Raw genomic sequence first — 69,183 nt, forward strand, 5'->3', positions numbered from 1 at the left:
TCTGGGTGAAGAACGACCAAAAAAACCCCAAAATCTACCCTAACCCTGCCCTGGTACAGCTCCAGCTGTTCCCTTGAGTCGTTCAGCCCTGTGTTCATTTGAGCAGGCAGTCATGATTTCGGAATTAGAAACCTCTGCTCTTGATCAGGCAGGTGAATTCTCTGTGTGAGTGCCATGTGGAGCACGAACAGTATGGAATTTTAAAAGGAGTGCATTCAGGGACGTCACCAGAGATCCTGGTATGCCCTGTTTGAGCTAAGTGCAAATGGGATATTCTCATGCAGTGTGCAGAAGTGAACAGAACCAATTTTATTAGCTCTTGGTGTTACTGGTATCAGGCTATTGGTATTCCATGTGTTCCATAGGTTTTGGTACTCTTCAGTGACCTACAATTTAGATGCAGGCTGTGTAAAAATTCAAGGCATTTGAAATGTGATAAGGACAGTACCTGGGGCAGCCTTGGGAAAGGCCCCATGATTCCCCTTTAGGCTGGGAGTGAGGGAACGGCTTCACACAGACTGACCTGCAGCTGCCCCCATGCAGCCTGTAGCACTGGGGCAGAACCAAAAAAGCACAGATACAAACATGAGTCCTGAGCCCATCTCTCTGCTGCAGACTGCCTCATTCCAAGGACTTCTAGAGACCAGTCTTGACCACAGCTCTCCACAGCACGTGGTAACAATTCAGAGTACCAATTCCTGTTTGTGCTCTTGGCAAATGTGCTGAACTGGAAAGAGCAAAGGGGTGAAAGCAGAAGGGGCAGTGTAGGGCAGTTTTGTTTAGTTTTGTCTGTGGTCTTTGGAAGGAAAGACCCCACATGCTTTGCTTTGACAATTTGTGCAGTCCATAGTTCTGAGAGGGTTTTTCCTAATTTGTTCTTGATACAAGCTTTGCAATCTTGAATTTTCCTCTGTGCTCAAAAGGATGAAAATGACTGTCTGTAGCTGCTCTAAAACACAGTAACTGGGAACTGATTTATGTAAACTTTCAGCAGCTTTTTTTTTTTTAATTTCACTTAAGTGTGGCTTAACACCAAATGTATTTGCTGGGGATTACACCCACTGGTTATTTCTAAATTGCCTTAGCTCTAGATCTAAGATTACTATATTTAATTTTGGTGTACCAAATGTTATTTAAAAGTCTATTTTGACAATTGTGATACTAATCTGATATTTTAAGATTTTGCATATTTTCTTGTGATTTAATGTTTCCTTTTAAAGGAAAAGCTCTTGTCTCTGGCTGCTGTGATACCTCTTTGCTCCCAAGTCATCCCTGTGTTGTCCCAGCAAAGTCTTAAAGCACCTCTTTCTGACAAGACTAGGAAACTTATTGATGTTTGCTTTGCTTTTCAGGCAGATGCAAAGCACCACTAAGTTAAAAACAGGAGCGAATTTCAAGCAAACACAGCTAGCTGCATGTTTGCATCGGTGTGGCAGTCATTCCTGTGCCTGTGGTCGTTCCTCTTGCTTTGTTGCCTCCATTGAAATTGCTGGATGGGACCTCAGGGTTGCATCACCATTAGCTGTTGTGTAGCCTCTGATGAGACTTCATCAGACATGATGGGAAGAAATGGAGCTTTTGCTCTGGTTTTAGAGGTGCTTGCAGTGCCCTGGAGGACTGTGCAGTTTCCCTGCTGCTTTCACCATTGTTGCTGAAACAGCTGTTGGAATTTGCTGTGCCTGTTTACTGCCTGAGATACTTCTGTATTTCTCTCCTGTTAAGCTGTGGAGTGTCTTTAAAAGAAACCAAATGAGAACATCGCTATTTCCTTGCTGTTTGCGAGGGAGAAAGTGCTGAGGGAGCAGTAGTGCTCTTAACTACTCTCCCTCACAGCTGTGCTTCAATGAAGCTATTCTGTGGAAACCAAACCCTCATATTTATTTTCTAGGCAAAGTTTTCTGCCTCGGATACCTGAGGTAATCCCCCCTTTGTTGGCAACTTCTCCTTAGGCTGGTTTAGTTGCAACACAAAGCTTTGGTTTCTGGGAAGTCTTCACAGGTGTGTGGCAGTGCTGGGATGTCCCTATCTTCCTGTTTAACTGGTAGAGAGCCTTTTGGTACATCTAAGGATCTGCTTGGGATCAGCTCCTGACAGGCTTAAGCAAATAATAAAATGTGGGATGGGATGCCAGCAATAAATTGTTGGCAAGTCCTTTGCATTCAAGTCGGTAAATGATGACATGGCTTCATCTTCCTTCTTTAAAGAATTGGACAGGTAACTTTTGGAAATTGATGTTACCACAAAGGGAAGGGAAACAAATACATGAGTCATTCAGGAAGTCAGTAACCCTCACCACCTAATTTCTTTTATAACCAGTTTTGTTTGCACTAAGTGGTGAAGAACAGCTCACCAGTTGGTAATGCAATGTTCAAATCCAGGTTTCACCCTTGTAGGAAGAAAAAACACCTAGGGACTTCTCTGTATTTAAACATTGCAAGGTACTCTGTATGAGGGAGAACTGGCAGGGCCTGGGGAGCCAGGGGCTGCAGGGCTCACCTGTGTGGAAAGGGGCTGTGATTCCAGCTGGTTCCAGCCAGCTCCAAACTAGACAAACCCAGTCCATTGCACACCAAAGCTGCAGCTGGTCAGAGTAGCTTACTCTGCCTCTGCTTGAACGTGTCAGGTAGTGTAGAAGCACTCCAAAGTGGCCAGTCTGAGGGGCTGAAGGTGTCTTGGAAAAGTCACAGAACAGTAAGGCTTTTGTTCAATAGAGGGGGAAAAAACGAGAGAGGAAAAAAAAAATCTCAGCAGAGATTTTTCTTCTTGTTTTCTGATGAAGAGTGATTAATCTGAAATGGAAAATTATGTTATCAAGCTGACCCATAGCTCTCTTTAGGAGGCATAATATAGTTCTCTGTTACATTATGCACATTTCTGGTTTGTCTGACAGAACTTCTGTTTTTACTGTTGGATTGTATCGATTTTATTTATTTTAAATTATGCAAACTTATACTAAAAGATAAACAGGGATTAAAGCAGAGGAGACACTAAAATGTTGTGCAACTTTCAGAAAACTTTTTATTTTTTTTCTTCAAAGAATATATTCCTTTTGAAATATTTCTGGGCTTTTAACGTTATTAAGAGCCAGGCACTTCTGAGGAAGGTGTTGCCACATTGATGGCAGTGCCCTTCAATTAAACTGTGCATTTATACAGCTTATTTCATGCCATGTCTCCTCTGTCCTTGAGCTCAGGAAGGTTAGCTGGTACGTGGGTGCTGTACCTCAAGGGGGAAGGCAGGGGTGGGGCTGAAGATGCAGAACTGGCCAGTGCAGCAGAAGAGGAGCATGGAAGGATTAGGAAGGTAATCTTGGACCTGGTCTCCTGGGAAGTGATAGAAGGATGATTATTTTCTCTGTGCTGCCTGAGAGCTCTCCTGTGCCAGGAGCTCTCGTGTTGGGGGCATCCAGGACAGTAAGGAGTAATGCTCAGTAGCGCTCTTTTTTCCCCTTTGTTATTCTCCTCCTTGTTTCATCTCCCTCCTCCCAAAATGTGTAGTTTGGGAAGGCCATAGTGCAAAGTAGATTCTTGTGGGAAAGTTGCAGTTACCTATCTTACTCTGATATATGCTGGGGACTGAGCTCTGGCTAGGGCTGGTGTGTCCTCAGCAGGAGAGAAGAGGGGAAGCAAAGCTCTCTCCATGCTCTGTTTGGATATGCCATTTATGAACATCAGCCCTTTAGTCTTTTATAGGTACTTCAGGTTCATCTCTCTCAAGTGATTGTGACCATTCCCTTGTTCACCTGGCTCGTGGTCTCTGTTTTTATTTTTTATAACCATTCCTGGAAATCAGGCAGAGTCCAGAAGAGACAACTGCAGGAAGAGGTCACTCAGCTACACCCTGCCATTACAGCCCAAGCTGAGGTCTTGACATTTAAATTTGTGTATAATGATGAAGCCAAACAGCATCCTGTAATATGCTGGCAGAGGTATGAGAAGTATAAAGCACTCTTCAAAATGGCATTTGTATCCAGGGGGAAAATAAAGTAGGCACATGAGGTCTGGCAAGTTAAATACAGCAACACCACAAGACTGTAGAAAACACTGTTTGAAAACAATTTTCAAAAGATAGTAAAGCTACAAATATTATTAATCCTTTTTTTTTTCCTGTTGCAGAAGGAACATGAAGCCTGCTAGAGAGACAGAAGATCAGTAGGGAATGAGACTGGAAGGGAGTTCAGAGATCACTTTGAAACAACCTAAAATTAATTTCTGCATCTAGCTACAGGTAAGAGGAACTTGGGAATGCTGGGCCCTGCTGTTTGTGAACAGAGAAGGGCTGGTGGGAGATGTGATGATTGGAGTCTATCTTGAGCTTAGTAGTCTTGAAATGAGTTTTCAGTTCTTAAAAACTTCTACCTTGGACTTCCAGACTTTGGCCTGTTCAGGGCACTGGTCGAGACAGTCCCTTGGGAAGCAGTCCTGAGGGGCAAAGGGTGCAGGAAGGCTGGACATTCTTCAAGAAGAACATCTGAAAGGCACAGGAACAGGCCATCTCAGTATGCTATAAGACAAGCCAGCAGGGAAGGAGACTGGCCTGGATGAACAGGGAGCTTCTGACTGAACTCAAGGGGGAAAAAAAAAATTACCAGCTTTGGAATAAGGGGGAAGTGGCTCAGGAGGATTACAAGGGTATCATTAGGTTATGCAGGGAGAAAGTTAGAAAGGCCAAAGACCCAGGTAGAATTTAATCTGGCAAGTGCCACAGGAGATAACAAAAATTTTTTTTCCAAATGCATTTATACTAGAGAGCCAAGGAGACTCTCCATCCTTTACTGGATAAGAGGGGAAACGCTGCCACCAAGGATGCAGAAAAGGCTGAGATACTTGATGACTTCTTTGCTTCAGTCTTTAACTGAAAGACCAGTTATTATCAGGGTGTCAAGCCCCCTGAGCTGGAAGATAGGGACAGGATAACCCCCTGTAGTCCAGGAGGAAACAGTGACCTGCTGCTCCACTTAAAAGTGCACAAGTCTACGGGGCTGGGTGGGATCCACTCAAGGAGACTGAGGGAGCAGGTGGACAAACTCACTGAGCTGCTCTCCATCATTTACTGGCAGCCCTTGTGAACTGGGAAAGTCCCAGAGGACTGGGGGTTAGCCAATGTGACACCCATCTACAAGAAGGCTGAAAGGAGGATCTGGAGAGCCACAGGCCCATGAGCCTGACCTTGATACCAAGGCAGACTATGGAACAGGTCATAGTGAGCGTGACCAACCAGGGGGCCAAGCCCAGCCAGCACATGTTCATGAGAGGCAGGTCCTCCTTGACAAACCTGAGCCCACAAATTTCCTACTAAGTGTACCAGCATTACTGACAGTTTTCCATTCATCTTGGGCTACTGCTTATTGTATTTAGGGAGGCTGAATTGAAACGTGATGATGCTGCCATGTCTGGCTACTTGCTTTTCTGTTTGTGATCATTACTTAGGTACATCATTGATATTTTCTATTGCAAATTAACAGAGTCTGTAGATATTTTTTTCTGGACAGCTTCAGTAAGATGCCATCACATCTGTGGTTGCTTTGTGTACAGTGATCTGGGAATCAGTGGCTGTTAAAACTGCCATATCATTTCTTCCCTCAATCTGTTTATTTTTTTGTAGAAACTTGCTAATCTCATTCTCTCTTTGCTGTGGCTTGCTTTTAATGCATCTTATCCCATAGAGCATCTATCCAGTATTTCATTACAGCTATACAAGAGGGTGTTTATACTCCTTTCTTTTATTTCAGGAGAAAATTTAGTTCTAAATCCACTGTAAGTGAATTGGATCTTGCAGGGTTCATTCTGGAAAGGTGAAGTTGTGATTAATACAGAAGATACAGTTAAGACAGGTGCCTTAAATGTCCTCTGCCTTCAGCTGCAGTATTTTATTGGTCTAATATACTACATTTACAATATTTGCTCTCTTCTTACCTCAAACATTCACACGTGCTCGGTCTGCCGTCCTCTCTGGGTTCAGGAGGAGGAGCTCTAAAGCTGTTGGTAAAATACTAAAAACTAATTCCCCTAAATACTATAGGGGAATTTGCTGGTGGATTCATCCCTGGTGGGCACCACTCTGTGTTTCTATTTCTAGCAGACTGATTAGTCACCTGCTGAATGCTGTTATTGTCAAGTCTCACCTCTTCTACTCTCATTAGTAATGTAAATCTGGAGAAAATGGAGATCTTCAGCTGCTTTCTGGTGGGTGCCCAAAATATTTCTCTCAGGCTGCTTGTGATAGATGATATTTATTGTTCCAGACCCTTAACAGCTACCTGGGTATACAGCAGTATTTTGCTGGACCTTGTCCTCTCCTCTCTATTACTGAATTTGTAGCAAATTTACAAATACCCCCTCTGGTGTTTTGCAGTTCCAATGTCCACACATTTGCCTGAAAGGACATCACTAAACTCAAGGGTATTTGGTTTGCTCCCCTGAACACAACAGGGGCTGGTGCAAACACTTTTTCCAAGGCTGACCAGAGCTGTGTTGCTGCGTTTGTGCTGGATGTACATTCAAACATAGCTTTTGTGTAGTTTAATGCAATAAAGGAGTTGAAGTCTTGATAAAAATACACAACAACAACAAGCAGTAAAAAAACAAAGAAAGAAGTGAAGCTATACCATGGTGTACTTTCATTTAGCCCGTGAAGACTGGATGTTCATGACAAATTCTGGCTGACCTCAGGTGTACCAGATCCTCCAGCCGGCCCCAGGTGTGACTCCTCCAGCGCTGGGTCCCTTGCCACCCTCTGCTTTGCTACCCCAGCAGAGCTTTCCTTAAACCCAGACGGGGATTTTTAGTGCCCAGAACTGCAGGAATGACAGTTGACTTGGCCACTAGAGGGCACAGCTATTGCTGGAAAATGCTGGGATCAACCAAAGCGTCTTGCCCAGCTTAAGATGCAAACCCACCTCTAACTAGTTTCTCTGCATGTTCTGAGGGGCAACAAAGAATTACATTGCAAATCCATTTTATTTAGTAGTATATGATGTATCTATAGATACACATATATTTGCTAATAGCTAGATCATCCCTTTGCACCCTCTTTCCTGTAATGTCCTGCTAATTTGCATGCCTATCCAGCTTCATATGCTGAATCTCCTAATTACCTAGGTATTAGCTGTATCAATTAAATCCTAGAAGGGAAACAATAGCGAAGTCCTTATTCACATGCTCAGTTTATATTCTGTTTTTGAAACAACACCTGCATTTCTGCAATATGGACAACTATGGTTTTCCTATAATTGTCTGATCACCTCTGGCTAAAACACTTGTTTTTACTTGGTACACTAAGATTTAGGCCTGGTGGTTCTAAAACCTTCTACAGAACTTATACTCTGAGAATTACACAGGTCTACTATAATTATGTAAAAACAATCCTAATTGCTTTCCGTGCAAACTGAGAATGTTACATTTCATTCTCTGATATCACTAAATGCATGCCCTTAAAAAATTTTTACAGTTCATTTCTTGCCATTTGTTATCACTGTTTGAACTGTCATGAAGATCATATGATCTCTTATAAGAATATCACTCAATAATGCACACTTTTTCCTATTAGGAATAATTTGCCAGCTTTCAGGAACTTCTGAATATCTGCTGTTACAGTTCGGAAAGCAGAGGATTGCAGGAATGCAGGATGATTTTTGGCTTCATATAAGTTGGTTTCCTGCACAATTCATGCTGTACCATCATTCAATCATTCAATTATCATCTAGTTTGGGTTGTTTCCCTTTCTTCCTGTCTGTGGTTTTGCTACCAAGGAAATACCAGTGAAGCACAGTTATTCATTTAGGGCAGGAAGTCACTTTGCTCAGAGCAGGCTGCACTGAACGCATGTGAGCATGTGCTGATCCAGCGGCAGCAGACTGGTGGCAGTCCTTGCATGGTGGAGTTACAAGATCATCTGCAGAGGCAGCCCTGTGTTTGTTTCCTTTGTTTTATCCCTTCTGTGCTTGGAACAAGGGATCCTTAATGGTATTTCAATTTCAGCCTTTACCTTGTGCAGTGAGGTGTCCCTGTGCATTTTGCAATTCTTGTTTGGACACATTTTTTGTTTGTTACTTTCAAGCCCTGTATTGGTTAACTTGGCTTTTAAATTTAGTAAGTAAGGCCATGAAAATGATAGGCAGTATTTTGCTGGAAAGCATCTGGGCAGAAAAGGGCCTGGTGGTTCCCTGGACCAGAAGCCAGCAGATGGCCCCACAGCCTGTGGAGCATGGCCTGCAAGGTCATGGGGAGTGATCCTCGCCCATCACTCAGCACTGGTGAGACACACTTGGGGTGGGTGCTGCTTCTGGGATCCCGGGATGAGTGAGCCGTGTCCGTACTGCAGCAGATCCAGCAAAGGGCCACTAAGGTGAGAAGGGGACTGGAGCACACGGTGCGTGAGGGGAGGCTGGGAGAGCTCTGCTGACTTTTCTTGGACTAGAGCCGGCTGGGGTGTCTGGTCAGGGTGTGCAAACACCTGACTGAAGGCAGGTGGGTAAAGGACACAAGCAAGACTCTCCTCTGTTCAATGCAGAGATGGGAGGAGACACAGTGGGCACAAATTGAGCTGTGGGAAGCTAGAATGAAAGGAATGGAGGTGAAACACTGGATCGGGTAGCCCAGAGCGGTTCTGCAGTCTCTGTGCTGGGACAAGGATGGTCACGAGTCCATCCATGGTGCTGCTGTGCATGGAAGGATCTGGGGAGAGGAGAGGGGTGTGGGACGCTACAGAGCAATATTTCTTTCAGGCAGCTGAGGGGGAATTGCAGTAAACCCTACATTTAGTGGCTGCACTGATAAAGGTGGGATTTTATGAATGTGCCAGCGTCTCTCGTGCAAGGGAAAGTCAGCCAGCCTTGATCACAGGGGCAAGGGGGAAGAGTCATAGAATGAGGGACACCTGAACGTGGTGGCAAAGTCCTTCAGTGAGGTCCCTGGCTTATTAGGGAGTACTCCCTAATGAATGAGTGAAGTGTTTGGTCCAAAGAGTGTGTTTCCAAAGGAGCATTCCGTACTTAGGCCTTGGGGTGGGAGCAGGCAGCTCTATGGAAGGGTCAGCTCAGTTACTGTGGCAGCCCCAGAAGCAGCGCGAGCACTGGGAATTCTTAGCAAAGGAGAAGAAAACAAAACCAGCCATTTTCCTGCCACAGTCTAAAGTATCCCAACAGTGGGGTTTCAATTTCCTCTTTTTTTCTTTTTTTATTACTTTATAACTAACAGTTTGTTCGCAGTAGCTCTGTATGACCTTTGTATCACCTACTCAGTACAGATGAATGATGTCACATCCTCCCCGTTTTTTTTCCACCTGTGCTCGGACTCCATTTCTCACCCTTCCTTTTTAGAAGAAGGAAGTGCCAGACCGTAGAGCTGTAGGCATGCTCATAGACTTTAATGTCTTAAATATCTTTTCCAGCTGAGCAGGGAATTCTGTGGTTTCTTGAAAGCAGGGACAGGTGAGTTTCCGGCCTTCTCTACAGCTCTATCTCTGTCCCACCAAGCTTGTGCCACATTGTCTTCTACAGCTTAAAAAATGATTTACAGGGTTCAGCAAGGTGGGGTGTGGAGAGTGGAGTGGTAGGTCTGTAAAAGGGTGGGTTGGTATTTGCTGCCTGTAGCACTGGCAGCACACGCTGGCATTTCTGTGTGGGAGGAGAAAACCTTCTGGGGATCCAGAACCGATCATCTGTGTATCGGCTTCCTCTCCTCTGTTGCCCAAGTCCCAGTGCATCTGACAAGCCATTTTCAGGGCACATGAGAAGCTCCATATGTGACCCCCACACAATGATCAAGGGGAAAATGAGTTTTGTCATTAGGATTGTGCCAGCTGGGTTCTTTGTCCTGTTCCCTGCTTGATTGGTTTCCTCCTGCCAGAGTTTCTTGAATATGTGTTTTATGTTCAGAATGACAGCAAGTTCTAGAGGGCAACAGATGAGGTCTCTAATGGTGTTCCCAGGGTTTGTTTTGCACTGCGGTGAAGGTGGGACACACCTGTGAAGAAAGACTCATACTGTGATGCCTCGTCTGTCAGGTTTTCTCTTTCCTTCCCTTCAGGGTGTCTCAGGAGAGCAGGCTCTGGCTGGAGAGAGAATGCTCAGGATGCCCAGCTGCCTCCTAAAGCTGACCAGGGTGGTGCTGAGCCACAAGCCCTGGGCACTGTTTATCCTCATCTTTATATTCGTATCCTTCGCCTACATCAAGTTGCACTTGGGCATCTGGGAGGACCCAAACAGCAGAGGCCACCCCTACGGCTTGTCAGCTGAAATCAGCTGTGCTCACTATGTGCCTTCTTCCCTCAACATTGCTGCTGGGCCCTCTCCTTCCACAGGGAATGTGTTTTTTGTGGAGACATCAGAGCAAACTACCCCAAGTTACCTGTTCTCATGCTCTGTGGAGTCAGCAGCCAGGGCACACCCTGGGTCAAGGGTCATGGTCCTCATGAAAGGCATGGCCAAAGGGAACACCTCCTTACCCAAGCACTGGGCTTTCTCCTTGCTGAGCTGCTTCCCCAACGTGGAAATCCAGCCCCTGGACTTGACAGAGCTCTTTTCTGGAACGCCTCTGGCACAGTGGTACTTGTGGCCTCTGAGGCACTGGGAGCCTCATTATTTTGCCGTCCTGTCTGATGCCTGCAGGATTGTCCTCATGTGGAAATTTGGTGGCATCTACCTGGATACAGACTTCATTGTGCTTAAGAACTTGCAGAACCTCACCAATGCCCTTGGGATCCAGAGTGAAGACGTACTGAATGGGGCCTTTCTGTCCTTTAAGCCCAAGCACGAGTTCATGGAACTTTGCATGCAGGACTTTGTGCAGAACTACAATGGCTGGGTCTGGGGGCGCCAGGGCCCAGAGCTCCTAACTCGTGTCTTCAAGAAATGGTGCTCCCTCAGAACTATCAAGACCATGAGCTGCAAAGGTGTGAGTGCTCTTGCCCCAGAAGCTGTGTATCCTATTCCCTGGCAGGACTGGAAGAAGCTGTTTGAGGCAGGCAGTGCCTTGGAGCTTCACAAACTCCTTGAGAACAGCTATGCAGTGCACATATGGAACAAACTGAGCCACGGGACCAAGTTAGAGATCCCATCCCAGGCTCCGCTGGCTCAGCTCTATTCCCAGTTCTGCCCCGCCACCTATGCAAAGATGAAACAGGACTCTGAAGAGTGGGCAAGGCGTGCAGTGTGACCTGTGGGCCCTTGGCTGCAGGGATGCTCCCCAGACTGAAGGAAGCCGAGTGCCTTTGACCTTCCCCAGAGTTGGTTTCTAGACCCCAGCTCAGGTTTTCTGTGTGACGCCTCTGTGCTTTTGTACCATTCCTGATACCTGCCTCAGATCCTTTGTGTTTCATTTACATTTACAGCAGAACCTGTACGTTCCTTTCACTGGAATATTGAGCCCCTTGTGGACGTCCAGAGGGAGACATGTCCACATCAGTCAAAGGACCAAGTCCAGGACTCAGACCAGTGTCCCCAGCGACAAAAATAAGATCACAGAAGCATGTGAAGGTTGGAAAAGACCTCCAAGATCATTGAGTCCAGCCTTTAATTCAGTATCACCACACCCACTAGTCATTATCCCAAAGTGCCCTGTGTACTCTTTTTTTGGAGCACTTCCACGGATGGTGACTCCACCACTTCCCCGGGGAGCTTGTGGCACACAGTGCTGAAGCATGCTGACATTTTTCCTCACATCCAAGCTGAACCTACCTTGGTGCAGGGAGTGCTGCATCCAGCCCTGGGATCCAGCACAGGAAGGACAGGGAGCTGCTGGAGCCAGTCCAGAGCAGGGACACCAAGGGGAGCAGAGGGATGGAGCAGCTCTGCTGGGAGGAAAGGCTGAGGGAACTGGGATTGTTCAGCCTGGAGAAGGGAAGGCTTTGGGGTGACCTCATTGTGGCCTTGCAGTGCCTGAAGGGAGCCCACAGGAAAGATGGAGAGAGACTCTTGACAAGGGGGAATGGCTTCACACTGACAGAGAGCAGGTTTAGATTGCATATGAGGCAGAAATTGTTCCCAGTGAGGGTGCTGAGGCCCTGGCACAGGTTGCCCAGAGAAGCTGTGGCTGCCCCATCCCTGGCAGTGTCCAAGGCCAGGCTGGATGGGACTCTGAGACACCTGGGATAATAGTGGAAGGTGTCCCTGCCCATGGCAGGAGCGGTGGAACGAGATGATCTTTACCGTCCTTTCCAACCCAAACCATTCTTTTCGTTTCCCCTCGTCCTGTCCCTTGTTCCCTGGGAGCAGAGCCTGACCCCCCCCCTGGCTGCACCCTCCTGTCAGGGAGCTGTAGAGAGTGAGAGGGTCCCCCCTGAGCCTCTTCTCCTCCAGGTTAAACACCCCCAGCTCCCTGAGCCGCTCCTCATCAGACTTGTGCTCCAGCCCCTTCCCCAGCTCCGTTCCCTTCCCCAGACTCACTCCAGCCCCTCAGTGTCCATCTTGCAGTGACAGGCCCAGAACAGGACACAGCACTTGGGGTGAGGCCTCACCAGTGCCCATGACAGGGGACAGCCACTGCCCTGGTCCTGCTGGCCACACTGTTGCTGACCCAGCCCAGGAGCCACTGGCCTTCTTGCCCATCTGGGCACACGCTGTGGACCAGCAGCCCCAGGCCCTTTCCTCTGGGGCTCCTTCCAGCCACTCTTCCCCAGCCTGGAGCTCCTGGGGGTTGTTGTGACCCAGGGGCAGGACCCCGCGCTTGGCCTTGTTGAACCTCAAAGATATGAAACAGGACTGGCCCTGGAAGTGGGCCCTGGGGCACAGCACCAGTGACCCACTGCCAGCTGGATTAACTCCACCACCACTCTCTGTGCTTGGCCATCCAGGCAGCTTTTCCTCAGCAAACGGGGAACCTGTTAAAGCCGTGGGCTGCCAGCACAATGCTCTCCAGGAGAACACTGTGGGAGACAGTGATCAAAGGCTTTACTGAAGGCCCAGGTACACGACACCCACAGCCTTTCCCCATCCATTAGGTTTTCATAGGAGGAGATTGGGTCAGCCAAGCAGGACCTGCTTGAACCCATGCTGACTGGGCCTGATGCCCCAGTGCTGCAGCACACATCGTGTGATTGCACTCAAGGTAATCTCTTCCATGCCCTTCTGTTACAGCAGGGATTACTGTAACAAGCATATATCAAACCAGGAGTCCCATGGAAAGGAAATATATATGGATGGATTCTTGGTAGATGTTTCAGAGATGTTTATTTCTCCAGCCGCACAGCCGGGGCTCTGCTCAGGAACTGCCCCCAGTCACGGGACCCAAGGGTCCTTGGTCACACAGGGAAACACAAACCAACCAATGGGAAATGAGGCTGACCAGGGGCAGGGAAAGGCCGTGTCTCCTCCCCAGGGCCCATCTCCCAGGGCTCTATGGCAGGGGGAGAGACCCCAACATCTCACCCATTTTATTTTAATAAAGGATAATGAAAACAACTGGATAAACATAACAAGAACAGTTTCGAGTCAAAACAAGCCACCCTCCTGAGTCTTTAAATGTCCAAACAGATTCTGTGGAACATCTTAGGGCTGACAATGGGGAGACAGAAGTCTCTGGGCATGCTTTGTGTTGAAACTGAGGCAGGAGAGGGTTTAATTTCTTCCCTCCCCCGTTTCATCCCCCCCTTGGCATCGGAGAGGAATTGTAGGGAAATGGAATTGTATAGGGAAGCCATGGGGTGAAAAACGGATTAGGAATAAACTGGGGAGGGGGTGAATTTAGGAAGGGGTTCATATTGGGTATAGGGTAAAAGGGGGAAGTAGGCTGTGGGTAGGGAAGCTGCTGGGATGGATATTGTTTATAATTTTGTGCATAACGGCTGCCTTTGACATGAATACCTCTAGGCCCAGTAACATTTGCTGCTTGTAGACCCTTCTTTCCTTGCACTATATCAAATTGTACAACTTCCCCATCTCCTACATTTTGCAGGTCATTTTTAGGGTTATTCCTTTTAATGGCAGTGTTATGGATGAATAAATCTTTCCCTGTATCATCTCGTGTTATAAATCCATAGTTGTTTTTTTACATTGTACTGTTTCACAGTTCCTGTGATTTTTGTTGCTATAACGCCTCCTATCACGTGCTTGTGTGTTCGTCGTGGCTGCTGGTCCCGCGTGGCCGCCGCCTCGCCAACTCCGGCGTCTCGGCCGGGCCCCCGCGTTGCGGCTGCTCCGCGCTCTCCGAGCGGCGCTGCTCCAGCGCGTGTCTGGGCTCTGCGTGGCCCCACGCTGCCATCGCCGCCGGCTCCGTGCCCTGTGAGCGGTTCCGCTCCACCAGCTCCACGCTGCCTTGAGAGTGGCCCCGTTTCGGCTTGGCGCTGAGCGGCTTCTCGTGTCGCTGTGGAAACCGCCGCTTCTCCCTCCGCAGGGCTCTCCGAGCCGTGTGCTCAGAGCGGCCTGCCACGCCGATGCCCGGTTCCTGGCTGCTCGTGGCCCACGGCACCCGCGGCGCCTGTGGCATCGCTCCCTCACTCACGGCCGCGTGGCCAGGGACCCCAAGACAGGGATGGGGTCCGCGATAAGGCGCGCGCTCCCGAGGGGGCCGGGCGCATCCAGCACAGGCACCTCCGCCAGCACGGCTGCAGTCACGCGCCACAGGGATGGCGGCCGCGCGGCCTCGGCCATGGGATAAGTATGATACTCTGCTTTAGGGGTAATGGGACCATACAAATGCTCTTCAAGAGCTTCCCTGATTATAAGGTATGCACGGAAAGCTTCTCTTTGCTCCCTTACCTTATCCCAGATCTCATCCCAGAAACACCCCTCACAAGATCCAGGAGGTTTGATATCAAAAAGTAAGTCTCGAGAAATATAGGAGAACCTTTTGAAAAGCCAGATAAAAAAATGTTCTAAATCTCCCAGTTGCATTACTTTTTTGTTTTGTTGTTCAAGGATTCCTTTTACTTCTAGATACATTTTTTTCTGTGGCTCAGAGAGCCCCATTTCCCACGATTCTTCCATAGTCCAGAGAGAATATCCAAACCAACATGAGAAGAGAGAGGTCTAGAGTGGTTATTTTACTCACAAATTTTCCTCACGGATCGGTGTCTTGCCCGCATTCCTCCACCAGTTTGTTACAGTGGGGATTACTGTAACAAGCATATATCAAACCAGGAGTCCTGTGGAAAGGAAATACATATGGATGGAATCTTGGTAGATGTTTCAGAGATGTTTATTTCTCCAGCCGCACAGCCGGGGCTCTGCTCAGGAACTGCCCCCAGTCATGGGACCTGAGGGACCTTGGCCACACAAGGAAACACAAACCAACCAATAGGGAATGAGGCTGACCAGGGGCAGGGAAACCCCGTGCCTCCTCCCCAGGGCCGTCTCCCAGGGCTCCATGGTAGGGGGAGAGACCCCAACACCCTTCCCTGGCACTGAGGTCAGGCTAACAGGCCTGTGGTTCTCCCAGTTGTCCTTCCAAGCCTTCTCACAGATGGGTGTCACGTTGGCCCACATCCAGTCACCCAGGAGCTCTCCAGTTAACCAGGACTGCTGATAAGCGATGGAGAGTGGAGTTTTGTGAGCTGCTTCACCAGCTCCCTCCATAGCCTTAGGGGGAAGGATGGCATCTCCCTAGACTTGTGCATGTCTAGGCAGCACAGCAGCTCACTAACAGCTTCCTCCTGCAGTGTGGGGACTTCATTCTGCTCCCTGTTTCTGTCTTCCAGCTCAGCGGGCTGGATATCCTGAGGATAACTGGGCTTTTGGTTAAAGGCTGAGGTCAAGAAGGCATTGAGTACCTCAGCCCTTTCCTCATCCCTGGAGGCAATGTTCCCACCCCAGCATGCAATAAAGGATGGAGAATCTCCTTGGTCTCCTTTTGTTATTAAGGTGTTTGGAAAGGCATTTTTTTCTGAACTTTTATGCTGGGGGCAGATTGACTTCTAGCTGGAGTTTTACTTTTCTCATTTTCTCTCTGGTTAAGCTCATGACATCCTTGTAGTCTTGCTGAGTTGCCTGCCCCTTCTTCCAGAGCTGCTAAACTCTCTGTTCTTCCCTGAATCCCAGTGGAAGTTTGCTGTTCAGCCAGGCCAGCCTTCCCTGAACCAGTTTACAGCACACTGGGAAGAGCTCCTACTCTGCCTATAAGACCTCCTTCCTGAGGAATGTCCAGCCTTCCTGGGCCCCTTGGCCCCTCAGGACTGCTTCCCAAGGGATTCTCTCAACCAGTGTCCCAAACAGACCAAAGCTGGTCCTCCAGAAGTCCAAGGTGCTGACCCCTTTCCTTCCTTCCTTCCACCCTCCCTCCCTTCACGGAGAATTGAAACCAAATCATGTCGAGGTCACTGTGCCCAAGACGGCCTCTGGCAACCCCACCTCCCATCAGTGCTCCTCTGTTTGCAAAGTGCACATCCCATGGGACACCTCCCCTGCCGGGCTCGCCTGCCAGTTGTATCAGGAAGTTCTCTTCCGCATGCTCCAGGGACCTCCTAGAGTGTCTCCTGTCTGCTGGGTTGGATACCGGCAGACACCTGGTAAGTAGAAGATGTCACTGAGAATGTAGGCAGTGGATGATGGGGGGTCATCCATCTACCCCTTAGGCAAGTCCTTGCTCACCACTCAGCACTGGTGAGACACACTTGGGGTGGGTGCTGCTTCTGGGATCCCGGGATGAGTGAGCCGTGTCCGTACTGCAGCAGATCCAGCAAAGGGCCACTAAGGTGAGAAGGGGACTGGAGCACACGGTGCGTGAGGGGAGGCTGGGAGAGCTCTGCTGACTTTTCTTGGACTAGAGCCGGCTGGGGTGTCTGGTCAGGGTGTGCAAACACCTGACTGAAGGCGGGTGGGTAAAGGACACAAGCAAGACCCTCCTCTGTTCAATGCAGAGATGGGAGGAGACACAATGGGCACAAATTGAGCTGTGGGAAGCTAGAATGAAAGGAATGGAGGTGAAACACTGGATCGGGTAGCCCAGAGCGGTTCTGCAGTCTCTGTGCTGGGACAAGGATGGTCACGAGTCCATCCATGGTGCTGCTGTGCATGGAAGGATCTGGGGAGAGGAGAGGGGTGTGGGACGCTACAGAGCAATATTTCTTTCAGGCAGCTGAGGGGGAATTGCAGTAAACCCTACATTTAGTGGCTGCACTGATAAAGGTGGGATTTTATGAATGTGCCAGCGTGTCTCGTGCAAGGGAAAGTCAGCCAGCCTTGATCACAGGGGCAAGGGGGAAGAGTCATAGAATGAGGGACACCTGAACATGGTGGCAAAGTCCTTCAGTGAGGTCCCTGGCTTATTAGGGAGTATTCCCTAATGAGTGAGTGAAGTATTTGGTCCAAAGAGTGTGTTTCCAAAGGAGCATTCCGTACTTTGGCCTTGGGGTGGGAGCAGGCAGCTCTATGGAAGGGTCAGCTCAGTTACTGTGGCAGCCCCAGAAGCAGCGCGAGCACTGGGAATTCTTAGCAAAGGAGAAGAAAACAAAACCAGCCGTTTTCCTGCCACAGTCTAAAGTGTAGTGGCAATGGGGTCTGAATTTCCGCCGGTTTTTTCACTATTTCTTTATGATTATATTGGTCCTTTGCAGGACTACGTACATGCTCTTTATGAGCTACTCACTGGCTCAATGCGTGATGTCACATCCTTCTTTATTGTCTTTTTCCACGTATTCAGACTTTTTCTCTCTTCATTTCAGAAGAAGGAAGTGCCAGACCATAGAGTTGCAGGCACTCTCACAGACCCCAACCTCTTAAAACTCTTCTCCAGCTGAGCAGTGTATTCTGACGTGTCTTGAAGTCAGGGACCGGTGAGTAGTGTTTGCAGTTTCTATGGAATGGTGCTTGTGATTTCAGAGGAAGAGGGAGAGCCAGGCTTCCTGTGTTTGTTTTGTCAAAGAAATGCACTGGCTAATGCAGTGTCTAAAGCATTGTCTTACCTGCTCCACAAGCAGAAATGTATTTCTGACTTCACAGAGATGTGACGGTAGTAAAGTTCTGTCTTTTGCTCAAAATGCGCCAGTAACATTGAACCTTGCTTGTGGTTAGATTAGAGTGGCGCTTTCCTGCCCCTCTAGGGCACAGGAACTTCCCCCCAAGCCTCTACCGCTTTCTCTTCTTGCGCCTGCAAGGCAAACAATGATTTACAGGGTTCAACCGCTGCAGTGTGGAGGGTGGGGAATGGAAAGGGTCTGTAAAAGACAGGGTGGGTTGGTTTTTGCTGCCTACAACACCGGCAGCACACACTGGCATTTCTGTGCAGGAGGAGAAAACCTTCTGGGGATCCAGAGCTGATGCTTTGTCTGTCGGCTGCCTCTCCTCTGTCCCCCAGCCCCAGTGCCTGGTGCACACTGGTGGCTCCGTGCTCTGACATTTGGATGCCTCCCAGGGTGGCTGACAAGTCGTTAATGGCCACGGGGAAGCTCCGTATGTGACACAGGCACAGTGATCGAGGGGCAGTGACAAATGGGGCTGTGTCAGCTGGGTTCTCTATCCCATTCCCTGCCTCTTTGCTTACAGCTGTTGGATTAAAGCTTTTCCTGTTTCCCAAACCTTTCTGTCCTGGAGCGTGGGGCTTTGGAGATGGAGCTCAGGGAGGCAGGAGAAATGATGGAATCCTTTAGGATGGAAGAGACCTCTGAGATGACTGGCTCCAGCCCCAAAGCTCTCTCTGCCCAGTCCACCAGTAAGCCTAAGTGCCACACCTACACGTCTGTCAAATACCTCCAGGGATGGTGGCTCCACCACTTTCCCGGGCAGCCTCTGCCAAGGCCTGGTAACTCTTCCAGGAGTAAAATTCTGAGTAATGTCCACTCTAACCTCCCTTGGCACAACTTGAGGCCATTTCCTCTGGTCCTTAATGCCACAACCTTCCTCTCTGCTTCTTCATGTGCTCTTGCCCGTGGGCCTTTGGGGCTCGGTTGTGGGCGCGGGAGGTGCTGCTTCTACTGCCCTTCACTTTAAGGAGAGGCAAGGGCAGCAGTGCTGATGCTAACACTGAGGATGGAGCTAGACTGACTTATCTGTTTGTTGCTGCCTCATTAATAATCTCTTCCTCTCCATCCCTCCCTTTTGCCAGAAGAAGAGAGGAAGTAAGGGTAGGAGGGATTGCCTGTCCACCACCAGGATCCACTGGCAGAGCTGAGCAGGTCAGAGCCAGCGTGGCCTGTGCAGGGTTGGGAAGCAGCCTTGGAACTCCCTTTACTAAGGCAGTTCTTGTCCTTCTTTGTCTGCATCTGCCTCCAGAGCTGCCTTGTATCCATTCCTTTCCCACTCTCCATCCATCCTGCCAGGCTATAATGCCATGAACAATGAGCCAGGCTCTCAGCAGTGGGGCAGGTGGTTGGTTTAGAAAGGCAGCAGCTGCCGGGTCAGCAACCTGGGAGACTGAGGCTTGTGTTTGCTTTGGGGGAAGAGCACGCTGTGTATCAGGAGAAAACAACTCCCCTCACGACCAACACCTGTCCCTGGGCAGTGTCTGTTGACAGGGCTCCAGGAGTGGTCATAAGGAGCATTCCTATTTCCTCCTGCCAGGGGCTTTGTGTACGTGTCCCATGTCTCGTGTTCACAGGGACCTGAAGTTCTAGAGGTGACAGATGAGGTCTCTAATGGTGTTCCCAGGGTTTGTTGTGCACTGCGGTGAAGGTGGGACACACCTGTGAAGGAAGGCTCATACTGCGCTGCCTCGCCTGTCAGGGTTTTTCTCTTCTTTCCTTCCTTTCAGATCATGATGGCTGTCTCGGGAGAGCAGGCTCCGGCTGGAGAGAGAATGCTCAGGATGCCCAGCTGCCTCCTAAAGCTGACCAGGGTGGTGCTGAGCCACAAGCCCTGGGCTCTGTTTATCCTCATCGTTACATTCGTATCCTTTGTCTACCACAAGTTGCACTGGGGCATCTGGGAGGACCCAAACAGCAGAGGCCACCCCTACGGCTTGTCAGCTGAAATCAGCTGTGCTCACTATGTGCCTTCTTCCCTCAACATTGCTGCTGGGCCCTCTCCTTCCACAGGGAATGTGTTTTTTGTGGAGACATCAGAGCAAACTACCCCAAGTTACCTGTTCTCGTGCTCTGTGGAGTCAGCAGCCAGGGCACACCCTGGGTCAAGGGTCATGGTCCTCATGAAAGGCATGGCCAAAGGGAACACCTCCTTACCCAAGCACTGGGCTTTCTCCTTGCTGAGCTGCTTCCCCAACGTGGAAATCCAGCCCCTGGACTTGACAGAGCTCTTTTCTGGAACGCCTCTGGCACAGTGGTACTTGCAGCCTCAGCGCTACCAGGAGCCTCATTTTTTAGCCGTTCTGTCTGATGCCTGCAGGATTGTCCTCATGTGGAAATTTGGTGGCATCTACCTGGATACAGACTTCATTGTGCTTAAGAACTTGCAGAACCTCACCAATGCCCTTGGGATCCAGAGTGAAGACGTACTGAATGGGGCCTTTCTGTCCTTTAAGCCCAAGCACGAGTTCATGGAACTTTGCATGCAGGACTTTGTGCAGAACTACAATGGCTGGGTCTGGGGACACCAGGGCCCAGAGCTCCTAACTCGTGTCTTCAAGAAATGGTGCTCCCTCAGAACTATCCAGACCATGAGCTGCAAAGGTGTGAGTGCTCTTGCCCCGGAAGCTGTGTATCCTATTCCCTGGCAGGACTGGAAGAAGCTGTTTGAGGCAGTCAGTGCCTTGGAGCTTCACAAACTCCTTGAGCACACCTATGCAGTGCACATATGGAACAAACTGAGCCACGGGACCAAGTTAGAGATCCCATCCCAGGCTCTGCTGGCTCAGCTCTATTCCCAGTTCTGCCCCGCCACCTATGCAAAGATGAAACAGGACTCTGAAGAGTGGGCAAGGCGTGCAGTGTGACCTGTGGGCCCTTGGCTGCAGGGATGCTCCCCAGACTGAAGGAAGCCGAGTGCCTTTGACCTTCCCCAGAGTCGGTTTCTAGACCCCAGCTCAGGTTTTCTGTGTGACGCCTCTGTGCTTTTGTACCATTCCTGATACCTGCCTCAGATCCTTTGTGTTTCAATGTACAGAAGAACGTGTGTTCAGCCTCTCTTGCTGTCCTTCAGGGCCAGAGAAAGGTTTAACTTGTCCATCAGTGTCTCTCGGTTGTTCCTCTCCTAGTGTTCTCCAATGGCTCCTCCTTGTATCCCGGTCTGAGCAGCACATTGTGATCTTTCAACAGCTGTAGGAACCCGTGCCTTGCTCTCTATAGTATTTGAAAATTTCACGGAATATTCTGAGTTGGAAGACACCCATAATGATCATTGAATCCAACCCCTGTCCCTGCCAGGGGATGGGACACCCCAACAATCGTGCCCTGTGCATGAGAGCATTGTCCTTGGGGCTGTGTCCATTCCTGGGGGAGCCTGTTCAATGCCCCACCACCCTCTGGGGGAAGAACCTTTTCCCGATATCCAGCCTAACCCTCCCTGACACAGCTCCAGCCGTTCCCTCAGGTCCTGTCCCTGGTCACACAGAGCAGAGATCAGGGCCTGCCCCTCCTCTTCCCCAGGTGAGGAAGCTGCAGAACTGCTGTGAGCTCTGACCTCAGCCTCCTCCTCTCCAGCTGAACAGACCCAGTGCCCTCAGCTGCTCCTCGTGTGGCTTCCCCTCCAGGCCCTTCACCATCTTCATATCCCTTCTTTGGACACTCTCTAACAGCTTTAGATCTTTCTTGTATTGTGGTACTCAAAACCACACACAATATTCGAGGTGAGACTGCCCCAGCCCAGAGCAGAGCAGGACATTCCCTCCCTGGCCTGGCCAGCGATGCTGGGCCTGGTGCCCCCAGGACAGGGATGTCCCTCCTGGCTCCAGGCCACTGGTGACTCATGTCCAGCTGGCCACTGACCAGGACCCTCAGGACCCTTTCCACAGCACTGCTCTCCAGCCCCTCATTCCCCAGTCTGTCTGTACATCCAGGGCTGTCCCATCCCAGGTGCAGAACCCAGCCCTTATCTTTGTTAAACTTTACACAGTTGGTGATTGCCCAGCCCTGTCATTTTTCCAAGGCTCTCTGCAGGGCCTTTTTGCCCTCCAGGGAATCAACAGCTCCTCCCAGTTTTGTATCATCTGCAAGCTTACTTAGTATCCCTTCCAGTCCTGCATTCAAGCTGTTTATGAGGATTTTTAAGAGAACTGGGCCTAAGATGGTGCCCTGTGGAACCCCACAGGTGACAGGCCGCCAGTCTGATGTCACCCCGGTTACTGTCACTTTTTGTGCTTGACCTGTGAGCAAGTTGCTCACCCATCACACGATGTGTTTATCCAGCTGCGGGCTGCACACTGAGATAGATGATATCCAAAGCTTTACTGAAATCCAAAAAGATTACATCTACTGACATTTCTTGATCAGATGGGCGGGTTACCTTAGTATGAAAAGAAATTAGTTTTGATAAGCATGATTTTCCTCTCATAAAGCTGTGCTGGCTGTGACCAATGACTGTGTTGTCCTTCAGGTGTTTTTCAATACTTCCCAGAATAATCATCATCATCTTCATAATTTTACCAGGCACTGGAGTGAGACTGATAGCCCTGTAGCTTCCAGGGTTATCCTTCTTGCCCTCTTTGAAAACTGGGACCTCTTCAAATTCCCACGACTTTTCAAAAATCATCAAGAGATGCCTCGTGATGACATCAGCCAGCTCTTTATGTATTCTCAGATTAATCCCCTCACACCCCAAAGACTTACAGGGATCTATCTGGAGCTGCAGATCCCTCACACCTTCAGGGTTAACTCAGAGTTTATCATTCTCACAGTCACAGTCCTCTAGCCCAGGGTGCTGGGACCTCCTTAATCCATCATCAGTGTTGAAGATAGAGGCAAAGAAAGCATTAAACATCTCTACCTTGTCCATGGCCCTGGTTGTGAGGTGACCATCCTCATCCTGTAATGGGCTGTTGTCATTTCAGCACTGCCTTTTGCCATTAATGTATTTTAAAACCCCTCTTTTTATTGTCCCCCACATTTCTGGTGGCTTCAATTGCAATGGAACTTTGGCCACATGAATTCTCCCCCTACAGTGGTGAGCAGCATCTCCGTATTCCTTCCACATCACCTGACCTTGCTTCCAGTGGGCATACACCTTCCTTTTTCACTTTATCTCCAAAAGAAGATTCCTGTTCAGCCAAGGTAGCCTTCCACCTCACCTGCTTGACGTATGATTTTTAGGAATTGCCAACTCCTGTGCTCTCAGGAGATGGTGCTTAAAAAGTGATCAGCACTGATCAACCCCAGGACCTTCAAAAGCATTTTCCCAGGGGACTTTATTTACTGGTTCCCTGAGCAGCCTGAAGTCTGCTCTTCCCATGTCCAGGGTTGAAGTTTTGCTGGTGCTTTTCCCTCTGTCACCAGAGATTTTAAACTCAGTGGCTTCATGGTCACTGTGGCCAAGACAGCCACCAATCTCCACTAAGAGGATCACAAGATCCTCTCTGTTGACTAGCAAGGAGGGCATCTTTCCGAGTCAGCTCTCTTAGTACCTGTACCATGAAGTTGTCATCCAGGTGTTTCAGGAATACAGGGGGAGTATATGAAAATTGTGTTAAGAAGCAGAATACATTTTAAGGCCTGCTGTGGATCTGATGACCATCTCCCCATCTGAATATGTTCCCTGTGTGTCCAGGTCATTGTATGGTAATAATGCATTTGAAATTAACCTCTTATGAAATGAGGAGAGGAGACTAAAACATCCTGGGGTTCTGCCTGTGCCAAATTAAAGCTTCTGTCTGGAAGGTAAAGTGTAAGCAATGTGTGGTTATTGCTCTTTTAGATATGCAGTGACTAACAAATAAGAGAAATATGTATATCAGTTTTAATACAACCTTTTCCTAAATGTCATTATTTGCGGAAAAGTACAGTGCTACCATGCACGAGGGAAGACTGATGTAAGTTAGATATAAATTTAATGTGAGCAGGAGTATGTTTCATGGTTTCTCAGACAGTGTCACAGAACACTACTGATTAAACACTCCATTGCAGACCAAAAGAGACAGAGTCATCAATTTTTACTTGAAATGAGTTGTATAAAACAACATATTAACTTTGCTGTCTGGCCCTGTCCACCCCCCATCCATTCCTCCTCTCTCCACCACTCCTCCTTTCCCCTGATTTAAAAAGAAATGGTTCCTGCTCACTCTACTAGTCTTCACTAGTGGTGCTGAGCAGTACTGGGTATGCTGTTCCAATGTGGTTACCATGGCGCCAGACAACCATCTGTAGCTCATACTCATCTATCTTCACTGTTTCACGTGTGACTCTTTCTTCAGACAGCAGGAAAATGACTGTGTAAAGGGCAAATTCAAACTCTGGGCTGACACCAACAAAGGTGCTTCCAATTGGCTTGACTGAGCCCTTCCAGCTGAACTGGATGCTCAAAACTTGGTCATCTTTGTCAGGCTGAAAGCATAAATGAAACAACAGAATAATCTCCAACACAGCTGTGACTGGACAGATAGAAATTCTGATTCCAGATTTTTGAGAGCTTTGTAAGATTCAGTCATCCTTTGTGTGCCTGGGTGCTATAGCTGGAGCACAGTCTTTTCCCTGACCCCTGGAGCATACATGACCATTTATCCCAACTAAGCCTCAGCAGTGTTGCAGTTCTGTAAACACCAGCACTTCTTTTTAAAACAGTTTTTGCAAAAAAAAAAAAAAAGAAGCTGGAAAGCATGTTAGTAGTCATTCTGCTTATATACAGTTATATACTGTATATACTTATTACTGTTCAAAACTCTGAGGCTATGATTGCATCATTACACCTGTTCCATTACACTTCTATCTCTGGATCCATTTGTCTTGCAAAGGCCCCCAGCAGCTTGTTCTTACCCTAGTTTTGTTCTTCCGAGCCACGTATCCCTTATAATCAATCTGGTTGTGCTTTTCCTGAAGGTAAAATTGCACCCAGTTGTGCAAACCTAAGATCTCTTTACCACGCCTTGTTTCTCCAACAAAAACATGTTCAAAACCACAAGAATCAGGTCTATAATGAAAAAGAAAAAAACAAAATACATAGGTCTTTAATATGTTTCATAGAGCCATTGAATGGTTTGGGTTGGAAGGGATGTTAAAGCTCATCTCGTTCCAACCTCCTGCCAAAGCAGGGACACCTTCCACTATCCCAGGTGTCTCAGAGCCCCATCCAACCTGGCCTTGGACACTGCCAGGGATGGGGCAGCCACAGCTTCTCTGGGCAACATACAACAGGGCCTCAGCACCCTCACAGGGAACAATTTCTTCCTCATATCCAATCTAAACCTGCTCTCTGTCAGTGTGAAGCATTCTTCCAGTTCTATGTGTAACATGGCACTTGGGCTTACATTTACCTAAATCGGAATAGCACAGAGATTTTCAGTGCCCATACCCATCAAACATACCTGTCTCCCTCTTTCCTGGCATAGAGCTGGAACCAGATGTCATAAAGCTGATGCTTGAAATCAGCAAGGTTTGGCTTTGCTAGATTTTTTTTCAGCAGATAGTCATGAGCTAGCTGAAGGATAGAAAACCAAGATACATACACAGTTTAGTTTTTAATTCAGTGTTTTCAGCAACAAAAAAGATCTGTGTTACTCACTCTCGTGACCTCTGTCGCTAAGATCGCATCAAGGAAACAATTGTTTTCAGCTATTTCTTCTGGAGTCACTACTTCTGCTACACCAGTTGATGTCTCATAGTTGTCCAATAAGGAAATAAAGGCTGCAGAAAAAAGAGAAACTTTCAGTCTGCTTATATGCCTGATCCAGGCATTAGAGTGCCATCATAAAAAGTCACCATAGAATATGCCTTGACAGCCCTTAGAGAAAGTCATTCCTTTATATGTCAGATTCCACTCCCAGGTACACTGTTAGGTGTAGGCCTCAAGGTGACTCAAGGCCAGATCATTGCTGTACTTTTTAAAGATCTTTTTAAAGATAAAGAGCTACTGAGCTTTCTTACGGAGCTGAGTGATGAAGTAATAATTACCTTCTACCAAAACAAATCATATCTGACCACCACAATTACAGACACAGGCTTAGGACCTTGAGCTATGCTGGCACAAGGTTTTGTGGGCATTATTTCAGCAGAGAAATAATAGAGCATAAACCTATACGAGATGTCTTGAGCTTGAGAAAAATTAGGGAAGGAAACATACATTCATAGACTTGGCTGAAGTATAGCCCCCAACAGAAATGCAAGAACTAGCTATGGGTCTAGTACTATCTAGAAGGGCTTAGAAGCTGTGAGTAAAGGAGTAAAGATTAATTTGGCGTCTTTTTCAATACATAGAATCATAGAAGGGTTTGGGTTGGAAGAGACTTTAAAGATCATCCAGTTCCAACCTCCCTGCCATGGGAGGTCCCTCCCTGCCAGGGACACCTTCCACTATCCCAGGTGTCTCAGAGCCCTAGCCAGCCTGGCCTCGGACACAGCCAGGGATGGGGCAGCCACAGCTTCTCTGGACAAACTGTTCATTACTGTGTCTCAACTGCCCTCACAGGAAAGGATTTCTTTCTAAATTCTAATCTTAACCTACTCTCTGTCAGTTTGAAGCCATTCCCCCTTGTCCTGTCACCCTTGTAAAGAATCTCTCTCCATCTTTCCTGTGGGCTCCCTTCAGGCACTGCAAGGCCACAATGAGGTCACCCCAAAGCCTTCCCTTCTCCAGGCTGAACAATCCCAGTTCCCTCAGCCTTTCCTCACAGCAGAGCTGCTCCATTCCTCTGCTCCCCTTGGTGTCCCTGCTCTGGACTGGCTCCAGCAGCTCCCTGTCCTTCCTGTGCTGGATCCCAGGGCTGGATGCAGCCCTGCAGGGGGGTCTCAGCAGAGTGGGGCAGAGGGGCAGAATTCCCCCCTCCCCTGCTGCCCATGCTGGGGCTCAGCCCAGCTCAGGGGGTTCTGTCCCAGCGCACATGGCCGGGGCAGGGCCAGCTCTCACCCACAGCACCCCCAAGTCCTTCTGCCAGGGCTGCTCCCTCTGCTCATCCCCAGCCTGGATTGATCCCAGGGGTTGTCCTGACCCTAGTGCGCACCAGCACTTGGTCTTGCTAAATCCCTGTGAGATTCCCATGGGCCACTTCTCGAGCTTGTGGTAAGTGTCTCATCCCTTTTACTTTGTAGTGGAAGAGCCAGAGAATTCAGATTTTGCCTAAGGAACAAAAGGATGTTCCTCCTGAGGCTCAGGTACAGGTACCCTCCATGCAACTGTTACGAAAACTCCCTTCAAATGACCTACAGCCTGATGATCCTCACCACCATCTGAAGAATATACAGTGTTATATTTTAGGCAAACATATCAAAACCAGCACAGATTTTTTTATATCACATCCACCATTAACAAAAGAACAGGTCTCACTTGCAAAAGTTTTTATGCTCTTCAGGCGTTCTTCATTTACATTGTGAAAGAGATGTCTGGCTGCGTTGTCCTGGACAGCACCGTCACCTTGCTGTGCTGGGCCTGCTTTTCCCTAGGAAGAACACCAGAGGAAAACAATGTAAGGAGTAAGATGTCCTTAGAGGAGATAGTGCCTGCCTTTGTAATAATCAAACCAAACCCCATAATGCTATCAGGATTCTTTGCTAGGAATTGTCTTCCTATGAAACAAGAGAAGACATTACAGAACTGCCAGCATAAAGAAAAAAGACAATCTCTGGCACTGTAAGAGCCTGAAATTTCTCTGTTGACACAGATGATTGTGATGGTCCATGTGATAGTTCTGTTCTGCTCAGTAACCAGCTGTGCTATTATACATCACAAATGGTAAACAGAAGTGATGTAGAGCAAGGGCTTCCTCCCATCACAAATAAATTAAAAGGAGATTTGGGTACCTTCTGTCTCTGCAGTTGTAAGGAGGCTTTCCTGATAATTTTCAAATTTCTATTTCATAAGTGGCATTCTCAAGGAAAGAAGACAGAAGATGAATAGCAGCTTGTTAACACAGGCAAGGGGTACCTAGATCCTTGTTCTGACAAATGGAGAAACCATATGGGAGAAGTTTTTCCCAAGTCCATTTTGGCTTGAGGTAGGTACCACTATTTTGAGTTTATCAGCAACAGAAAATTTTCTGTTATAATATGAAGCAAAACTGGAATAAAGTGTTGGAGTAACATCAGAATAAAGTGAGTTCTTGTGTGAGGACAAAACTGGATTGTAAATATTCTGGCCTGTTGCAATTTGTGGTCAAAACACACGGTCGTGTTTGCACTGCACTGAGCTAGCAAGGAGTGAATGGCTGCTTATCAAATCTCTCACTCCTCCCTCACAGTTCCCTGGGACTGGAAGCAAGTCCTGAAGTCTTCTTCACCCACCCCTCTGTGCTACTCCCCGCTCTCCCAGAGAAACCCAGGAATTTCTCAAATTCCTCCCTTATTCCCCTAAGAATGACTTGCGACCTTTCTCCCTTTCTCCCTTTCTCCCTTTCTCCCTTTCTCCCTTTCTCCCTTTCTCCCTTGCTGCAAGTCACCCAGACCACACACACAAGTTGTCATTCACACACTGAAACACCCAGGGTGGAACAGGACATCTCTAGTGCTGCTTAAAGTGTCTTAAAGTTAAAGAAACTCTGTTTCTCAGGGTGTCATCTTGTTGGCTCTTGAAAACCTCCAGAGATGGGGATTTCACAGCTTCTCTAGGCATCCTGTTCCTTTGTTGTTGTTGAATTTCATGATGTTCCTTCCTTAGCCTGTTCCTCCAGCCTCCTGTGTCCAGTGGGAGAGAAGCCATACACCTGAGCATATCGACTTCCTCACCACAGTTTGCTGTCATCTGTAAAACTGGAAGGGTCGCATGCTGGTTCCTCCTCCAGCTCACAGATAGAGATATGAAATATTACAGGGCCCAAGACAAACACCTGAGAGACTCCACTTGTAACCAAGCTCCAGGTAAGTGTGAAACATTTGTGATCTCTGCACCGTTCCCTCTCCTAAGGGATGCTTTCCTCACTGGACACAACAAAGGACAGGCAACTCCTTTAGCAAAAGGCACTTTTGCTGCAGCACCGCACCACCCGTAATCCTGACTAAGCAACTGGTTACCTGCACATCAATTGTGTAGTCTTCCCCAGGCCTAAGGCGGTGAACATCTACATCCCACATCTCATTGAAAAGCTTAGAAAGTTCATGATTTAAGGCCTTCCTGTCAAGAAATACAGAGGAATATATGTGTTAAAAAAGGGCACATGCTGTTATTTCTGCAAGTCACTTCTAGAGTCTTCTAATGCCACTCCATGTTCAGGATATCAGCTTGTCATTAAGTTTCTCTTTCTCCCCACACCTTCCTGTCACTGCTGCTGGAAAAACCCCAATGCTTATGGTCCACATTCCTTTTCAAAGAATGCAGGCAACATGTAAGGAAACCTGAGCCTTCCCTAAGGTTATGTCAGAATCTATTTCAACAAAGTTTTGTTGGTAAGTCTTCCTGCGGTTTTCCATGCACCAAAACAAAAAGGAAGATGGTACTTTTTCATTCTTGAGGATTCTGTGCACAAATCAGAGGCAAGCAAGAGATTGTTGCTAGCATGCTGCAACACTACCAACTGAACAGGAAGCACAGAATTTTCTCTATGATGCTTTTCTAGCAGCAACCATATAAACTCTTCCTACCCTTTTTCCTTCAAGCAAGATTCCACAGAGAATGTTTTCCTTTGCCATGTGATTATCCCAGCATAAAGGTAGTGGTGACAAAGGGTGAGTAAGGCTCTAAACACCAGGTCTGCATACAATAAAAATCCCTCATGCACTGATCTCTGATGCACATACAGACCTACCCAAGCTTCTCCTTCCCTTATTTTTAATGGAGTCTTTTCCTGCATAATAGTGTACAGTTTTCAGAAGTCTGTCCATTTGTCTATCAACAAGATTTAAGAAGGGTTGTGTCTTGGTTTTGCATGGCCTTGTTTTTGGTAGCGGGCAGGTCCACGGAGGTGGCTTATGTGAGAAGATGCTAGAAGCTTCCACCATGTCCAGCAGAGCCAATCACTGATGGCTCTGAAGATGGACATGCTGCTGGCCAAGGCTGGGCCAATTAGAGAGGTTGGTAATGCCTCTGTGAAAACATATTTAAAAAGAAAATCAACACAAACTGGGCACAGTTTTTCCTAGCCAGAGAAGAGGAGGAGGTGAGAACACATGAGGAAAACAACATGGAGACACCAAGGTCAGTGCAGAAGGAGGGGCAGGAGGTGCTCCAGGTGCCAGAGCCAAGGTGCCTCTGCAGGCCATGGTGAAGACCATGGTGAAGCAGCTGTGCCCCTGCAGCCTGTGGGGATCCATGGGGGATGCAGAGATCCACCCGCAGCCCATAGGGAAGGTGCCCATGCCAGGGTGGGTGGATGCCTGGAGGAGGCTGTGATCCAGTGGGAGACCCAGTGGAGAGAGAGGGCCCTGCTTCCAGGCTGGAGCAGCCTGTCCTTGGAGGACTGCACCCTGTGGAAGAGTGACCCATGCTGCAGCAGTTTTGGGAGGACTGTGTGCCTGTGGGAGGAATTCATGTTGCAGCAGTCTGGGGAGAACTGCTGCTCGTGAGATTTGGAGCCACGCTGGAGAAGTTCACGGGGAACTGTCTCCTGTGGGAGGGACCCCACAGTCTTGTGCACAGGGGAAGACTGCTCTCCCTGCACAGCAGAAGAAGATCTCGGGTGACAAACTGACCAAAACCCCCATGCCCTGTCTCCCTGCGCTGTCAGTGGGAAGGAGGGAGGGGTTGGGGGGAAAAAGATGTTTTTAAGGGCTTATTTTACTTCTCATTATCCTCCTCTGATTTTTTTTTTAGTAATAAGTTTACTTTGTACTTCTAAGTTGAGCCTGTTTTGCCCTTGGAGTGTTTTCTCATGGTCCTTATCTCAACTCATGAACCCTTCATTAATTTGTTTCTCTCCTCTGCCCAGCTGTGGCAGGGGAGAGTGAGGGAGCGGCTTTTGTCGGTGCCTGGCATTTGGCCAGTGTCAAACCACAACGGGTTGTTATTGTGATGAAGCACTCAGAGGTAGCTCCAGTTCAAGTACATTATGTCCACACTAAGAGGAGATCAAGAAGATGGAGGGGAGAAAAAAAGAAGTGGATTAATCTTTAAATGACTGACAGTGGGATCAATCAGTTACAAACCAGCACATGAATCAAAGCCCAGAGAAGAACCACTTGATAATTTTGAATTCTTCTCCAAAAGAAATGTTTTCCAGAGAAGAAGAAAAGTACAGAAGTCTGTCAAGAATTGGCATTTCTTTAAAATAGCTCTTGGGGCAACTTGCCATGATTTTACCAACTGGTTCTCCCAGACTGAACCAAGGCACCTTCAAGCCCAGCTCTGAACCTCTGATTAGTGTTAATCTTCTCCTTCTGTTCTGGCCAGGACGGAGATAACTCACTGCATCCTCTTGCCAGTGGCAAATTCCATGCTCTCTAGCAGAAAGAGCAAACAAAGATTGTGGCAAAGGCACAAAGGCAGGGCAGATAACCGTAACTACTGCAGCTGCCACGCCTCAGTCCACCTGTAACCACAGATCTGAGCTGCTGTGTTCCTTAGCTACGCTGGAGGCACTGACAGTGCATTTTCCCTCGGGTTCTCTGGTACTTTGGGATAGTTGTGGATTGGAAATCTACACGATCACTTGAACTTTTAACTGGGCTTGAACAGGTGTCAATACCTGAAAAAAGGAAAAAGGCTAAAATTTCTAGCGTATAGGAGCCAAAGGATATGTTCATTGTCAGGGTTATACAGGAATATGAAGGAAGATTTGTGCTTGGAACACGTACTTGCATGGATCTCGCAGTGGAGAAGAAGGAGGCTGTCACAGAGGAGCTTCATTCAGCCCCCGCCCAAACGCCAGGCTCTGCTTGTAGAGTAAGTGGTGCTTGTGGCATCACATTATCAACACTGGCTGGGCTGCCCAAACAAGGCCCCTGCTCAATGTCCCAAGGAGCTGCCTCAGAAGCCACCAGCAGCAGCAGTTTTATTTATTTCCAGCCATACTTCCATATTCTTTCCAGATTCTTAAGAAGAGCAAGCCCTTCTCAAAAGAGCTTACAAACCACCACCAAACAGAAAACTGCTCACCTCAGCAGCTCAGCTGAAGGCCCAAGGACAGGACTGGTGAGTTCACAGAACAGTACCAGAGATGTTTTTCAAACTTCAAGCCTTTACCTTGGACTGCTCTAATTTTATTGGATCACTTTTGTCCTGGATTCTGGACCTTCTTGCTGTCTCCTCCTCTGCATCAGCTTATCCCGTCTGTTTGAGAACCATCATATTATGTTTAATAGAGTTTTTACTTTGGAAGGAACTACTGGTGGTGGAGAGGAGTCTGCTGCCTGCTGAACATCCAAGGTATGTGGAACATTAGGGAGGGTGTCAGCTGGGTTTTATTATAATATTTTGTTCCACAGATACAGTATTTTATATACGTATATTTTCGTATGTGTGTATTTTGGTGAAAGTCACCTATCTAGGAGAGATCTGTCATCCCTTTAATACCCACTGCTTGTTCTCAGTCTGCTCTTGGCAGATTTGTCCTGTGTTTATAAAGCACTGTAGGGCTCTGTTTGACCTTTCCTCCTTTAGAAATATTATGGAATATCACATAAGCTCGAGGTGTCTACTCAGGAGAGGGTTACAGCAAGCATATACCTAGAGATTTCAATCCCCGTTTTTGTTTAATAAATATTCTTTTACTAAATGTATTCCTGCATTCAGGAAACTTGTCCCAAAACTGAAATCACTACATTTTACAAAATAAAAGCCTTTACTCTCCTTTATCTCTGTTAGGTGCTACCACAATGTCATAATGAAGTTTTCCTCTCCTTTTTGTTGTCCCTTTAGTTTCCAAACAGAGAGAGCACCTGTTTATGCTGTAAATGAAGATTTAAAAAAATATACCCTTGCCAAAGCAAAAAAACTTGTCTAGCAACCTATACAGTCATCTTGTAAAAACTCTTTCTGGATGGTATTTCTTTAAAAAGGGCCATAAACTTAGCTTACACATACAAGGTGAGACAACTTCAATGAGAAGATGCCCAACACCTTCATGCAAATCCATGACACACCAGCAAGTAGGTAAGGTTTTCCTGGAAAAGGGTATTGCATATTTACTCCCTGCTTTTCAACACAATGGCATGGCTGGCTCAAACACAGAGATGTTTATCATCAATTCTCAATCGCCTCCCTATGGTGAAAGTTCTGAGTTGTTAAATTTATGCTTTCACATAGAATTAATTATTTCTGTGCAAGAAGTCTGGCCAATTGGATTTTGTCCAGTTGGAACCTTGCTTGGATGTGCTTATGTGAGCAAAGCACCACACCAGTAACCACACTCAGTCTGCACTTTTAAGAGCTGAGAAAACTTGGGAGAGGCTCTTTGCAAGAGTTACTGATGCACCAGCAGTGTGGTTAGAGCAAAAGAATCTAACATCTTCATTTTATTCTTCATTCTACCCAAAACAATGCTCCAAGAAGAAGACTTTATTGCAATAAATCAGAAATGACTCATGACATGAAGAGAATTAAAGGTCAGTGGCAAATAATGTGTGCAAGTCAACAGTGTCAGAGCAAGAAAAACATGTATTGCAAATGGGTCACATGAAGCCCTGCAAAGGTTTGATTGAACACCTTCTCCAAAGCAAATTTACCTTCCAAGATCCTTTCAACAACATGCAATTTTATAGAGCCTTTAATCTTTACATAGAGAAGAAAAGGAAATATATGCAACAGCTTTTATGGCTAACAGAAGATAGAAACAATTCTTTAGATTTTCATCTTATGCCAGTATCTATGTCTTCTATTTGAGTCCAGTGATTTTTTTATTTTTTCATTTAAAGCTGGTATTTGAAATACCAAAGGATAAATATGGCAGGTTTTGTACATGGAAAGGAAAAGGCAATGTCAAGGGGCAAACATAAGAGTGGAACAATCTGTCAAGGTCCTGGGCAGGCAGCTGATGTTTGAAGAACTGATTCTAAGTTACCAGCTATGTTTAAGCACAGTCTGATTTTAGCATCGCCTTTATTTTAAGCTAATGGTTCAGTAGCCTCAGTGATGTTTTACACTGTGAAACACAGCAGTGAGTCAGTAAAACAGAACAGAAGGAGGACCAGGGTTCTTGCTGTGTGCCATGTCATGTAATATTCACCCTTTTACAGACAAATCTATCCCACCCCCACTACCCTTCCTGTTAGAGGAGAATTAGTATGATTGTCTCTTACCCACTTGCCATGCCAGGAAGAAGTTTTTCTCTTGGCAAATACTCTGAGCAGGGAGAAGGCAGCCAGAAGCTCAGCAATCCTCCCGTAGTCCAAGGCACAGAGCTGTGCTCCTCTTACACCCTCTTGCCCGCTGAGGACTGTCACTCAGCCTGACAGGAAGGCACAGGAGAAGCAGGAGGTGCCAGTTCCCACAACAGTCTAAGGACAACACCACAACTCACGCCTCTCTCCGCGCAGGAACACTCACACCAGGAAGTCAGAGGTATCTGTAGCAAGCTGTTGCCTCACTTTATCTTGCATCTTGGATTATTTGCCATACAGATTTTACATCTCTGGATGACGTTTGAGCCCAGAAAAAAGCACTGCAAGCCTGAAAGCCTTGTGATAGACGGGACATTCTAGTGTTATTCTGTATCTAGTGATTATTTGACAGTAGAAGGGAAGATGATAATTAAACTGAGATCAAAGGCGGGGAAGAAAAAACCCCCAACAAATGCTTCTTTATTTACAGCTGAAACTGCTAAATGGGATCTTGTGAATATTAGGAGGTGTTATAGCAAGGAAACGTTTTTGAAAGGCAGAACTTTGCATGTGCCACTGGAAGCAAGTGGTGACAGGTGCTGGTAGGTGCAGGTACCCACTCCAGTGCCTGTCCTGGGAAGCTTGCATTCATTATGTGGCTAAATCAACCTTCAGATGGTTTAAAGTTTATTGGGTTTTGGTTGGTACTTGTAGCATTTTCTTCTTCATAATAATTAATTTCCGAAAAGCATAGCCTTAGGTCTAAACTATAGATATAGGAAGAGAGAGAGAGAGAGAGAAGCCAGAATGGCTTGATGCTAGCTACCAGTCATGCAAATGGTTCTGCACCGCTGGTCCATGTACCCCTTCAAAGAATTAATTTAGGGCCAAATAAAACCCCTGGTAATGAAGACACCTGACACACAGAATTGCATAGGGAAAAAGACATGCAGCCCACTTAAAACTCTTAAAAGTGAAGCTTCCTTTTGACACTGGTAGGGGAAATGAAAGTATCTCAAATTTGCATGTCCCTAATTTTAACAGAAATAATTTTCTTTATCATTTTTGCATAGTATTTATTGCAGTTCAGGGTAAACAAGGTAAATGACAAAAATCCATTACCCTGGATTTGTCAACTGCCCCAGTTTATCAACTGAATGCAGGAACTCTTCTTCTAAGCTTTCCTTTAAAATACAAAAGCCAGTGGGCATATTCTGTCCATAAGAAAGTTGCAACTTCTTTACTCACACTAACAGAAAGAGCCCAGATGGGAGCCAAGGGAATTTTCACTTACAAGCAGCATCATCACTAGAGTCAGTGGTTTTAAGTTAATCTTTAATAAAATTACAACTCAGTAGCATCACCAGAAATTTCACAACCAACTGTGTACTTGAATCTCTTTTAAAACTTCTGTCTTTTGATTTGGACACTGAGCTAAGAAAAGTGCAAAGTTCCTGAAGAGGTGCAGGGGTATGTCTGCCAACACAAACGAAGTACTGATCAGAGGCAAACTAGATCAGCACAGAATCTGGGTCATCCCCAGGTCTAATGCAGAAAAAAAAAAGTGTGCAGAGAGCAGCCTTAGTATCTACATGGGTTGGCTTCCTCTGCAGCAGAGCCCAGCCAGTGCTTTGTCAAAACCATTGCACAGGGCAGCAGATGTGGTTTCTGAGGCCAGGCTGCCCCTGCTCTGTTCCTCTTTTTCTGTCACGAGGGAATAGGGAGAGTGTTTGGTGCTGTCTCACTCACACGTGACCAGCACTTCCAAAGGAGTGGGGTGAGAAATTGTGGAAGATGTTCTGCCTGACAAAACCACCACCTCAAGCATCAGATGCTGACCTTTGCCAAGGTCAAGGATCAAGGAGATCCTGGGTATAGAACATGTTTCTAAAGCATGTAGGCATCTCTGCACATTTCTGGCCTAAATATTTTGCTTTTCCAGCCAAGGTGGCCAACAGGTAAGTGTTGGTTTGTCACCTCTAGTCTGGTGCCTACATTTCCCTGAAGGGAGAAGGGGTTGATTCAGAGTTAGTTTAAACCTCTTTGGTTGATCAAGAGAGGTGTGAGTGAGAACACTGAGTTTTACAGGCTTCCAGACCAATGCAGCCAGGGCTCAAACCTGCACAAAGGGCACGTTTCAGCTGGACAGGCTCGCTCAGGGAGACTGAGTAAAAGCTGCCAGCTGGAACAAACACCCTGCAGATCTACAGTACACTCAGTCCTTTCCCAGGAAAAGGCAGAGCAGATCTTTGGGTCATGTTTTGCGTGTGGATGTAGGGAAGAGGGAAGTTTATGAGACACTGAGGATGCTGGACATTCCCATGGGAGCTTTGGCTATTGCTGCCAAGTCCCCACAAGCTGACCCACACTGAAAAGCAGTGGAGACACAGCCTGAGTTGGTCAGTGGGAACCCATCCAGGTCAGAGCTCACTGAGAGCAGAGCACAGGGACACTGAGGTCTCCACCCTTACTTAAATATTAATATTCAAGTTGGAGCCTCTCCTACCAGATTGTTTCCCACCAAACTCCAGGATCCCTGTGCCTGTCTTGGTTATCTCCCTTTTCCTAAGCCTCAACCTCTCAGTCCTGGAGTCCTTCTCTCCAGCCAGTGGCGTTACAATCCCTACAACTTACTGGGGAGTTTCTGGTGCAGCAGCTGTCATTCTGAAAGAGAAAACGATGAGGATTACAGAGCCAGGCATGTTCTTGTCATAGAAACGCCAGGAATAAATAATTCCATCCCTGCAGCTACATGTATGTACCTGGACTGTGACACAACCTTCTTACCATTAGGCTGGTCTGTTAATATTCTTGCACTTACCAGTGCTAATTCCCAGGTTTAGTAAGTAAATCATGACTGACTTATGATATGTTCTCACAGCCAGATGAGCCAGCTTCACACTCAGCAAACCAAGAGGCTAAAAGAAAACATCTGCTTGGGCACACAAGAGGCTCAGTACCCCTGTGTGAGCTTAAGGGATAAAGGAGGACTTTTTTATTATGTTTATTTTTAGGACAGCCAAGCGTACACCTTTCTTGATTTTGTAAGGAGAAACCGTCTAGGAATCATGGAAGACATACTGAGAAGACACAGTATGTGAAGACATATTAATTAAAGAGTTTTGAAGTGTTTCACATTTAGCACAAAGATACATTGGGGTTATTAGTCACTAATTTTCACACATTGGTGTAAACCAAAATTTTAGGGAGCCTGGCTGAAATATCCTATCTTCCTGCACAGCTCAGTTCTTTTCGGATCAATGAATCCTTAAGGCTGAGGGAACTGGGATTGTTCAGCCTGGAGAAGAGAAGGCTTTGGGGTGACCTCAGTGTGGCCTTGCAGTGCCTGAAGGGAGCCCACAGGAAAGATGGAGAGAGACTCTTGGCAAGGGCCTGGAGTGACAGGGCAAGGGGGAATGGCTTCACACTGACAGAGAGCAGGTTTAGATTGGATATGAGGAAGAAATTGTTCCCTGTGAGGGTGGGGAGGCCCTGGCACAGGTTGCCCGTAGAAGCTGTGGCTGCCCCATTCCTGGCAGTGTCCAAGGCCAGGCTGGATGGGGCTCTGAGACACCTGGGATAGTGGCAGATGTCCCTGCCCCTGGCAGGGGGTGGAACTGGATGACCTTTAAGGTCCCTGCACACCCCAAGCAGTCTGTGATTATTTAGGCAGTTAACAGAGCGCACCGGGGCGCTCGGGGCGCGGTGCGGTCACACAAGGCGTGGGCCTGGCACACAGCCCCGGGCAGCCGCACCACCATGGCGGGGGGGGGGGGCGTGACGTCAGCACACGGGGCGGGGCGCAGCCCAGCGCGCGCTGCGTGACGTCACGGGGCGGAGCGGGACAGGCGCCGCCCAGCGCGGTGCGTGACGTCACGGGGCGGGGCGGTGCAGCCTGGCGCCGTGCGGCGTAACGGGGCGGGGCGGGGCGGTGCCCGCGGGGTGTCGGGGCAGCGATGGGGGCGCAGCTCAGCGTGGTGAGTGCTGGTGGTCGGCCGGGAGCGGGGGTCCCTTCCTGCTCACCCCTGCTCCGCCCGCAGCGCCCCGGGGCGTGGCGGTGTCCCGGGGTGTCCCAGCGTGTCCCCGCCGCCCGGGGGACCGCGCGGTGCCGGGCGCGGCGGAGGCTCCGGGGCCGTCCCGCGGCTCCTGCGCCCGGGGCGATGTTGGTGCCTGTGCTGGCTGCCTGGCCCGGGGATTTTGCCCTCCCAGCTCCGTGGATAACTGTTGTTGGTTTTGTTATTGTTTCTGTTATTGTTGCTGCTGTTGTTGGAGGCCCGCGCTGATGGCTCTGAACGCTTGTGGTGTTTTTCCTCCGTCGGAATAATTTCAGACTGGAGGGGCGTAGGTTTAGAGTGGGTATGAGGAAGAAATTCTTCCCTGTGAGGGTGGCGAGGCCCTGGCACCGATTGCTCGGAGTCGTGGCTGCCCCATCCCTGGCAGTGTCCAAGGCTAGGCTGGACGGGGCTCTGAGCAAGCTGGGATAGTGGGAGGTGTCCCTGCCCACGGTGTTGGAACGAGATGATCTTTAAGGTCGCTTCCAACGCAAACCATTCCACGATTCTATGATCATGCCTGCTGAGCGGGGGTTCTGCAGCGCTGTCACCTCTGCCACGCATCGTTACCTTCTCAGCTGCCTGTTACGGTTCTTTGCTCCGGTGCTCAAACACTTCTGTCTCTGGATTTGTGAGAGAAGCAGGATAGAGCTGGATTCAACATGTGCTGGTTTGGGTACAGCTGCTCGTAAGGTGCATTGAACAGAGGAGATGAGGCTAAAGCTGCAGAAGTTATGAAATCCGTTTATCCTCTCGTTGGTTTCTGACACAGATGAGAAGAATGTTTAGCTGAGATTACTTCAAAAACAGGGTTTTTGAAGCTGAGGGTCCAAGGTTTGTCATGCCAAAGCAGGGTTTGGTTTGTGTGTTTGCAGGGCAGTGCTGGAGTGTGGAGCCGTGAGCTTGTGTTTTTGAAGGTGCTGTGCTCACCACACCCCGGCAGTGCAGTCTCCATGGCTTTTCTCTTTGTTATCACACAGAGGCCTCTTTCCATTAATAAAAATTCCTGCTCAGTTACTAATTCTGCCTTCTCTGTTTGCAAAGATTTGTGCAGCTGGAAATGATGAGTCACAAGGTCCCTGTTTAGTGATTCTCAGGCCTTTTGGTCAGCCTGTTGCTCTCTGCTGCCATAGACCTGATGCTGTGCAGTTTTCTTCATTAATATCTCGGTCTGCCCTGTGATGAGGGTATATAGGCCACTTTTAACCCAGAGAATGCTTTTCTTAGCAAGCATGGCTTTTTGTAATCATTCAGCCTTCAGTTCTTCCCCTTTTTTCTGCCCACCTGGTCATAGATCTGAGTAAGGAACTAAAATAGCTTTCTGAATTAAGTGGGTGTGCTGTCTCTTTCCAGGCCAAATCCCATGAGACTTTTGCACTAATTGACCATGAACAACAAATTGCTTTCCACGAGGTTAATGCTATGTTAAAATTATTTGTCATTGCCTGACCACAGCAGCACTATTTTTTGTTCATTTTAGATAGTCACATTTGTAAATGAAACTGTTTTAAAATATTAATGTCTCATTTGAAACACCTGCTGCAGAGTCAGCTTGCTGTTGCCACCAGATCTCACTCACATGTTAATTTCTTATTAAGGAGTTTATTTGCTGCTCTGTCACCCTGAACAACTTTCGTCCCTCTGCCCTCTTTTGTGACTCAATAACAAAAGTTCTTCCCAGAGCTTCAGTAATGTGGTGGATCTATAAGAGTTTAGGAATAATTTTCCTGTAAACTTCAGCTTCTTCAGAAACAGCCTGTGTGGAGCTACTGCAGTATTCCCAAGTAAAAGTGAAAAATGCAGTGTGTATATGGCATGGTGTGCCCTCAGGCTGTACACAGTGATGATACATTTTAAACCTGTACAGCAGCATTTTAAGAAGAGAGAATTTGTGCCATCCCTCAGTTTCATTATTAATAATGTTGGAAGTTTTTGTAGCCTCCTGAGGGACTGTCACAGTTGCACAAATGCCATTCTAAAATACTGGTCAGGTCCCTTTAAAATAAAGTGAAAATGAAAGCTAAGCAGGCAGAACTTCAAGCTCATTTTTTTAAAATTTTTGCTATAGTCATGCTTTTCCCCTCACCTCTGTTGAAGTGTTGAATAATAAATTACTGAATCAGAAGAGGATTTTTGTAAGTAGTTGTGCAGTTTATTCTCCTGCTCCAGTGTGAAGGGGGTGGTGTGGTATCAGAGCATAATCTGTTGCTGTCTTGCAGGGCTTCAAATGTGGGGGAAATGAAATGATAAAGGGACAAAAAGGGCTGTCCCTTGGCTCTGTCCTGCAGCTTAGCTGCTTTCCCAGGGAGGGGGTGCCGCTCTGCGTGCACGGGTCTATGTGGTGGTGGAATCACCAATGCCTGCACCCCGACTCTGAGGTGGAGGGTGTGTGCATGGTGCCAGCACCCAGCAGCAGTGGGGGTGGCTGGCAAAGTCCTGCTCAGCTGCCAGAGACAGCATGGGGTCTGTGGTCAAGCATGAGACCCCAAATTACGGGGTGTCTGCAGCGCGTGGGGTGGGGTGTGTAGGGGTCTGTGCAGCAGTGGCCTCTATGTCCAGATGGCAGCAGCTGGGGAGCCTGGAGAGTGGGCACAGTCTGCCAGGGCAAAGCCAGCTGCTGGGGGATCCACCTCACACACGTGTGCGCGTGTACGGAATTCCCACTCATGGACCTTCATCCCGGTCAGCGGGGAGAGGAACGGGATGAGCCCATCGGTGCTGTTTGTGTGAGTGTCTGGCTGTGTTGGTCAGTGTGGTCAGCCACATGTTTAGGTTGGGTATCAGGAAATGGTTCTTCCCCCAGAGAGTGGCCAGGCACTGGAACTCCCCAGGGAGTGGTCACAGCCCCAAGCCTGACAGAGTGCAAGGAACATTTGGACAACATTCTCAGGCATAGGGTGTGATTGTTGGACCATGTGGGACCAGGAGTTGGACCGGATGATCCTGATGGGCCCCTCCCAAGTCAGGATATTCTGTGATTCTGTGTGTATTTGGACACACGTGACACATGTGTCTGTGTGCCTGCTGGAGATGGGGATTCAGCCTCCCTAACAGGGGACCTGGGGATATGGAGCTGTGACAGCCTCGCTTGTGTCCAGCTGCCAGCGTGGCAACCCCATGCTGGTGTGCACGTGCCTCAACACAGGAGTGACACCAGGTCTTCATAAAGCAAATCTGTGGGTTTGGGATTTCTTTTGTAATAATGCTTTGTCTTGCTGCTCAAAGAACCATGTTCTCTGCTGGTGGTTAGATTGTCATGGCATAGTACCCTTTTCCTTGTCACCCAAATAACTCTCTCTCATTCTGCACGTGTGTGTGACGCTGTTTCTGTGCTGCTGCAGTTGCGTCAGGTTGTGACATACCCAATATGGCTGATCTACACCACTGTCATGAGGATTTTCAGGAATCCCCGGCCTGCAATTACCCTGAAGGACCCAGAAGTGAAGTATGCACTGAGGCTGATTGATAAGGAGGTAGGTGCACGTGCAGTGCTGAGCATGACCTCTCCACGGACGCTGTGAAATGCTTACAGCTTCTGAAGTCTTGGGTGATGTCCCAACAGGGTGGATACTTTTGTCTTCAGGAAAGAATTCCTTTATAAAAGCTTTTTGTGTGGTATAACTGAGTTCTGCAGTTCTGCAGGCAGCTTGTTTCCAAGCAGTTTAGAGTGGAGAATGCTGCTTTAGAAAAGATCAAACTCACGGTCACGTGCATCTCATGTTATGGAGCACATCAGCAGAAATTCCCAAACTGTGCATTACTGGCTGGGCTAAGGGACACAAGTCCTGCTGTCAGACAGGGCAGGCAACTTTTCCATGGTCAGTAGCATTCAACAGCAGCTGTCAGAACTATGTTGATACTGATTCCTGTTACTGGATTGATGTACTGTAATGCCTTACAGGAAGACAGGTGTTTAAGTCATGCAGTCCTGACAGCACCTGAGCTGTCTCAGCTTCTCTTTCTCTCTGTTAAAAGTAAAGCCTCCTGGTACAAAATTGAGTTCTTGCTCAAGTGGGATACCAGAGGAAAGTCATGATGCTTTCAGGGGTGGATCTTGCCATCAGAAGTTGGTAACTAAATTTGTGGGAAGTGAGCCAAAGACACCAAAGCTGAAAAGTCCAGGTTTACCTTGGAAGAACCCACCATCAAAAGCATGAGAGAGAAATCTTGGTTTTTCAGGTGTAAAGTCACACCTGAAGATATCTTTAGTGTTGACTTTTTAAGGCTATAAGCTATTCAGAAATTTTTCAGAAGACTTTGGACTGGAACAGAGCTTTGTTTGAGGTTTAGAGGGTGCACTGATAGCTTGGCTTTCCCTGGTTCTGTCTGTCAAAGGAAACAATCACTGTCATTTTGAATCCTGGGTTTGTGGGAACTGAAAGCTTCCCTGTGGCTTGGGCTGGGTTGCATTGCTGAATTTATTTCCCAGGTGTACTTGCTGAATTTATCTCCTAGGTGTACTGCAACCACACTGTTATTATAGACTCCCTACTTCTCATGAGGTTGGGAGAGGCTGAGGGAACTGGGATTGTTCAGCCTGGAGAAGGGAAGCCTTTGGGGTGACCTCACTGTGGCCTTGCAGTGCCTGAAGGGAGCCCACAGGAAAGATGGAGAGAGACTCTTGACAAGGGCCTGGAGTGACAGGACAAGGGGGAATGGCTTCACACTGACAGAGAGCAGGTTTAGATTGGATATGAGGAAGAAATTGTTCCCTTTGAGGGTGCTGAGGCCCTGGTGCACGTTGCCCAGAGAAGCTGTGGCTGCCCCATCCCTGGCAGTGTACAAGGCCAGGTTGGATGGGGCTTGGAGCAAGCTGGGATAGTGGAAGGTGTCCCTGCCCCTGGCAGGGAGTGGAACTGGGTGGGCTTTAAGGTCCCTTCCAACCCAGGCAGTTCTGTGATACCTGAGTTATAACCTGAGATTTATCTGCCCAGGACATATGATCCAAGTGTTGAGCCTGCAAAAAACTGTTATCCAGCTTTGCATTTGGCAAGAGTGGAAGACTCCTTGGCACTGCAACTTGAGACAGAAGTGTGTGGCCAAGGGCTTCCAGGTGCTTAGGGCAGTGCCAAAGGGGAGTGATAGCGTGAGGTGACCCCGTGCTGGAAGTGGATCCTGATCCAAGGCTGTCTGTAATCCAGCCTTGACTGACACCTTGCAGAGTGGCAGGCTCAGTGTCCTGGCTGTGTGACAGAGAGAGGCACAGGCGTGCTGATCTAGGTATTGGGGATTCCCTGAGCCTCTTAGTTTCTCACAATTGCCTCATGATGCACCAAAGTACTTGTGTTTAGTCACCTTCAGCTAAACTCTCTCGACTTTAATTGGTGAGATGATTAAGTGGGAATTCAAAGCTTTGTTCTTTCTGCATGCTGTTAAAGACAGCATAATAAAAATGAAGCATTATTGTCAAAATCCAGTGATTTCCATACAGTGCTGAAAATTCCATACAGAAACAGCAGCAGTCAGAGTGAGAGCAGCAGTGTTAAGCCCACATTAATTGTCTGTCTGAAGGAATTTTCAATGGCAGTTACTGCTCCTGAATAGACATACGTACAGAGAAGCCCTTTTGAGACTGCCAATCAGTTCCCTTCTTCCTTCAGGATTTGCCTTAAAATGAGGTACTGTGAAGAAAATTTCATCAGTATGACCATAGTAAGGGGAGACAAACTGTGAGGAAGGAATTTGTCTCCACTGGTTACTTTAAAAACAGTTAAGCAAACAAAAGAAGAGTTGCAAAACCCTTAAAAACAGAAAGTCACTGGATAAGGCATTAAGCTGCATGCTGTTTCTTTCTGGTTTTTTTTTTTTTGCTGTTTTTCTTTCCTGTGAATATGACCTGATTTTTGAAGCATAATACTTACATAATATAGGAAATAATAATTACTTATTGCCAAAATTTTATTCAAGGTGTGACTTTCCTAGTGAAGATTAGAATAATTGTCCCAGCAGGACTGCATATATTGTCATAATTTTGTTCATATCTAAATACAGTGCTCTTTTCAATTTTATTTATGGATTAATTCAGTTTTTACAGGGAAAATATTTTTAAGGATCTTACCATAGCAGAAGGAACTAGGTTGCTACTTCCATTGAAATGGTTAATTCATCTGATTTTGAGAGATGAAAACCAGAATACTTTGGCCTTGAACTGCTGCATATGTAAACTTGAAGTGAGAATTGAAGAACTAATTAATTTTTATCTTGTGGCCTTCTCACAGAAGGCTGTGTAAATGTCCATAATATTTATAAAGTTATCACTTAATCTGCACATGAGTATCGTTAAGTATCATTAATTCTTAATCCTGCAGGACTCCAGACTTGGCTTGTTTTACGAGTGAAATCACGAACATTAAATCCCAACAACACAGCTGACTGTTCTTTTGATTCTCCCCTTTCAGGAAATTAGCCATGACACAAGGAGATTTCGATTTGCTCTCCCTTCCATGGAGCATGTTCTGGGTCTCCCTTTAGGTACGTTCCTTATGAAGAATCCAAGTGCTGCTTGTATTAATTATGCTATAAGAGATTTTGGGGGCTTTTTCCCTTTGTTTTGAATTGAATACTGCTCGTGTGGCTGGAGCTGTTACTGAGAGCTCTGCAAGATTGTCCTCATGCTGTGACTAATCTGCAGGTTCTGAAATGCAGTGTATATGAGTGAACATCCAGCTTGTTTGTGTGCAGAGAGTAGGAACACAGGTCTTCACTTGTACTTCTCCAGTCTCAGCTCTCCAGCGTGTGTTATTCCTGTGGGGCTGAATCCCTGCAGTCCCTTTCTGTGCCCTGAGGCACCACTCTCATCCACTTCTCTAACACATGCGGTTTACCAGATGATCTACTCACTTCTGAATTTCATGGAACTTTTGAATCACCCGGGGGTAGCTGTTTCCAAACGCCCTGCCACGTGGTGTGGTGCCTTCCATAACAGCTTAGTGCCATTGTTTCCTCCTGCTTGTATAAAGAGCATTTAATTGTGACTTGTGTTTAGTAGGACTTCTGCTTTAACAAGCTGCTGCAGTGATCCTTGGCTCCTTTCTTTGTGGTTGTTGTCAGCACCTTTTCCAGGTGTTAATTTCCCTCTCGTTTGGGGTGTTAAAAATCTCTTGATCTTTTTAAGTAGCCATGAAAGCAAAGCTCCTTTCCCTGGCTTGCCCAAAATGGACATTGAGGAGTGGTTTGCGGGGTGAGACTTAGGAAGCAGAGAAAGCTGAAAGCTGCAGAGGGTGGAAAAGCAGCTGGGAACAGCAGAGCTGCAGTTGGGAAACAGATGCTGTTTAGTCCAGCACCAGCATTTGCCTTGTATCACCAAAAACACTGAAAGGTTCCTTCTGAGGGAGAGGGTTGTGTGTGGCCCCACGCAGAGGCTGCCAACTTCTGTCCTGTCAGGGTGGGGTAAGGCTGTAACAGGTGAGGGCATAAGGCACGTTTTCTCTCTGGGAAGGGCACCTTTTCTGGCTTTGTGCCAGTTCTTGTGAGATGTGCCCCAGCAGCAGCACCTCTGTCCAGGCTGCAGTGGTCACCAGAGGTCTGTGGGTCTGTGCCTGCAGCCACTTCTGCCCTAGAGAAGGAACAGGAGCTGCCTGCTGCAGTTCCTTTCAGGTCTGCCCTAGCAGGATGTCTGTAGGTTTGGCTGGGAGGGTTATTGGACTATGATGTCCATGTGCAGCTTCAGGTGAGTTGCCCATTCCCCAAGTCACCAGGTAACACATCTTCCTTCACCTAACACTTTCTAATCCTTCTGAATTCTGTAAGGAATTAACCATGCCTGAAGGGTCAGCTGCTTCTGGAGCTAATGTAATATGGTCATTATGATCATTTGCAAGCTAGCTCCTTGTAAAATTCCCTCTTTGTGTTGCCATAACAGGCCGAGGAGCTGTGCCATCTTTGAAAATGCTTTGTTCTGTTGACCTAATGGTGTTAAAAAACCAAAACCCAAAACCTCTCTCTCCCCTCCCAGTTAATCTGCACTTGGGTCTCTTCAGAATGCTGGAATTTTATAGGAAAACCTTTCATAGAAGTTAATTCTTTTCTTGTTTTTTCCATAAAAAAAAAGATGTAGACATTGAGAAGAGAAACTTGTAGAGAGTTCAGAGGATGTGTGACAGATGGAAACGTGATTGCTACATTCGCATGTTAAGCTGGAGGAATAGCAGGGTTAGAAAAGTGCTTTGTGTCTAGGCAGCCTGAACAAAAGCAGCTGGAGAGCTCCTGGAAGATGAGAGGGATCTGTGGTCAATGCAAGAACAGTTATAAGCTCAGTTTTAACTAAACTGTGGCAGTTTACAACTAACACGTTACTAAAGATGTGTGAACAGCATTGGACAGTTTTCCCCTCCTGTGTCCCTTTTATTTGTCTGTACAGGAGAGACAAATCCCATCTTTTGCAAGGTCTCAGGTACAGTTCAGGCTTTGGTAAATGTAAATGCATGAAGTTATGATTGACACACAGAATTAGCAGTGGAGTCGTCTGTCTGTTCAGGTAGATCTGTGCATGGCTAGCAACTCTGGCCAAGGTGTTGCAGTGTCAGGAAAATAAGAAGGGAAGAAGTGATGCCCCAAAATAAGGTAGTTAGAGCTTTGAGGCTGCATTTCAGTCCATGCCAACTCAGCACATCTACTGAAAGAAAAACCTTTTGAAAGAAAACTAGTTTTTGTGTTTTCTTCCCTGCAACAGGGCAGCACATCTACCTGTCTGCACGGATTGATGGAGCTCTCGTTGTCAGACCTTACACTCCAGTTTCCAGTGATGATGACAAGGGCTTTGTGGATCTTGTTGTCAAGGTGAGAATGTCATGCTCTGTTCCCAGGCTGGGCAACTTCTGAGCCACCTTTACAGTGCCTTTATGTGAAGTTTGGTGTGCTGGCTTCTCATTAGAAATGTGCCATTACCTACAGTCCACATGGTATTTTGCAGGCACTTCTTTAGTGAGGGTGTCTCATGAGATGTTGCATCATTTTCCACCCTCTGTGTAGACCTGCAGATGTTCATGTATTTTTTAACCTTTCTGGAATAAGGAATTAACCTTGCCTGAATGGGCAACTGCTTCTGAAGCTAATGGAATTTGGTCATTATGATCACTGAGAGCAGTGATCATTATCATTGCTGATCCCAGCAGTGTGAATGATAGATTTAATTGGTAAGAATGTGATTTTAAGTCTTGTGATAGTGTACTTTTGTTTTGCCTCTTGGTAGCTAGACTGCCTATCATTTAAATTCCTGATGGCTTTAAAATATGAATATCTGCACTGGATTTCCTCTTAGAATTTTGCTCTTTGAAATCACAGTATTTTGGGTTTTTTCTTTATTTTTCTAGCCCCTTTTAAACTTGGGTGTAAATTGTGTTGATTATTGTCAATATTTTCTGTGTTGCAGAACTATGATGGAGAAATCACCAGTCTCTGTCCAAAAATTGGGGCAGAGGTGGCATTTTGATCTTTTGTCAGTCAGACTTCATGGAGTAATTGTGCTCTTTGCATGAGGAGTATTTGTACCTAAAAATTTGAAGGGCAAATGCTCATCTCTGAGCTGTGAGATTGAATTGCTTCATTATTGTTTTTAACAGGTCTACTTCAGAGGTGTCCATCCCAAGTTTCCTGATGGGGGGAAGATGTCTCAGTACTTGGACAGCCTGAAAATAGGGGACACCATTGACTTCAGAGGACCAAGTGGCCTCCTTGTGTACAAAGGAAAAGGCAAGGCTGGTTTGGAAGATAGAATTTATCCAGAGTAAACAGTACAGGAAAAATGTCTTATTACTCTAGAAGGGCTTTTTGTTGATGCTGTTCTCAAGTAAGGGATGGGTTTTTTCCATGCTTATATGGACATAGTTTATACACTGACAAAAACACTGGGTATTTGCACTGTCCACTGCTAATTTCCCAAGTAAAAATGAACTTTATGAGTAGGCATTACTTTTACGTCAATATAAAATATCTCACTTTGTATAACACAGCCACAAATGTGCCACAAAAACCTTCTGGCAGTTTTGTGTGAAGCAGAACTCCCGACACGTGGTTTTCCAGAGCTTTGTATGTAGCATTCATGTTATCCTGGATGAAGAGAGCTGTGAATACAACACAGCATTTTGGGGACTTTCAGACTCTCTGTTGTGTTTGGCTGAAACGGGCAAATGGGTTCAAATAGAGAAAAATTTTTAAAAAAACCAACCATGCTGCATATTTTATGTTTTTCCCTTAAAATAATCTACACAGGGAAATAAATTCACTGAGCAGATCAGTTCCTTAGTGTAGAACTGTTTCCAGAATCTGGGCTTGTGAATGTCACTGGGGGTTGGGATGTGAGCAAATAGAAATACACGTGGTGTGTATGTAGGCTGTGGTCAGGGACAACTCGTAACCCATGACAGTGTCTGATGTTACCACCTCATGTCTTAAAATCATCTTCCAGGATTGCTTTAATTCAGGACAACTTCACCTTTTCTGTTCCCTGGGAGGGAAGGGTGACAGGGCTGAAACAAAGTCAGTTTAGCAGGATGTGCTGGAAAAGGATAACAGGAGGTGTTTCCTGCTTGCTTCAGTGTTTTCCATCTCTTTCTCTCTTCAGGCAAGTTTGATATTCGGCCAGAAAAGAAAGCTGAACCAGTTACCAAGACAGTGAAATATGTGGGGATGATTGCAGGGGGGACTGGTAGGTATCTGTAAGGCTTCATCTGTGGTTTCTGACAGCTGGTGGATGCATTTGCTCACATTTTCCCGCTTGTCCCTTCTTTTACTCCCCATCCTCACATCACTGACCTGCCTCTCTCTTCCAGGGATAACACCAATGCTGCAGATCATTCGAGCAATCATAAAGGACAAAGATGACCCCACCATTTGCCAGCTGCTGTTTGCTAATCAGGTAATTCTGTCCTTTTTCTCTGTTTGTAGTGTTTTACTTACCTAGCAGAACTCCACTCAGCAAATGAAAACCTCTTTGAGGAAATTTGGTACACAGATACAAACCCTGAGGGGAGAAGTGAACTGAAGTGTTGGAAACCTCCCATATAAAAGCACTATAATAAATTGGGGGTTTAGCATTACTACAGAAATGTTTGCTAATGTTTGCCTTCCTGTGACTCATTGCTCTGTTTCTAATCCAGTTTATGAATGTTAAAGCCCTGCATTCCATTGTGCAAGTTGTTAATGTTTTGGGCAGACTTTCAGAGCTGTCTTTCTTAGTGGAAACATGAAAGGGGTGGACATTTGTCTCCTCCAGCAGTTTTAACTCCCCAGCTTTGCAACAGGGTTTGTCTGTGGAATCTTTCTGTCTGAGGATGTCTTGGGTGAGGCTGTTACGGGTATCCCGCAGTGGTAAGGAGGAGAAGAGATACCCAGCAGGCAGGAATTGTGCAGCAAGATTGATTTATTTATTTATTTTACAGCTCTTTTATAGACTTTTTTCTTCATAGTCTAATTGGTCAAAGGGTCAGCCACCCCTTGGGGTGATTGGCTAAAATCCTAAAACATCCATTGTCAAAATATTCTTCTACTGTACCATAAACAAAGCTCTGCAAGGTCGCAGGTGTTCATAGTTTATAGAACTCTGCTAATATCTTCCATGAGAGAGAAAAATATCTCATGGGACTGGAAAGAACTGGAAAGAAGCAAGAAAAATTCTTGCTAGCAGCAATATTTGTATCCACATGAGGCTAAAATTAACTGTGGTCTCCTGCAGGTCCCTCAGTTACAGAACTGTGATTCTGCTTGTCTGCTTTCATTTTCATCCCCTCTGTCAGTTCTTCACGTGCTTCTCTTGCTCCTTGAGGTGTGGCATCCTGAATGCTGGCCAGAGGGAAGCTCTCTCATCCATGGAATCCTTGCAAGAGAGATTTTTTGGATAACCCAAATGCTGGTGTGCTGCTGAGCAACACCCCTTCTTTGCCTGATGTTCTTCTGCTGTGAATCTTTCTGGTTTTTGATTTCTCTCTCTCATTAATATTTGTTTCTGGATTATGAGTCATTATTTGTGGTGAGCTTCACTTTATGCTTGTGGTTTTTAGCTTCTTTAGGCTCTCCTCTATTTTTCTTCTCATATTCATTGTGTCCTCATTTCATTTGTGCCATATCTAGGCCTACAAGAAAGATGGCAGAGAGACTCTTGATAAGGGCCTGGAGTGACAGGACAAGGGGCAGTGGCTTCACACTGACAGAGAGCAGGTTTAGATTGGATATGAGGAAGAAATTGTTCCCAGTGAGGGTGGGGAGGCCCTGGCACAGGTTGCCCAGAGAAGCTGTGGCTGCCCCAGCCCTGGCAGTGTCCAAGGCCAGGTTGGATGGGGCTCTGAGCAAGCTGGGATAGTGGAAGGTGTCCCTGCCCCTGGCAGGGAGTGGAACTGGGTGGGCTTTAAGGTCCCTTCCAACCCAGGCAGTTCTGTGATACCTGAGTTATATCCTGAGATTTATCTGCCCAGGACATATGATCCAAGTGCTGAGATTCCCAGTTCTGAAGAGCCCTGCCAGTGCTCTCTGCTTCTGGCTGGAGCCCTTGGATTTGGCATAAAGTGCAGTGGTATCAGGGCAGGAGGGCCAGGATTTGCTAGGAATGATTCAGAATGACTAACACAGGGCTGGAACTGCTTTAGCAGCATGAGAAACCCATTGCAGCTTGGAGGCAGAGCCTGGGGAACAGTTCCCTGCATGTTAGCAACAGCCTGTGGAAACATCAGTCCCTGGCTTTAGAGAGTCCTTGCACCCAGTAACTGCACAAATAGAAAGCAGTTTTTAAAAAATATTTTAAAGTGTTTAAACCTATGTGCAAGGGCTCCTACTGTGCTTCTGGCTGGCACACTTTGAGTTGGCCAGAGGCAGTAGGAGTTTTTCTGGAGCACCCACAGCTGCAGATCCAGGAATAGGCACCTTCTCTGGAATAGCTGCTGCACATTCCTGCTTACTCCCACAGTTACAGACTCACTGGTGACCTCAGTGCCAAATTACTAAGGGTGCCCGGGATGGCAGCACTTTCAGTCCCTACCCTTTTCCTTCCTGCCAAGGCTGCAGCTGCTCTTAGGGAAATAAGGCTTTCCTTTGGCCTTCAGTGATGCTGCATCAGGGAGGAGCAGAACTTGATACCCTGAGTAATGTTTGTTGTTCCAGCCAGAACTTGATACCCTTTTGGTTATTTGTTCCACATCCTTTTTAAAAGCCAGGCAGTCTCCATATAGCAGTGCTGATACTTGAATTGGCAAAGGTGAAAAACCTGGCATTTTCCTGAATGGATGGCACAGTACAAAGCGGTAGGGAGATATTTCTGTGCAGTCGTGATTAGTTTTTTGATGTAATAGTGCTAAAAAGGGCTTTATTCTTCTGATTCCCTGGTGAAGTGACGGTTCTACTTTGTTTTATTTTTAGAGGGAAGGCATTTCATGGTCAGGATTTAGGAAAGTTATGAGCCTTTTATTAGCTCTGCCACAGGCTAGGCGTGGAGATAACTTGGGTTTGGTCTCTTCAGCCTGTCAAATGGAGTTGAATCATCTCTTCCATCTCTCAGAGCTGTGCAGTAGCTGCTGCTTTGTTGCCATCTGAGGGCTGCACTCACATGCAGGGTGTGATTGTTGTTTTCCTTGTCCTGCAGACTGAGAAGGATATCCTGTTACGTTCCGAGCTCGATGAGATCCAGGCCCAGAATCCCAGTCGCTTCAAGTGTTGGTACACACTGGACACAGCACCTGAAAGTAAGACCTGAAATGCCACTTCATGTGAAACTCCCGAGTGTTAATGTGTTTTACAGGAGACATGCTATGTCGTGTGTATTTCTGAGCCTAATGATTCATTTCTTGCTTAACGAATGTCTGAGTGCATCCAGTAGCATCATTCCCCACACAGGGATGCACAGAGGCTCAGGTGTAAGCAGATAAGTCTTTCCAAAGCTCACCTCAAGACAGTGGCAGTGCAGTGTTCCTCCCATGGCTACACCCACATACTTATCATTGTCTCCATTGTGACCTTCTTTTCTCCTCCCCCACAGACATAAGTATCACGTTATCCTTGTGTTTGGAGCCTGCCCTGAGGCAGCTGCAGTGCCAGAGGCACCGTGTAGCTCACCAGCACAGATCCCTGCCTGAGCTTGCTGAACAAGCTTGAGGAAGAGAAGGCTAAACAGTGTCATTCCTTGTGGTTTTCCTTTCTTGCCATTCCTTGTCATGCCCACCCATGTCAGGATATATTCACACTTGTATTCAGTGGGAGTTTGGGGCAGAGAAGGAAAGGCCATGTGCCTCCTCTTTCTTGTGGCCAAGAATACGCCTCTGGTAGGTGAGGGAAGGGTCTTGCCCTCCCCACAGTCTGGTGCTGTTGTGTCATCCTGTGTAATCAGTGTTCTGGAATTTCTGATCACCATTCATTTTTTGGGGAAATTGTAAGCTGATCTTAGCAGTTGGGATAAAAGTTCCTCCTTGGACCTCCTCAAGACTGTTCTGCAGACTTTCATGGTCGTATATAAAACCTGACCAAACTGGGATAAAAAAATGTGTAGTCTTATGCTGCCCAAAAGTTTGGGTCAGCAGCAGCAAAAGTTTGTTCTGCATCCAGGGATGGTTAAACCTGAATCCCAGTAAAACTGGCTTTCACTGTAAGTGTTCCAGCTGGGAACAACTTCACCAGCTGGATTTCTCCCTTCTAAAGTGACTTGTATCTTTCCTTCCCTTCTTTTAACCTCATTCCCCTTCCCCTACTTTCTTTTTTTTTTTTTTTAACAGATTGGGATTACAGCCAAGGATTTGTGAACCAAGAGATGATCAGAGACCATCTGCCCCCACCTCAGAATGATGTTTTGATCCTCATGTGTGGACCTCCTCCAATGATCCAGTATGCTTGCATTCCCAACTTGGACAAACTGGGCTATGCCAAGGACATGAGGTTCTCCTTCTAAACACGACTGGTAATTCAGGGATCTTGTGTAGAAGGGAAGGAAAAAAACATTTAATGGGGAACAGGACAAAGTTACAGAGGTGGCTGATGCACAGTGCTGGGAAAATACATTTACATTTAAAAGGCTTCATATTTTCAGACTCTCTGGCAAGTAAGACACGTAAGTGTGCTAAACCTGTGTATGGAGAGGTGGTGATGCCTTGCGCTCTGTGTTATGTGCTCCATGTCCAGGGAGGACAGTGCAGCTGCTCAGGGCAGCACACACTCATTTATGCTTTTTCTTAGTGCTGTAATCAAGTGGCAGTAATATCCTACTTCCTAACACTGTGCATACCCAGGATTTTATTCAGTATGAACCATGAAAATAATGAAAAGTGTTGGATTATTCATCTTGCTTATGCCAAATTGTAATCCTGACAAAGCTCTGAGGGCCAAGAGTGTTTGCCTTGTACCCATAACCTTTGCAACATCAGTTTAAAGATGCTTGTTGAGCTGAAGGATGCCAGTTAACTATTTATGACTGAAGCTGTTGCAGTCTCCGTGTTAATCAAAACAGAGAGGTAGGCAGGGATAAAAAATGGTTTTCCTTTGTATTTTGGAATAGCCTCTCTTAAGTGCAAACACTTTTCCAGCTGGTCACAGTTCTCATCCCTGGGCAATGAAAGAAACTACAGAAGGTGGCTTTGGGTACTGTTCCACAAGTACCTTGAATTTTTTGCTTGATAATGTGTGGAATACTGAAAAAAAAATTCTTAATTTTGTATTTACTCCTAAGTACTGGGCAATGGCATAGGAGTACAAAAGCAGTTGTTCTGCATGTCCTGTGCAGTAAAAAAAAATGCTGGGTGAAAACGATCAGCTTTTCCTGTTAATTGTTTCCCAGAGATGGATTTGGCCTGAAGGGAGGCCAGGTTTCATTGCTGGGAGGGGTTGGCAGGCAGCCCAACTCTGCCTGCAGTAGCACCCGATCGCCTCTGTGTCTCCATCAGGCAAAGCTCCCCAGGGTTTGCTTGGTAAGGATGCTCGGGAACAGCCTTAAATCACCAAACTGACAGCAAATTCAAGTGTCTCACTGAGTCTAAAACTGTTTCTTAGAAGCTGTTTACTACAGCTTCAATTTTTATTTTTTAATATCCTTTTTTTACAGCAGCCTTTTACCTAGTTTTTAGGACGCAGTAGGCATCTTGCTTGCCCAACTTCGTGCTTCTGACCAGCAGAGATGCTGCTGCGGTTAGAGGTGTCCTGCAAGGAGTCTGGGAAACTAAAAACCTTGTTCTGGTGATGACATCAGAGTGACTGAAAGGATGTGTAGTCATGTGTGAAGTACTGTGGGTGCTGAGGTAGCTACAGGTGTCAATGTACAGTAGCAATTTTTAAAGACTGGGTGAGAATTTGAGGTCATAGCTCCCTGTGTTTTCTTTTGTGCCCCTACAACAGGTGGGTATGGTGTATTTAAAAGGTTCATTTTCCAGCAAGAATTAAAAGGCAAAGATACTACAGTTAATTTAAGGAACCTCAACTAGGTAATACTGTTACTAATTTTATTAATTTGATGTTTGCCTTGAGTCTTGAATTTTTGATATGTGCTTCTGAAACTTGTTCTTTAATACTATGCTCCAAAGTTGAAATACTACTCAAGTTTTCAAGTTTTAGTCCCTTTTTTGGAAGGTAAAAAGCAGAAATATGAGAGAAGTGATTTTGCTGCTGGTCTGTATCACTGTGGGATATGCATAGATTTATTTCATTATTGTATTTGCCAAGGTCATTCTCATCTTTTTTTATCCTAAATAAAGGTTTGGAAAGCTGAGTTTCATGAGAACTGGTTCATATTTTGATTATTCTTGACTTGGAGTTTCCCTTGGCACCAAAATCAGCAGGTAAACCCAACATGTCCTTGAAGGGCCATAAGATCCCAAATATCCAATCCCCAATTCTCTCAGGATTTGTTCATTGAAGCTTTTCAGAGTTAATTTAGCAAACTTAAGGTTTTGCTGATTTCGTGATCAAAACAGCAATAAATCTGTGAAAAAGAAACTTAACTAAAGCCGGCTAAAAGTGCTCCCTGCTGATGGCTCACTGAAACACCTCATGAAAAGGAGGCAGCATAATAAAGTAATTCCTGGTTTTCCAACACTAGAAATGCAGTACCAGAGGGTTCTGTTATCCCAAGGATTTGGGGGGATATTTGGCAAAAATTTATGGTGGCCCAGGTTGGATTAAGCTTTTAACACTCCCTGGATTCAGGGGATTGGGGATTCCAGCATGCACCACGCAGGTTTTTCCAGGGAAATCCCTTGATCCCCAAATCGGTGTGAGTTCAAAGCAAAAAACGCCTGGGAGCTGAAGGCAACAGGATGTTTCTTGGGAATTTTAAAATATTTGGTGTGTTAGATTTTAATTAATGCAAATTGTCCGGGGTTGTGTGTTTGGAGTTGCTGGTTTAGGGATGGCAAGGTCTGGGTTTGGATCTGTGGTCACTGAGAGCTCCTTGTGTCAGCTTTAGATCTGGATTGGTGGGAACTGTTGGAAAAAAGAGAAGGGAACTGAAATGCACAGATCTGTTCTTGCAGAAATTACCAGGATGAGGAAAAGAGGGCGTGGAACTGCTGGGAGCTCCTGGAGTGAAGGAAAGGATCCAAGGATTGGAAGCAAAAGCTGTGGAAGAAAGCCCGAAAAGGAGGTGGGGGAAAGAGGAAAAGAATCCCTGCTCCAGGAATCCAGCAGGGGCCAGGAGAGGATCATTTTCCATCCACCAGCTCTTGGTGAAATCCTAATAATGAAGGTCAAAGGAAATGATTCATTTGTCATTAGGTTTGGAATGAAAGGTGCTATTACAGACGGGAATATTCACCTGTTAAAATTCTGTTGGGTAAAGGAAAAGAGGGAGGAAGCAGCTGGGGAATAAACAAGTGGATTTTTGGTGGGTACAGGGAAAGACATGGGAAGAGCTCTTAGGTAAAACACACCTCACAGGTACCACCAGGAAAAGCCCAAACTGCCCATTTTTCCAAGCTCTGACATTCCACAGGTGCAACCAGCAGTTAGCACATCCATTTCTACATTCCTTGGATGCCCAGGGCTTTGTTGAGAAGAGGTAATATTTGGAAATGAACAAATCCAGGGATGTAATTCCTGATAGTAAAGCTCTGGAGGCCCAGGTTTTGATATTCCTCCAGCACCCAAACAGAGGGAATCCTGGAGGAGGTGAAAACGCTGTCACTGTGTTGGTGGAATTCCTGGGAAATGGAAAGCAGCAGAAGCAGCAAGAACAGAGTTGGAAGCAGACTCCAGCCGGGTAAGGCAGACACCAAATCCTTTGGAATTAGAACTGGGCTGAACTTGTACCCCGTGGATTCCTGAGCAGGATCCCAGCAGGGAAGGCTGCAGGGATACTCTTCCACGAGAAGATCCAGACTGGGGACTCTTCCCAGATGGGAGCAGCGAGCCTTGGAATTGCCTGAAGGGAAGAAAGAGGGATCCTTTCAGCACAAGGATCAGCTGTCAAACATGGAGGTGTTACCACGCAATTCCTCGGGAGTGTTCAGTTCCCACCTGTCCATCTCCTGCCTTGTGAAGCTCAGAAATCTGGGAAGACCCCAACTAAAGCTGGCTAAAAGTGGTCCCTGCTGATGGCTCATTGAAACACCTCATGAAAAGGAGGTGGGATTGATTAAATACTCACAAACCCATCCTGCCAAGGCCAGAGTTCTCTGCCCACCAGGCACACAGCAGCCAGCAGGGACATTTCTCCCACTCTCCAGCAGAGACCTCCTCCCTCCGCATCCAGGGAGCTGCAGCCACTCAGGGAACACCAACTTAGACCTGAGCTGGGAACAAGAGAGGAACAAGGAATATTTTTAAGTCATTTCAACTTCAGTGGTGTCCAGACCTGGGAGAAAGCACTTCCCACACCACTCTTGGAATTTTCTGCCCTGTCCCTTCCAGGTTTGGAAGGTTTCTGTGGGAGCCTGACTTGTGCAGTTCAGAAGCTGCACATACCTAAAGCATTCCCTTGGGAACATGAAACTTCCCTTGTACATTTCACTTCTTTATCCCAAATATTCTCCCCAATTATCCACAATCTAGAAAGAAAAAATACCCCTATTTTTCCACCAATTCCATCATTTATACTTCAAAGTATTTATTTAATACCATGGAGCTTTTTTCAAGATTTACTCCCACAACTTTCCCTACATGTCCCCTACTCATCACCTCATTTTTCCCTCAAAGTGTCCATTCTCTGCCACAGAGATTTTGTCAGGTTTTGCCTCTAAAATTTTCCCTACCTGTTCGTTACCAAGTTCCTTATTTTTCCCCCAAAATACTCATTCTGTCCCCTCCAGATATATGCACATCTCCAGTCCCCTGGGTCTTGTCACCAGAGAGAAAAGATCAGTGTCTGCCCCTCCTCTTCCCTTGTGCTTTATATACATTTGATTTGCCAGGTCTTTAAGAATTTTAAGAATACTTTTTTTTTAATCTGCAAATGCACTTCCAGTGTCAGATACTTTTTTCATTATCATTGAAGAGGTGATAAATCCTTTAACAAACAGAAAGGCAGGTGAGCTTAGTGTTGTTTTCAGTAAGATACAATCAGCTTCTAAAGATTTACTCTGAACAGTAGCTCTGGGCTGCCTGCACTTCATTCTCCAAGGAATTTGTGTTCCAGCCCCTCTGGTGCTCAGGATGCCCATTCTGCTGTGGGCAGCAATGGACACAGGCTGACTCCTAAGGAAATTGTTGCAGGAAGAGCTGCTTCTCCTCTTCTGGGCTCCTGGTAGTTTCATCTGCAGATTACTGTTTTACTTATGGATTGCTGCTTCTGGGGCTGGAAGAGACAGCAAAGAGTTGTTTCTTATCTTCTGTCTCTCTCTTACTTGTGACCACTTAGGCCTTTATGACAGTGCTCCTTTATGAACCCCCAGCTTTAGAACTTTTTAAATCACAACAGTTTTCAGGCCTGTCTCACTTGTGGTTTATTACAGTAATTTACTGCCTGCTCCTAGATTGTCTTAAAAAAACCCAAAACAATGTATTTAGTCTCCTGTGGTAATTTTTCTGTATTTCATATCCAAGTTCTGTAAGGAATGTGAAGTTTCCAGTATAAAGACACGTGTTTTGTATCTCAGAAATCAAAGGTCATTATTGCAGGATTCTTACAGTTGCTTTGGTAAAGAGCCATGGGAAACACTCCCATGTTGTGGGAGCTTGCAGATAAACACAAAGATCAAATGGAATGAAACTCCAGATGCAGCTGCAAGAAAAATACATTTGTCACCAAAATAAAAGTGTGTGGGGGTGGCAGAAAGTCAGGACAACTACTTATATAAATAATCTAAAATATAATTCTATCCCATGCTGCAAGCAAGATACTTGTATGAATGTGTGACATGTTGCTCCCTCAGCTCCTTTGGGATAAAGCAAAAGGGGGTGGATTGTTCTTCTCTCTCTCTCCATCTTTGTTGCATTTAAACCAAATATTTACTGATTCTGGTAAACTTTTTCATCATGGGCACTTTTCTGGTGTTTCAGATTTGGTTATAAGGGTTCATAACTTTTGAAACCTTTGAAGAGGATTCCTGACAGCAGCTGGAGGGGAAGATATTTCCAAGGGGATTATTTTCCTGCTTAGTCTACTACACAACTGCTGTGGCTGCCCCATCCCTGGAAATGTCCAAGGCCAGGCTGGATGGGGCTCTGAGCAACCTGGGACAGTGGAAGGTGTCCCTGCCTATGGCAGAGGACTGGCCCTGGATGAACTTCGAGGTCCTGTCCAACTCAAGCCATTCTGTGATTCTCATACGGGACAAGTCTTTAAAAATTCAGACATTTCAGTCTCATGGTAGGATGCTTTTCATAGGACAGAACTTCTAACATGTTCCAGTAGTCCTAAACCAGTCCATTAGATGTTTCTGGAGTGGCACTTAGGCACATGATGCACTTGGCAGAGTTAGGTCTACAGTTGGACTCGGTGATCTTGAAGGTCTTTTCTAACCCAAATGCTTCTATAGTTCTAAGAAACAGCCCTAAGAATAGGTTACAGATGTGGGTGTGGGATGGCCAGATTCTTTTTCCCCAGGCCTTCATAGATAATTTCATTTGGTTGCTGATGGGCCAAGGATTTTATGGCACCGTTATCTGTAATTCTGTGAAATCCCCAGTTTAATCTTGTGTACACCAATGAACAATTACACACTTCCTTGTCATTAAACAACCTGGGAAACGTCTTCCAACCCTTCAAATTCAAATGGAGGATGAGCTTTTGTTTCTTCTGAAAGCTGAGTTTCACTGAGAATGCAGATCAGAATTTACAGGATTTTTAGTATGTCCCAAGTGGGCTTTAACATTGTAGTTGATTTATACTAACAAAAATTGAGTGCAAACTTGACCCCACTGCAGTCTGTGAGAATCTCTGCCTTCAGTGTGGCCAAGGTCAATATTAAGAATAATTGCAAGGTAGCTGTTAAAACTGAAGTTCAAGGTAGAAAAATGGGCTGGGTATAAATCCTCTCTGCAGACAGGCTGTATTTTTTCCCTTGTTGTTCCTCTGCAGTTATCATTGCACAGATTTATAGGCATTTAGATATATAAATCAATATCTATTTAATTCACACAGGCTGCAGATGAGATCATTGTAACAGAACTTGCTTTGTCACTTGTAGGCACAGTAATGCATCTCTTAATAATCCGAACTTTCTAAATGTTGAGCTTCTGAGGAACTGAGAGATTAAAGTCATGTACAGCTGTTAATAATGAAGAAGCAAAAAAAAAATGCAGCAATGCTCGCACACTGCACTCATGGTTAGTGCCCCAGGTAATGGCCCAGAGAAGAAGTCAGATTCAAAACCAGCATTTGGACAAGAAGTTTGTGTCAAAACAATGAAATTAGTTCGCGTTTCACATGGTTTATTTCATAGAGCTGGAAATGGTAAACCCAGTATTTTTTATAAACAAGTGCTTAAAAGTTACCTGCTGTGAATGGAAGGATGCTGTTATTTTTTTTAATGATGGAGCATTTCCTTGCAGAAGGGTCCCTGATGCCACTAATGATGTGATAATGCTGTGCAGCAGTGTCTTGAGAAAGCCCAGGGCTGGTTCAAACCAGGCTGTTTGTGTCTAGCACAGTACGGCACCATCAGCACACCAGTGAATCCCGGCAATAATCCAGTTACAGGGGCAAAGCCCACCAGACCAACCTAATTGGCTTCTCTTCCACCACCTACCTCCAGATCCAGTTTAGGATTCTCCACACAGCACTCTCAGGATGGTGTAAACATTGCCTAGAAGCTTAATCTGGCAGATATTTTAACGTAAGTAGCTTTTATTCTGGACTAGCTCTGTTTAGAATTATCCCCATGTTTAAATAAATATTTGCACTTGGAGTGTACAAGGTAGAATTAAACTCCACAATTAAATTGCTGCTTTAGTTGGTGGTTAAGTGGAAACTCATGGCAGCACAGTAATTCTGCACTGAAAGTAAAAAAAAGATAAGAAAAAGAGGTGGAGCCACAGGCAAAAATAATTGATCACTTTTTAGCAAATGTTTACAATGTCTTAACTATATTGAGATATTTGTAAAATTATAGTTAAATAGAAGTGATCTGCACCTCAATTTCAAACCTACTTTGATTTTTAATGCAACAATTTTAGCTGAAATATTTCTCCAAGAAACACACAGAATCATTAACATTAGGAAAATGTTAGTAACCTTTTCTTAAGAATGTGTAAACACTAATAAATTGCTGAGTTCTTTCTGCATCAGAGACAGCACTTGGGAGTTCAAGGGCCTTTTGCTGAAATTCCAGGACAAATATTAATGGTGAGCTGAGCAGAGCTTCTCCTACGGAAATAGGAAACTTGGCTGAAAAGCAAAGCCAGGATAAACTAAACATGTGGATTCAGCCATCGTTTAGCTTAAGCAAAGCCACAGAGAAATAGCTGCAAACTTTACTGAGCAGATGTGACTCCCCTTCTGTAAACTTGGGATACCACTTCCAGATTTTTAACTTGGCCTATTGGTTCTCATTGTCACAGCCATTCCTATGATTGCTGTGCATTTTTAGTGATTAATTTACTTTCCCAAAGCCCACAGACCAAAATGAAAATGTCTTCTAGCCTTGCCTGTTGAAAGTGTCACCAAGTGTAGGAATAAGGGAAAGATTCCTGGGGCCACAAGGAGACTGAGGAAGGGAGCACACTCCTGTTCATGAGGAGGAAGGAGGCTCTCCACAGGATGAAGGTGGATCGCTGGCTGCTGAAGTTGGTGGCTTTTCCCAAATAGGTGAGATCTTTATGTACACTGAATTGTGAGGGAAATCCAGACTAATGGTCCGTGGGGATTTGAGTCGCCCAGCTGGGATTGCTCCACGCATTCCTCAAGCCTCCCTGTGGGAAAGGAGTGAGTTTAGGACTCTCCCTTGGCTTGTGTTTTCAGTGTTTAATGGAGGGAGATGCTGCCTCTGGCCACAATTCCACGAGAAGTGAGGGCCTGACCCTCTCACACTTGAGAAATATCCGCTCTCTAATTGCTTGCACGTACCTGTGTTACTCCATACGCAGCAAGTCTTGGTGTAAAGATGAGTCCAAATTAAAGCAGACACAAACTCAACAAGGCTGCCACTCATGCCTGAGTGTTGTGCTACCCCCAGGCTCACTGCATGGTGTCTCACCTCATCTGCCTTCTGAAATAAGGAGGATTCCAATAGGTTTCTACTTAGTCTTCATAATGAGAAACTTGGAGTGGGACTGACTTAATCTGCAAGATCTCATTATCTGGCTTTTCGTTTGGGGTGATTTGTCAGTGCTGTGGCAGAATTACATCACTTAAATGAATTTAATGCTGAGAATAGGAATTAGGGCATCAAATCTGAAACCCTGCTAAGGTAGCATGGGTGTTTGGAGCTCATGGAATGCCAGTGATGTGGGGTTTACCTAGAGTTTGGGAAAAGGAGGTCTTTGCTTCTTAATCTGATACTAATGCTGAAATAACCTGGTTTGGATCCTCACTTGTGCAGCAGGTTGGTAGCCAAAGGGTGCTGTGCCGAGGACTAATTTGTAATTCTTGGTTCTGAGACTCTCCAGGTAAAGGGTGATCCCCGCCACCCATGCTTCTGAGAGCAGGCAGGAAAGAAACATGCTGAGCTGAGACAAAACAAGCTAGGAAAACTCTTGGGACTGGGACTCCTCAGATTTTTGTTTGAAAGCCACTCAGGACCCTGGAGCTAACATCAAAAACCTATTTGCTCTTTTCATTGGCATGGTAAGGCTGAAACCACCAACCATGCAAAGCTCTATTGCTCATAAAATCCCATGGTTTTGGGTATGGGGTGTGAGTGAACTGTTCTGACCGCAGTAGCTTTGCTTCTTGGCAGTGACTGGGGAGATAGATGAACTTCAGTGCTTTAACATCAGTATCTACAACACCATTTGCCTCACAACAGCTACTGAGAGCTGTTCCTCAGCCTCACAGGGAGCTGGAGCAGGCTCCTTAGGCACACTTTGCATTCAAGGATGGGTGTTGGTGCGGATGCTTTTGTAAACCCACAAAAGAAAAGGAAAATAGGAGGGAGCTCTTTCCACTGCTATTTTTATTCTGCCTTCCATCACATATGCAAGGATACTGAGTTCAGCCATTGTGCATTTTAAATAACGAGCCTGGTGTTGGGATCTCTGTGTTTAATGTTTCAGCTTCGCATCCTGGGTGACCTTTGGACTTCACTTCGTTCCGTTGTCTCTGTTTCCCACCTGTGAAAACACAGCCCAAAGCACTCCACACTTCAAAGGCCTTGAGAAGAATCACTTCAGTGTTACAGTCAGAACAATCATAAAGTTCTCAAAGCTGAGGGAAGGCTTCTCCTACTTGGGGAGGCTGCACAGATGGAGAGTTAATAATTGCCAAATGTAATTACTGTCAAGCTGAGGCTGCATTTCTGAGCAATGTACAGGGCAGACAGTTAATGCCATAAGGAAATCAGCATTACACCTTGTACTGCTGCTCAGATGTGGGATGGAAAGTTCTTGCCAATTTGCTAATGAATTGGTGTACCCCTAGGATAAAACAATAACGAGGAGTATCAGAGAACATTGGAGTGGCTCGACTTCAAGGCCTGGAGAAGTCAGTTGTCTCCTGCTGCTGGCTCTCCTTGCCTGACAAGGAATGCTGCTGCAGCCTCACAGTGATGATTTTGTTGGAAGTTCTTCCTGAAAAGCGAAATAAGCACGATGAACCAAACTTGGGTCTGAGAAGCTGAACTTGCAGCAGCATGCTTTTTCAGCTTGATTAATTAAAATTTAATCAATAGCTGGGACACAGCTGCTGACTAGAAAACCAGCATATGGAGCTGATCTGTGATCGTCTGAAGAAAATAAGAACTTGTGCACACATTGGCCCTGCACTGCTGTTACATCAATCGCTGTTTATATTTAAATCTCATCAGACTGACAGTGAGTCTGACTTCTTACTGGGACTTGACTTTTGAAGGTTTATGGAGAAAACGGCACGTGGAGATGAGCTTTGTGCTAACTATAGGATTTCCTGTCTCACAATAGCCCACCCAGCTGTCTTCTCTATAGCTGAGTATTCATCCCCAAGTAGTGATGCACAGAAGATGTAATTCTGCAGTGCAGCAGAGTGCCAATGGCAGCTATCCCCCCACATTAGTACAGAACACAGAGGCTTTAGTGTCCCACTACACAGAATTGTGTGGCCAAAGTGCCCTTCTTGCAGGTGTACCTGGGGCATTGCTGGGCTTGTACTTGTAAGTGTTCCCTTGGGTGATTTTAGCACGTACCCTGCAGTGTAAAGTGTAAATTGATGTTATTCCCTCAGGCTGAGAGAGGTTTGAATCTCTAGGAGAAGGTTGTATGTAGAAATACCTGATTCTACACATTTATCTCAGTGGGATGGAGCTAACCTCTATTTTGCTCCTGGCCTTGATGATCACAGAACGGATGGAGCTGGAAGGGACCTCTGGAGACCACCCAGTCCAAGGCCTCTGCCCAAGCAGGTTCACCTGGAGCAGGTTACACAGGATCACATCCAGGTGAGTTTTGAATCTCTAGAGAAGGAGATTCCACACCCTCTCTGGGCCGCCTTTTCCAGTGCTCCATCACCCTCACAGTAAAGAATTTTTCCTCATGTTCAAATGGAACTTTCTGTGTTCCAGTTTGTGCCCATTGCCCCTTGTCTTGTCACTGAGCACCACTGAAAAGAGCCTGTTCCCCTCTTCTTGACACACATCCTTAAAATATTTTGACATACTGGTAATATCCCATCTCAGTTGTCTCTTCTCCATTCTTTCTCATCAGCTATTACTGTCCAGACAGCTACTGCAAGATATATCTCGGATTACACGAGTCTTTAAAATAATCCCAGTTTTTATTAAATGAGATTCCTGAAGTCAGGACTTCCAGTGCCTTGTTTACAGCCAGTCACTGAGCTGAGCAGTGCTGCCCTTGAAAGAGTCCTCCAGAACATTCCCACCGGGCAGAGCTCAGATTAGGCTAGATGGTGGTCCTGAATAGCAAAAGGTTGGTGGGAGCAGAAGATTCACCATGGTGCGTGTAGCAGAGGCTGGGAATGTGCAAGGAACCCAAATGTCTCAGAGGGAGATCGTCCCTGGGTGCTGCACCTGCTCCCCAGCTTGCAGAGCCACAGAGAATCACAGCAGTGGCATTGTCTTCCTCAGCACCTGGCCTGGTATTGTCACCACGGGGAATCTCTGGTTTAACTGACAGGCAGGGATGGCCACAGAGACAGGTAAATCCCCAGTGAGGGCACCGGTGCACATGCAGGGAAATGTTATTCCAGAGTTTGTCCTAGCTCCGGTTCAGAAACATCCCCTGCAGACCTGCCTGCTCTGCCGGGTAATGCTTCTCTTTAAATACCGTTCTGTGCTAGTTTGACATTTCCCCCTCCTGCCAGCTACAGAGCTGGTCTAGAGAGCTGGAGGGGCTTTTTTTGTGAAGTGGGAGCATTCAAGCAGAGAGGCAGATCTGCTGCAGGGCACCAACAAATAAATGATACCAGCCCTCACCGAACAGAGTGCAGATGGAAATTTCAGCTGAGATGTTCTTGTTCCTTCTGCACCAGCACAGTAGTTACCTCACCAAGACAGAGGCACTCTGGTGTCCTGCAGCTGGAGGCTCTTGCCTTCAGAAGCTGCTTGTGTAGGTTTCAAACCTAAGACAAATACCTACAACAGGTTACAACAAGGGATGGAGGGGAAAGACAAGCATAATATGACTGGAGGTTGCCATTTTGTCTCATGGCATCTCTTCTTCCTGAGATTTGTTTCTGGGTTTTGTTCAAAGTCACATTATCTTTGTGTGCTCAATCCCTCTCCTTATCCTGCCCTACTGGAGGAGCTGCTGCCCCTGGCCAGGCATTGTGAGGGACATCAGGACATGTAAACCAACTTTTCCCACAGTGCTGGAGTCCCTAGAAAGGGCGTGTGTCCATCTGAGGTGCGTGTGAGCACAACCCCTCCCAGTCTGGAAGTGTGCTGTGCTTGTCCCTGCTGCTGGCTTCCCTCCCAGGCTCCCTCCTCTCATTCCCATCCTCCCCACAGGAATAGCCTGTGGAGTCTCGTTCAGCCATTTCACTATAACACTGTATTGATGCTGGAAGCTCAGATCATTATTTACAGAGACTGCTTCCCCCTGTGACACTCCAAAAGCTGCTGGCAGGCCTGCACAGTACTTGTGCCAGCTGCCTTCCCAAGGAAAGTAAATTCCAGGTTGAGTCAGTCCTGAGACCTGGGGTAGAGAAGAGGATGTGAGCTCTGAGCAGAGCAAGAACTCACTTCTGACACCCTCTGTTTGGGAATGCCGTGGCTACCTTTGGGTTGGATGAGACAAATGTTTTGAAACTGCCTGAAACTCATTTTGGTTGTAATCACTGGGGGCCTGTGCCAGTCTCCCAGCTCTTCTTTGATGTGTGTCTCCCAGCTTGTTAATGCAGGAGCAATCAGCTGCATAATTTCCATGGGAAGTAGGAGGGCAGCTTGCCTTAATGTCTTCCAACATGCAAAATATGACACGTTGAATTTAAAAATACCCCCCCCCACACACTTAATGCAGCTTTGGTAGCTCACTGGGGGCTGACACTGAGTGCTGCAGCCCGGGGGGATTCTGTGGGCTGAGTGACAATGGGGGACAGGAAAGGCCTGTGGCTTTTAAATCCTTTTTCTGTCATACTTTATCATAAGAAATGCCACATAGTTTGTCCTGTGTTAGTGGAACATTCCCATGATCTCCTGTGTTTGCAGGAGAGGGGAAGCTCAGTTTATCCCCTGCAGGGACATGCCCATGTATCACATGTTTATTTATTTACTACATCTAACTAACCTGGCAGTCCATTACAGGTGTGCTGTCCACAGAAGAACCCATGCAAATCTCATCACTGTATATTTTTTCATAAAACTGATTTAGATCATTTACAGCTGGTGAATCAAAGTGCTTGCTGCTGGTCAGTATCTCTCAAAATGTAATCCTGAAGAGAAGTGGCACTTCCATTCCCTGCTTTTATTCACAGTTCAGCCAGGAACACAAGCTTTTGGTGGGTAGTCCCCAGTTTCTCAGCTTTTAACTTATTGCTATTTCTGTTTCAGATTATTCAGCTTGTTCAGCTCCAATATCCTTTCTGCACATGTAGAAAAATGCCTTTTATCAAAAGCTGGTTCACTTCAGCCAATTCTTGTTCCAGATGTTCAGATTCCATCCACTGGGTTGATTTTATATTCTTTAAAACTTTAGTAGCAAATGTTTGTGATTTTCACCTTGAATTTTATTTAATTTTAAAAATATATATTAAACTTATGTTTTAATACTCAGAGTAAGAATTTCACACTTTATTTAAAATAAGCTTACATCTTAAATAGGCTACTGAATTATTAATGAATCCAGCTTAAGTGTTTACTTATGTATATGTAAAAGTATAGATACAAACTTTTAAAGAAAACAAGATTTTTAAAGACCATCCAGTCTAAAGCCCTGATTCCCAAACATTAAGGGGGACTTTTGTGTTTGAAAAACACTTGCCAGAAGATAATGGTTACTTCTGACTTCTGTTTTATCTTAAATGTGAAAACATCATTCCTCGGATGCCTGAGATGGACTGAAACATCTTTTAATGTCCACTGCAGGTGTTTTGTGTATAAATTAAAGGCCTCATATCTGAATTTCCTGCCTTTTATTTTTTTTAGTTTTCAGGTGGTTTGGATACAAATATAGCAGTGCTGTATGTAAGTACACAAAAAGTAATCTGAGAAAGGGGAAGTGGTGACTAAATTATTTGGAAATGCTGAAATAGTTCTTTCCAGAACCCAGGATTAGAAAAAATATCCGCAGCAATGACTTTGATCACTTACATTTGAAACTTCTTTAAAGAGCCTTTGTAAGAGAAAACAACTCTTTTAGGAACCAAAGACGCTTTTCTAGGAGATGGACACAGCTGTTCTCTGAAACTGAAGCAGACCTTCTGCTCCCGGAGGCCTTGGTGAAACCTGCTTGGTGCACTCTTACCTGAGTTAGAGAAGAGCTGGCTCTTTAAAGATGTTCTCAGGAGTTTTTGGCACGAAGACAAAACACGACAGGACTGCTGGTGCAGGATCCCTCGTGCCTGTGCATTAGCAAATTGGGCATTAATGAGCTGATAGGGCTTGTAAAAGGCAGGAGGCATTTAGCCAAGCAGACGTGACCGCCGCAGGTATTGCCGTGAAGCCGAGCTGCCAGAGGAGGTGTGGCTCCCATCCTCAGCAAGGTCAGACTCGGGATGTCATTAATCTCATCTGAGATGCACGTTTGATTATCTGCCCTTATGCTGTGCTCACCTGCTTTCTGTGCCTTGTTTTATCTGCTGCACGTGTTTGACCTTTTATCACTCACAGCCCTGTTCCCTCCTGCAACGTGTGTTGCATACAGGCTGTTCTTGGCCCTGTGCAGGAACTGCAGTGGCAGCAGGACACATAAAATGGATGCAGAAGGTACAGCTGAACCAGACAGAGCAACCCTGCAGCCTGGCAGAACTCCTGTGCTCTTTGTCCCAGCCTTCACCTCCTCCCTTGGTCTCCACCACCTTTTCCAGGCTAATCCGTGGATGAACACATGAACATTGCCATGGAATAGCTTGATGTTTACATTGTGATTTTCATATTATTTTGCTTAGCTGCTGTTCTTGGAATATTTGCTTTCATGAAAATCCTAAATATCCATCTCTTCAATCCCAAATGCATTGCTCTGTTTCTCTCAAAATGTTAAAATCAACGCTTTGTCAGGGATGGAAGTTAAAATGCTTGACCAGCTTTAAAAGGGACATTGTTGAATAAGTACAATCTGAGAAGGTTGAAGAGATTGCTCCCTGTGAGGGTGGGGAGGCCCTGGCACAGGTTGCCCAGAGAAGCTGTGGCTGCCCCATCCCTGTCAGTGTTCAAGGCCAGGCTGGATGGGGCTCTGAGCAAGCTGGGATAGTGGAAGGTGTCCCTGCCCATGGCAGGGGGTTGGAAGTGGAAGGGCTTTGAGGTCTCTTCCGACCCAAACCAGTCTGTGACATCCAGATTTCAATTGTGTAATGACTCCAGTGAGATATTCAGGCACTTTTGCAATGGGAAGAGGCAACTATTCCTCCAATTCACCAGCAGACAACTGAAATTCAGTCCATTCTGCACACCTTCTGGCAGGAATGCTGAAGGGTGATTATAGTTTTTATCCCCTTGTTTGTCTCATGGATGGTCCTCAAATCGTTTGTTTTAGGTATATAATGTAAATATTTTAATTTTATAGGTTTAGTGAAGTTCTATTTATAAACTATTCCTGTCAGCCACACTTACTCAGACATTACTTACTCCCCACTTAAACAAAATCCCTTTGTTTCTTCTTCTACTTATCCTTAACACAAAAAGACAGGGCTTGCAAGTGAAGTGGAGAATAAAGATCATTTTGATGTCTTTCCTAACCTAAAAAATAGGTATCTTTCATGAATGAAAGCTTTATTCTCCACATTCCTAAGGCATAAAATCCATGGAGAGGGAGAAGAGAGAGGGAGATCAAAACCAATAGTACCTAAATTGATGATCAACGTCTCTTTGACTATCTTGGAGCTGTATTTTCCATGTTTCTCCCTTCTTTCAGGACAAAGTAATCTCTGATTTCTGGCTGTCTGTCACTTTGCTTGGAGCAGGACAAGTAC

General features: G+C 46.3%; 4 protein-coding genes across 9 annotated transcripts; 3 read left to right on the forward strand and 1 right to left on the reverse strand.

Moving 5' to 3' along the window:
- The first annotated feature begins 4,142 nt into the window (after nucleotides 1–4,142).
- LOC121675466 (lactosylceramide 4-alpha-galactosyltransferase-like) lies at nucleotides 4,143–11,410 on the forward strand. 2 transcript variants are annotated; one of them, XM_042050976.1, is made up of 2 exons: nucleotides 4,143–4,227; nucleotides 10,029–11,410. In XM_042050976.1, exon 2 carries the CDS (start codon nucleotides 10,065–10,067, stop codon nucleotides 11,154–11,156), a length of 1,092 nt encoding a protein of 363 aa, XP_041906910.1. In that variant the 5' UTR covers nucleotides 4,143–4,227; nucleotides 10,029–10,064; the 3' UTR covers nucleotides 11,157–11,410. The 2 variants fall into 2 exon arrangements, with proteins under 2 accessions (XP_041906910.1, XP_041906911.1); XM_042050977.1 differs by lacking the exon at nucleotides 4,143–4,227 and adding an exon at nucleotides 9,144–9,430.
- LOC121675465 (lactosylceramide 4-alpha-galactosyltransferase-like) lies at nucleotides 4,153–21,344 on the forward strand. 4 transcript variants are annotated; one of them, XM_042050975.1, is made up of 4 exons: nucleotides 4,153–4,227; nucleotides 17,596–17,706; nucleotides 18,975–19,044; nucleotides 19,620–21,344. In XM_042050975.1, exon 4 carries the CDS (start codon nucleotides 19,623–19,625, stop codon nucleotides 20,754–20,756), a length of 1,134 nt encoding a protein of 377 aa, XP_041906909.1. In that variant the 5' UTR covers nucleotides 4,153–4,227; nucleotides 17,596–17,706; nucleotides 18,975–19,044; nucleotides 19,620–19,622; the 3' UTR covers nucleotides 20,757–21,344. The 4 variants fall into 4 exon arrangements, with proteins under 4 accessions (XP_041906909.1, XP_041906907.1, XP_041906906.1 ...); XM_042050973.1 differs by lacking the exon at nucleotides 18,975–19,044; XM_042050974.1 differs by lacking the exons at nucleotides 4,153–4,227; nucleotides 18,975–19,044 and adding an exon at nucleotides 16,355–16,440.
- Nucleotides 21,345–23,886: 2,542 nt separating this feature from the next.
- LOC121675467 (poly(U)-specific endoribonuclease-A-like) lies at nucleotides 23,887–34,281 on the reverse strand. 2 transcript variants are annotated; one of them, XM_042050978.1, is made up of 7 exons: nucleotides 34,063–34,281; nucleotides 28,906–29,005; nucleotides 27,227–27,338; nucleotides 25,469–25,590; nucleotides 25,272–25,384; nucleotides 24,724–24,877; nucleotides 23,887–24,294 (listed from the first exon to the last, which is right to left on the reverse strand). In XM_042050978.1, exons 1-7 carry the CDS (start codon nucleotides 34,071–34,073, stop codon nucleotides 24,037–24,039), a joined length of 870 nt encoding a protein of 289 aa, XP_041906912.1. In that variant the 5' UTR covers nucleotides 34,074–34,281; the 3' UTR covers nucleotides 23,887–24,036. The 2 variants fall into 2 exon arrangements, with proteins under 2 accessions (XP_041906912.1, XP_041906913.1); XM_042050979.1 differs by having other exon boundaries at nucleotides 34,067–34,248.
- A 3,678-nt stretch (nucleotides 34,282–37,959) lies between these two features.
- LOC121675406 (NADH-cytochrome b5 reductase 3-like) lies at nucleotides 37,960–54,804 on the forward strand. Its single transcript, XM_042050861.1, has 9 exons — nucleotides 37,960–38,060; nucleotides 41,477–41,608; nucleotides 44,534–44,606; nucleotides 46,807–46,913; nucleotides 47,696–47,825; nucleotides 48,697–48,780; nucleotides 48,905–48,990; nucleotides 51,703–51,802; nucleotides 52,826–54,804. The coding sequence occupies exons 1-9, from the start codon at nucleotides 38,040–38,042 to the stop codon at nucleotides 52,996–52,998; spliced, it is 906 nt and encodes a 301-aa protein (XP_041906795.1). The 5' UTR covers nucleotides 37,960–38,039; the 3' UTR covers nucleotides 52,999–54,804.
- Nucleotides 54,805–69,183: the final 14,379 nt, after the last annotated feature.

The sequence above is a fragment of the Corvus kubaryi genome, unplaced genomic scaffold (assembly GCF_017639235.1).
Source record: "Corvus kubaryi isolate FWS band 111438036 unplaced genomic scaffold, C.kubaryi_AGA036_p1.0 74, whole genome shotgun sequence".
Taxonomy (NCBI): Eukaryota; Metazoa; Chordata; class Aves; order Passeriformes; family Corvidae; genus Corvus; species Corvus kubaryi.

Coding starts and splice junctions, on each gene's coding strand:
- LOC121675466 (XM_042050976.1), top strand. CDS start 10,065: ATGCTCAGGATGCCCAGCTGCCTCCTAAAGCTGACCAGGGTGGTGCTG.
- LOC121675465 (XM_042050972.1), top strand. CDS start 16,240: ATGTCGAGGTCACTGTGCCCAAGACGGCCTCTGGCAACCCCACCTCCC. Junction 16,441..19,619: donor TGGATACCGGCAGACACCTG/GTAAGTAGAAGA, acceptor CCTTCCTTTCAG/ATCATGATGGCTGTCTCGGG.
- LOC121675467 (XM_042050978.1), bottom strand. Junction 27,339..28,905: donor ACTACACAATTGATGTGCAG/GTAACCAGTTGC, acceptor TGTTCTTCCTAG/GGAAAAGCAGGCCCAGCACA. Junction 25,591..27,226: donor GAGCATAAAAACTTTTGCAA/GTGAGACCTGTT, acceptor TTTTTTCTGCAG/CCTTTATTTCCTTATTGGAC.
- LOC121675406 (XM_042050861.1), top strand. CDS start 38,040: ATGGGGGCGCAGCTCAGCGTG. Junction 38,061..41,476: donor TGGGGGCGCAGCTCAGCGTG/GTGAGTGCTGGT, acceptor GTGCTGCTGCAG/TTGCGTCAGGTTGTGACATA. Junction 51,803..52,825: donor ACTGGACACAGCACCTGAAA/GTAAGACCTGAA, acceptor TTTTTTTAACAG/ATTGGGATTACAGCCAAGGA.